This window comes from Ascaphus truei, unplaced genomic scaffold (genome assembly GCF_040206685.1).
Source record: "Ascaphus truei isolate aAscTru1 unplaced genomic scaffold, aAscTru1.hap1 HAP1_SCAFFOLD_719, whole genome shotgun sequence".
Taxonomy (NCBI): Eukaryota; Metazoa; Chordata; class Amphibia; order Anura; family Ascaphidae; genus Ascaphus; species Ascaphus truei.
In genome coordinates, this window is record NW_027457053.1 from 53477 (window position 1) to 125565 (window position 72089).

The 72089-nt window shown below is 52.4% G+C and overlaps 2 protein-coding genes across 2 annotated transcripts in view; both read left to right on the top strand.

The window, feature by feature from the left end:
* Positions 1 to 5289: 5289 nt before the first annotated feature.
* On the top strand, positions 5290 to 28702 carry OSGIN1 (oxidative stress induced growth inhibitor 1). Its single transcript, XM_075584724.1, has 6 exons — positions 5290 to 5433; positions 17656 to 17742; positions 18521 to 18657; positions 22318 to 22509; positions 25294 to 25385; positions 26672 to 28702. The coding sequence occupies exons 2-6, from the start codon at positions 17688 to 17690 to the stop codon at positions 27657 to 27659; spliced, it is 1464 nt and encodes a 487-aa protein (XP_075440839.1). The 5' UTR covers positions 5290 to 5433; positions 17656 to 17687; the 3' UTR covers positions 27660 to 28702.
* A 31456-nt stretch (positions 28703 to 60158) lies between these two features.
* The window catches only part of NECAB2 (N-terminal EF-hand calcium binding protein 2), a 57501-nt gene continuing 45570 nt past the window's right edge, over positions 60159 to 72089 (top strand). Inside the window, 2 exon segments of the mRNA XM_075584726.1 lie at positions 60159 to 60398; positions 64121 to 64145. Of these exon segments, the coding sequence (XP_075440841.1) occupies positions 60159 to 60398; positions 64121 to 64145 (265 nt within the window).

Sequence of the window (72089 nt, forward strand, 5' to 3'; positions counted from 1 at the left end):
CATCCTGGGTATTATTATATCTGGTTGTTATGTAATAAGATCCTGGTTTGTCATTGGAGAGGAATGTGGTGTAACACAATGCGGTGTAACACAATGCGGCGTAACACAATGCGGCGTAACACAATGCGCTGCGACACAATGCGCAGCGACACAATGCGCTGCGACACAATGCGCAGCGACACAATGCGCTGCGAGACAATGCGCTGCGACACAATACGTTGCAACACAATGGGGCCTATTCTAGTAGCTCGATGGTATCACTGCCAAATGGATGGGTGTGGTCTGACCCTTCCTCCAGGTCTGACATTTGTGTTATCTCGGTAATCAGAAAGAATCAGAAAGAGTTATCGCGAGTCACAAACCGTGCGGCAGGAAATGCCAAAACCGCTCGGAACAGCAGGGTCCTTATCTCAGCCGCGTTCTACATTCTGCCCGTGCGATCTTCCCGCAGTCTGTGAGAGCCGCGCCGAGAGAGAGCCGCGCCGAGAGCGCTGCACCGAGAGCGCTGCACCGAGAGAGAGCCGCACACAGAGAGCCGAATTTCAATTTTAATAAGAGTATTGTAGCAGGGGGTCTCCGAAGCAGAACCGCATTAGTTTCAGGTCCGGAGACGAGGGCAGCCATTACCCTGGCAGGGGTAAGAGGGGTAAGTAGAACTTTAATTTACTTTATGCTGGCTGCATAATGTTTTATTTTTAATGGGAAAATGAGCTATTATCCAGATCTATTATCAAGAGTGTGGGGGTATTAGGGGGGGTATTAGGGTGCCCTTTTATTGCCATTGGGGTTATCTTTGCTCTCATTGAGTACATAGGTAACCGCACTGGTAATCAATGGGTGTATTGGCTAGTATTGTGTTTTAATGTTTATTGGGGGTAGAGGGGGTGGGTGACGGTGGTATTTGGCCTGTGGTGGGTGTTTATGCCTACCGGGTGGGTAGCGGGAGGTGTTAACCCATTTATTACCTTAGCGGTAGTACCCGCTAAGGTAATGAAGAGGTTAACTCCTCCCGCAAGGCCTAAACACCCACCACGGGCCAAATACCACCTTCACCCACCCCCTCTACCCCCAATAAACTGGGCACTGTTATTTAACCCCTTCAGTACCTTAGCAGTTAGCCGCTACGGTAATGAAGCTGCCTGTAAATGTATTTTTATTACATAGGAATGAAGCCTGGGGTCTCCGGCGCTGATATTAACGCGGGTGAGCTCCGGAGACCCCCCCCCCCCGGTTTCAATCCGACGCAGTAAAAATACATTTTTTCTTCTAAGTCGCACCGCGGATCCCGCCGCGCCGCCCTTGAGGGCGATTAAGCGTGATAAAGGACCGTAATATACATTAGGAGATTGAGCTTTATTGATATATTTCTATTCACAGTGAGCGCCAGCCTTATCCCGGATCTGGAAATCGGGGTAACCCCTCATGGGGATCTGTATCTTTTCGGGGTTCTCTCTAGGAATAAATCTTTTACCCATCCGTCATACCAGGAAAACCTGAACGGTTCTACAGCACTTTGCGTGTTTGCGTGTTGGCGTGACATGCAACATACTAGGTTTCCAAGCATCCTCCGCTGCAGGGAAGAAGCACGCATCGTGTGACCTGTGACCATGTTTTTACAGGAGGATCCATGCTAAACCCGTGTCAGCTCTAATGGGAAAGGCGTGTGTTCTGCGTGTAGCAGCGCCAGGAAGCACCGCGTGGTTCAGGGTCTGCAGTCCGTATCCGAGGGTCGGACGGCGCGGGAATGATGCCACACCTCGCTGGATGCCAGGCGCCATACCCGAGTAATGATGACTATGCTCTAATTCCTCCCACTCCAGAGACCAGTACTATTGTATGTCTTCATTTATATAGCGCCAACAGTGTACTCAGCCCTTCACAAAGAATACAGCACAGGGAATTATAATAATACAATAAGCCCAGCAAAATCAGACAATAGGAAAGGAAATCCCTGCCCCGAAGAGCTTACAATCTAAGAGGTTTGATGGGGAATTTACAGAGACAGCGGGGGAGGGAGTAAGTGCTGTACCTTCCCTGCCCGGAGCACTGCTCTCCTTACTTATAAGGGGGTGATATGATCCGTTCAGCTGGGCCATTGGATCACCTGTTCCCCATATAACTGCAGTATTCCCGGAGCGCGCCCCCCTCTCTGTATCAGCGCCGCTGCCGGAACGTGGCAGTATTAACACGTAACACATGGGAGTGGGAGAAGGAGAGACGCGCTGGCTAAATTTAGACCTGGAAGCTTCGGAGATTAAGTGACCGTCTTAACATCACACACAGCTCAATCTGCTGAACCCCCCCATCCCCCCACACCCCGGTACAGACACGGGGCACACAGTATGAGACCCGTGAGATGTGTAACTAGGAAACCTACACGCGGAATATAATAATACATGGATGGGGTGTGTGAGACGACCCGCCCGGACCCCTGGGGCAATATGACCCGCTTACCGAGTGGGGGCCTAGTGTTGCGAGTTAGGGGAGAGGGGGGAGTAAGGAGTTGGTCTAGGTTATATCAGTGCGGGGGAGAGAATTTGCATCCAAATCCTGATCTGTAAGAAGGGACCCTGCGAAGGTTCCATCAGTTGCAGGGTACAGCTCGCCCCCCGGCCATCTCGCCGCGAAGGTAAGTGGTTGCAGGGATTAGTGTTAGTATTTGGGGTTATCTTTAGGGTTAAGGTTAGGGGTTGTAGAGTAAGGGGTTAACGGATTAGGGTGTTTAGGGTAAGGAATTGAGGTTAGGGGTTTAGGGTAAGGGATTAAGGATTTCTAGGGCAAGGGGTTAGGGGGTTTTAGGGTAAGAGGTCTGGTTAGCAGTACGGGGTTATGGTTAGGCACTTACCTTCGCGGTGAAAGGGCCAGTAGCAATCTGTTCCCTGCGGCTGATCGGCCGCGGCGAGATGGCCGCGCTGAAACGTCCTAGTTTAAGACCAGTAAAAGGTACCTCCAGTCGCTGTTTGGGGGAGGGCGGGGTCAGACTTGGCGTGGGCGGCCGGTATGGCGGTGACATTTCAGTGGTGGTGTTGGTTTGGACCCAGTAGCTTGGGCGGCTCGTGGCGACTAGAGGTACAAGCCGGAGGGACCCCTCGAGCTTCGGGATTGGTTACAGAGAACCTTAGTGGGTGCCCGTGTCTGGTTATACTTTGTATATATTTAACAAAAGCTGCGACCTGTTTCTTCCAACGACTTGTATGTGCATTATTTAATGGGGGGCTGAGTTACGGGGATCAAGATGCACAATCCTGAGGGACGTGTTTTAACCCTTGTGCTGCCGGGGGGGGGCTCCAAAACGCATTGCCGGGGAGAGAGGCGTTGTGCATTATTTGGGACGTTTTCACTGTGTCCCCACAGGTCATCACCCCGTTACGCCTCTTTCCAGGCAATAAATATGCACACAGGCTGCCCCTCTATCTGCCCCCTTCTCTCCCAACTGCCCCATCTATCAGCCCTCTCCTTCCCAGCTAACCCCTCAATCTGCCCCCAACCACCCATCTGCCCCTCACTATCTGTCCCCTCTCTCCCAACTGCCCCCTCTATCTGCCCCCTCCCTCCCAACTGCCCCATCCCTCCCAACTGCCCCATCCCTCCCAACTGCCCACTCCCTTCCAGCTCCTCCCTCTATCAGCCCTCTCCCTCCCAGCTGCCCCTCTCTATCTGCCCCCTCCCTCCCAGCCACCCCCTCTATCTGCCCCCAACCTCCCAACTGCCCCTCTCTATCTGCCTCCTCCCTCCAGCTGCCCATTTCTATCTACCCCTCTCTGTATTATTAAATGTTACACATTCCATGGAACTATATCACGTAACATAGTTACGTAGTAGATGAGGTTGAAAAAATACATTACTTTTGGGTTGCCGGGTGTCCAGTATTGAACCGGACTGTCCTGTATTTGGAAACGCTGACCAGTAAAACATTTGAGGTAATACTGGACATGTATGTGTCCGGTATTACCTCTTTGGACATAGAGACCTGACCGGCTTGGGGGGCAGCAGGATTTCCCCGAGCAGGTAGAGAGCAGGGCTGTTGCTAGGGGGCTGGGCAGCTTTCTCCATCTTGATTGACTGCATTACCCAGCAGCAGCCAATCAGGAGGAGGTGTCAGGAGCCTGGGGGTGGGGCCAAGGAGAGGAGGAAACAGCATGGAGCAGAGAGGCGTGTGTGTCTCTTTCTCGAGTGTGTCGCACCTGTCACCATTGTGTTCAGTATTTTTGGAGAAGCCACTTGGCAACCCTATACGTCCATCAAGTTCAGCCGATGCTAAATTTAAACGATACTTTATCCTATATCCGTACTTACAGTATATTGATCCAGAGGAAGGCAAACACAACCCCAGTGACACATTATCTAATGATCTCTCATAAGGGGAAAAATACATTCCTTCCTGGCTCCAAATTACTCCCTGGATCAACATCCTTCCCATGTTTACTTATTTGGTATATCCCTGTATACCTCTCCTTTCTAAAAAGGTGTCCAACCTTTTTTTGAACATACCCCCTCCCTCAAAACTGCCCCTCAAGCTTCACCCTGCATCTCGGCTACCAAGTTTTATCTGCCTCTTCCTCCTAACTGCCCCTCTGTAGCTACTCCCTGCCAAATGCCCCTGTCTAGCTACCCCCTCTATCCCAACTTCCCTCTCTATTTCCACCCTCTTTCCTATCTGCCCCTCTTTCCAAACTGCTCCTCCCAGCTGTCCACTTCTCGCTTCTCCCAACTGCCCCACTGTAGCTACCCCCTCCACTCAACCTGCCCCTCTCAAGCTGCCCTTACTATCTGCCCCTTCCTCCTAATTGCCCCTCTCTAGCTACCCCCATGTATCCCAGGTGCAGGCTCCATGCCAGGGCTGGCCGCGGTGTGGCCCTCAGTCTCCCTGCCCCTGCTCATTCCCTCCCCCCCCCCCCCCCCCAGCACTCGTAACTTCAGCTCATGGAAATGTACACGGGGCAGACGTCACAACGACCCGCAATATCATCAGTTGTAACGAGCTCACAATTACCCGCAATATCATCAGTTGTAACGAGCTCACAATTACCCGCAATATAATCAGTTGTAACGAGCGTGTGGCCCTTCTGCGCCTACCTCCCCCTCCCAGGCCCCTCTGGAGTCACAGTGGAAGAATACTGTGCCATGTCATGACGGTTATGTCACCGTGAGCCTCAGCCCATTCATGATCTCAGTAACTCAAGCCTTGCTGCTGCTGCTGCTGACTCATGCTTATCTTAGGAAATTTCCCAGCCAGTCCCCCTCTCCTCCCTCTCCCCCTCTCCTCCCTCTCCCCCCTCCCGTCGCCCGCCCCTCCCCTCTCACTATAACTACCTGTTAACAGCTATATTTGCCAGGGCAGAGCACAGACTATACATGCAGCACGTTTCTTAGCCACCCAGAGAGAACCCGACTACATCGTCCCACGTCCCTCCCGTGCCACGGCCATCGCCGGTAAGAAATCAGCATTCTGCAGACCCCACAAATGTGATAACCCGCTGTGTATAGGGCTGACATAGGGAGGAGCGCAGTACAATTTGGAATTTATAGGAGAGATTGCCATCCAATGTTGGATGCCGGAGGCACAGGGAGAGGTGTTGCCCAAGGGCACAAGGCGTTGGCTGCTTATGTCACTTCAAAGAATAGCATCTACAGAACCATTCAAACACTTGTTCTTGTATTGCTGATGGTGCATATGGCGCTGTGCGCAGAGGGTACGCCGCGGCCACGCAGTTGCCTCAGAGCTGGCAATTTGCGTAGTGTTGTGGCACACTATAATAAGATTATGTATAGGATCACAGGCAGGGCATAGCGCGGGCACAGCGCAGGTACAGGCAAGGCAAAGCGCTGGCACAGGGTGGGCATAGCGCGGGCACAACGCTGGCACATGGTGGGCACAGGCACGGCACAGCGTGGGTACAGGGCAGGCTCAGGCAGGGCACAGCGTGGGTACAGGGCAGGCTCAGGCAGGGCACAGCGTGGGTACAGGGCAGGCTCAGGCAGGGCACAGCGTGGGCAGGTAATTCAATTCCCATGTGTGATCACCAATGTGACAGCAAATGCCAGCACAAATCTGCACACACATATACATATATATAATAAAAACCGCATAGACGATACCGCTCTGTGGCTAACGAAATGCTTTTATTTGTGCGCGCTTTCGAGATAAACTGATCTCTTCCTCCGGCGATGTTAAAATGAATGAAGCCGAAAAAAGGGTTTTTTACTTTAAAACAGCGCATCCTGGAAAGTATCTGTGACTGAAGCCTATCCCTCCCCCCTGTGCAGTATGCGATTTATGACTTCAGTTGTTAAATGGTCCCTGACTTTGTGATGTAAGAGTGTGTGTATGTATGTAAATATACATTTATACAGTGCCCACAGTGTATACAGCACTTTACAAAAGGTGTGTGTGGAGTAGGAGTGTATACCAGTGGTGTGGGTAGGTGTAGAAATGTAAGAGGGTGTTGCATTACTATTGATGTGTGTAGATACTATGTGGTCCCTATTGGTATGTTGGGATAGAATGACAAAGTACATATGTATGTGTAAGAGACAGCTGTGTGTGCATTCATATAGCGCAGTATGTATAGACATGGCCTTTAGCATTCATGGGAAGACTGTTCTCTTGTGTCAGTAGTGACTCATGAAGCTGCGGTCTCGGTTTAGGCCACCGCTAAGTGTCCCGAACAGTAAACTTGTATTCATGCAACCGTCTCTCTTTCGGTGTTCTAAGATTACCTTTGAGTATGGCCACCTTCATATCGTTCATCTTATGGCCAGAGTCAGGGAAATGTTTGCCGACAGGACTGTCTCATGTTCCGCGTGTGATGCTGTGGCAATGCAAATTCATTCTCTTGTTTAGCGCCTGTCCCGTCTCACCTATGTAGTAGAAGCCCCCTGGGCATTTCATGCACATGATGAGGTACACGACATTGCTGGAGGAACAGGTGAACCTTCCTCTGATTTTGTACTCCAGATTCCTGTGTGGTATTTGTATTGTGCTCGCTGTGTTGAGCATTGTGCAGGTTTTGCATCTTGCGCCCTGGCATGGTCTTGTCCCACATTCAGTTGTACTGTTGAATACTTTACTCCTTACCATCATTATCTTGAGATTATGGGGTTGTCTGTATGATAATAAGGGTGTTTCAGGGAAGACCTGTTGCAGTCTTGTATCTTCCTGGAAAATGGGTTGTAGTTCCCTGGCGATCTGCGTAGGGCTTCTAGGTGTGGGCTATATGTGACCACCAAAGGTACCCTGTCGCTTGTCTCTTTCTGTCTGTATTCAATGAGATCACTTCTTGGTATTCTGGTGGCTTTGTGGATTTGCTGGTCTAAAATTCTGTGATTATAGCCACAGTTTATAAAATCTGATTTTAAGGCTGTAATCCGCTGGCCTCTGTCTGTTGGGTTGGAGCATATCCGGTTGTATCGTATTGGCATGACTATAGATGGTTGCATGCTTAGTGTGTCAGGTGGAAGTTGTGGTCCCTCAAATAGCTGGCTCTGTCTGTAGGTTTGCGGTATACAGAAGTGTGTAGTTTGTTGTTCTTTATAGTAATGGTGGTGTCTAGGAAATATACTTCGTCCGGGGAATGGGTGAGTTTTAGGTTGATGGTCAGGTGGAACGTATTGAAGATCTCATGGAACTGTGTGAGGTCCTGTTCACCAGAGGTCCAAATCAGGAGGATGTCATCGATATAGCAAAGGTATGTAGGGGGTTTCAAGTGATAGGTGGAAAGAAAGTCACTTTTCAGTTTTGCGCAGAACAGATTGGCATACTGTGGCGCCATCCGAGTGCCCATAGCAGTCCCGGTTGTCTGGAGGTATGTGTCATTTCCAAATGTGAAGTAGTTATGGGTCAGAATAAATTCGAAGCATTTAGTCACTGCCTCTGTGTTCAGTAAATCCATTAGCGTAATTTGAGTGCGGTAGAATGTGGTATCTTCCATAGTTTAATGTAGAAGTATCTGTACCGTGTTAGCCGAGCTTAATAATCAAAAACGAATAGACAATACCGTTCTGTGGCCAACGAAAGGCTTTTATTTGTGCGAGCTTTCAATATACACTGATCTCACGCAGAAATATAATAAGATGCAGGGATATAATAACATGCAGGGATATAATAACACGCAGGGATATAATAACACGCAGAAATATAATAACACGCAGGGATATAATAACATGCAGGGATATAATAAGACGCTGAGCGATATAATAACATGCAGAGATAATAACATGCAGGGAGATATAATAACACGCAGAGAGATATAATAACATGCAGGGAGATATAATAACACACATGGATATAATAACACGCAGAAATATAATAACACGCAGGGATATAATAACATGCAGGGATATAATAAGACGCAGAGCGATATAATAACATGCAGAGATAATAACATGCAGGGAGATATAATAACACGCAGAGAGATATAATAACATGCAGGGAGATATAATAACACACATGGATATAATAACACGCAGAGAGATATAATAACACGCAAGAATATAATACCACACAGGGATATAATAACACGCAGAGATTTAATAACGCGTAGAGAAATATAATAACAAGCAGAGCGATCTGATAACGTGCAGAGAGATATAATAACGTGCAGGGATATAATAACATGCAGAGATATATAATAACGAACAGAGATATATAATAACAAGCAGAGAGATATAATAACGAGCAAAGATATATAATAATGAGCAAAGATATCTAACATGCAGAGATATATAATAACGTGCAAAGCGATATATAATTACGTGCAGAGAGATATAATAACGCGCAGAGCGATATTATAACGCGCAGAGAGATAGAATAACATGCAGAGATATATAATAACACGCAGAGAGATATAATAACATGCAGAGAGATATAATCACACGCTGAGCGATATAATAACGTGCAGAGATATATAATAACGTTCAGAGATATATAATAACGTGCAGAGATATATAATAATGTGCAGAGATATATAATAACGTGCAGAAAAATATAATAATGTGCAGAGCGATATAACAGCATGAAGAGATATATAATAACATGCAGAGCGATATAATAACGAGCAGAGATATATAATAACATGCAAAGAAATATTATAACGTGCAGAGAGATATAACAGCATGCAGAGAGATATAATAACGTGCAGAGCCATATAATAAGATGCAGAGAGATATATAACACGCAGAGATATAATAACACGCAGAGATATAATAACACACAGAGATATATAATAACACGCAGAGAGATATAATAACACACAGAGATAAATAATAACATGCAGAGATATATAATAACACGCAGAGAGATATAATAACAGGCAGAGAGATATAATAACAGGCAGAGAGATATAATAACGCAGAGAGATATAATAACATGCAGAGATATAATAAGATGCAGGGATATAATAACACGCAGAGAGATATAATAAAATGCAGAGAGATATAATAACACTCAGAGAGATATAATAACATGCAGAGAGATATAATAACATGCAGAGAGATATAATAACAGGCAGAGAGATATAATAACAGGCAGAGAGATATAATAACACGCAGAGAGATATAATAACAGGCAGAGAGATATAATAACAGGCAGAGAGCTATAATAACACGCAGAGAGAAATAATAACAGGCAGAGAGATATAATAACACGCAGCGAGATATAATAACACGCAGAGAGATATAATAACGTGCAGAGAGATATAATAACATGCAGAGAGATATAATAACACGCAGAGAGATATAATAACACGCAGAGAGATATAATAACACGCAGAGAGATATAATAACGTGCAGAGAGATATAATAACACGCAGAGAGATAATAACACGCAGAGATATAATAACGCAGAGAGATATAATAACATGCAGAGCGTTATAATAAGATGCAGAGATATAATAACGTGCAGAGAGATATAATAACGTGCAGAGAGATATAATAACGCGCAGAGATATAATAACACACAGAGCGTTATAATAAGATGCAGAGATATAATAACGTGCAGAGATATAATAACATGCAGAGATATAATAACACGCAGAGCGTTATAATAAGATGCAGAGATATAATAACGTGCAGAGAGATATAATAACGTGCAGAGAGATATAATGACACGCAGAGAGATATAATAACACACAGAGAGATATAATAACAGGCAGAGAGATATAATAACACGCAGAGAGATATAATAACGTGCAGAGAGATATAATAACGTGCAGAGAGATATAATAACATGCAGAGAGATATAATAACAGGCAGAGAGATATAATAACGTGCAGAGAGATATAATAACACGCAGAGAGAAAATAACACGCAGAGAGATAATAACACGCAGAGAGATATAATAACGCAGAGAGATATAATAACACGCAGAGATATAATAACACGCAGAGCGTTATAATAAGATGCAGAGATATAATAACGTGCAGAGAGATATAATAACATGCAGAAATATAATAATAACACGCAGAGATATAATAATAACATGCAGAGAGATATAATAACGTGCAGAGATATATAATAACGTGCAGAGAGATATAATAACATGCAGAAATATAATAATAACACGCAGAGATATATAATAACGTGCAGAGAGATATAATAACGTGCAGAGAGATATAATAACATGCAGAGAGATATAATAACAGGCAGAGAGATATAATAACGTGCAGAGAGATATAATAACACGCAGAGAGAAAATAACACGCAGAGAGATAATAACACGCAGAGAGATATAATAACGCAGAGAGATATAATAACACGCAGAGATATAATAACACACAGAGCGTTATAATAAGATGCAGAGATATAATAACGTGCAGAGAGATATAATAACATGCAGAAATATAATAATAACACGCAGAGATATAATAATAGCACGCAGAGAGATATAATAACGTGCAGAGATATAATAATAACACGCAGAGAGATATAACAGCATGCAGGGCACAGAGTACTATAACCAGATACAATGCTGCACTCTGGAGATGACGTGGGGTTTCATACTTGGAACAATGTCTCTGATCACAGGAATGTAAATCCCCATCTAACCATAACCAGGCGAGCTAGATTCCTCGTTGCACGCTCTCCGCAGGCGTGTGTGATCACGGGGTGACAAGCTGGCATTTCTCATGTCCTCTTATATACTGTATGTACATGTGTACCTGTATGTACATGCATGTAGGTATATCTTTATTTATATAGCACCATCCAGGTACACAGCGCTTCACAGCAGTAATACACATGACATAGTAATATAACACATAGTGGGAATAAGAGCTTCAGACATGAAAGTAATAATAGGAAAGGAAGTGCCTGCCCCGAAGAGCTTACAATCTAAGTGTTAAGTAGGGAGAACGTGCAGAGACAATAGGAGGGCGTTCTGGTAAGTGTGTCTGCAGGGGGCCCCACGTTCGATGTACGAGGTGTATAGTATCAGCCACAGAGCTACTCATAAGCTGTGTTACAGAGGTGGGTTTTAAGAAAGGTCCTAAAGGTGGATAGAGAGGATGCTAGTCGGGTACTGAGAGGAAGGGCATTCCAGAGGTGTGGGGCAGTCAGTGAGAGAGGTTTAAGGCGGGAGAGGGCTTTAGATACTAAAGGGGTGAGCTGAGCAGAAAGCAAGAGTCGGGCAGGTGTATTGCGAGAAATTAGGGCTGAGATGTAAGGAGGGGCAGAGACGTGTGTAGATTTAAAGTGAGGAGAATTGAGTGTGAGATGCGGGATTTAATCGGAAGCCAGGAGAGAGATTTCATGAGGGGAGATGCTGAGACAGATCTAGGAAAGAGTAGAGTGATTCTGGCAGCAGCGTTTAGGATAGATTGTAGGGGAGACAGGTGAGAGGCAGGAAGGCCGGACAGCAGGAGGTTACAGTAATCATGACGGGAGAGAATGAGGGCCTGAGTCAGAGTTTTAGCAGTAGAGGGACAGAGGGAAGGGCGTATCTTTGCAATGTTACAGAGGTAAAAATGACGGTTTAGCTACATTGTAAATGTGAGAGGAGAATGTGAGAGAGGAGTCGAGTGTGACCCTTAGGCAGCGTGCTTGTGCTACTGGGTGAATGATAGTGTTGCCAACAGTAATGTAGAAGGAGGTAGTAGGGCCAGGCTTGGGAGGAAATATAAGGAGCGCTGTTTTTGCCATATTAAGTTTAATTCGGCGGAGGGCCATCCAGGATGATATCATGGAGACACATTCAGAGACTTTGGTCTTTGCAGCAGGTGTAAGGTCAGGGGTAGAAAAGTAAATTTGTGTGTCAGAAAAGGGGAAGGGAAACACAAAATGGATGTGCACCCTAAAAGAATTCACTTATATGCACACCAAACTAATGTAAAAATTAACTTTTAATAAGTACCTTAAAACATATATTACCAAAGTAATGTGCAATGTGGATTAAAAATATATTAAATCAGAAATATCTGGCATCCGTGTCTTTAATTATTGAGTTGTGCTGTCCCAGATGTCCACTTAGTATTAGTGGGATACAAAAGACAGAGGATGCTAGGAGTCAGGGTGTTACCCCCTTTGGAGCAACGATGAGACCCAGTAGTGAGAATATATAGTAGTTCACAGATAGAGCTTCCTTGCTAGATAGACCAGCGCTGCGCACTGCAATAAGGGCTTTGATGTGTTAAAGTACAGGTGCCTGGGTAGTAAAGCTAGCACATACAGTGTAATGATAATACAGACACTGCAACATACATCCACCAGACACAGCAGTGCTGCGGTGAATAACACAGAGATAACTGTGAAAGCACCTCACATAGAGTGCAAGGAAAGCAGGCACTCAAACTGTAGAAATAAATAAATAAACGACTATCTGCTATGGTCTGCAAAGTTAGAACCAGGAGACTACAGACACTACATTAAAACAGCTCCAAGTAGGAGACTGACAACATTGCGCGTCCAGCATAGAGGTGATATTTGAACCCAAGAGATGTGATTAGGTCACCTAGAGAAAGTGTATACAAAGAAAAGAGGAGAGGTCCCAGGACAGAGCCCTGGGGTACCCCCACAGAGAGCTCGATAGAGGAGAAGGAGGTGTTAGCAGAAGAGACACTGAAAGTACGATGGGAGAGGTAAGAGGAGATCCAGGATAGAGCTTTGTTCCGAATACCAAGAATATGGAGAATGTGAAGAAGAGGGTGGTCCACAGTATCAAATGCTGCAGAGAGGTTGTGTAATATGAGCAGAGTGTAATGACCTCTGTCTTTGGCAGCGTGGAGGTCATTAGTTGTTTAGTGAGGGCTGTTTCTGTGGAGTGAGCAGTGCGGAAGCCAGATTGTAGAGGGTCTAGGAGAGAATAGGTGTTGAGAAAATAGAGCAAGCGAGAGAATACAAGACGTTCAAGGAGTTTAGAGGCAAAAGGCAGGAGGGAGACAGGTTGATAGTTAGGCTGCGGTCCCAGTGACTGCCACAGCGCACGCCTCGGCGTGCACTGTGCGCACAAGCACCGGCCCCCCAGTCACTCAGGGCCGAGTACATGCGTCGGCGCACATTCAACAGCCGCGCTGTACTGCAAGATTTCACACACTCAAAAAAATTGTGTGTGGAACTTGCGACGGAGCCGTGGCCACGCCCCCGCCGGCGGTTCAGCCAATGAGGGCGAACCAGCCGCGTGAGGTCATGGCCATGCCCACGCAAAAACCCGACCACGCCCATTCCCATCGCAACCTCTCCCTCTCTCCTGAAGACCGCAGATCGCGGTTAGCGCTGTGCACGCGGTGGATATAGAGAGGGCTTTTGAACAAGCCCTATACACCCCACATGACAATGCGTCATGTAATTTCCCAGAATCTGCAGTGGGAGCACTGTATGTATGCATGTAATTTCCCAGAATCCCTTGCTGCAGTGGGAGCACTGTATGCTAGGGGATAATGGTTGAAAGGCAGGGTTGCAGACGTGTCTAAGACATGTGAATGTGCTCACAAGCGATATTCTTTTTACATATATAATATATATATATACCGGGTATATATAACTTGTGAGCACATTCACATGTCTTAGACACGTCTGCAACCCTGCCTTTCAACCATTATCACCGAGCATACAGTGCTCCCACTGCAGCAAGGGATTCTGGGAAATTACATACATACATACAGTACACGTATACACTGCTCTGCACACACACTGCTCGACAAACATGCATACATTGCTCGGCACACACACACATATCACTGCCCTGCACACGCACGCACTGCTCTGTTTACTGTACACGGAGCACACGTGCCTTCACAAAGCCCGGTGACCGGGTGTGGCGGTATTTTTTTTTGCTGAGTAAATAATGTATTTATCCAAAGCAGAACCTGCATTTATTCAGAGCTTGAGAGGGACAACACTTCACATGCACCGTATAAGGCTGCGGCCCCACTAGCGCTGAGCACGCTGGTGCTCAAAGCATGCGTGGCGGGTGTCCTGCGTCTGCTGCGTGCGGGGGAGCGGCATTGCCGAATATTGAGCGAGCGGGAAAGTATAACATTTTTATTTACCTAAGCGCATCGCGTGTGTGCACGCGCATACCCGCGTGCGCGCACGCACATACTTGCGTGCGCATCGCGTGAGCGGGGACTTTGTGTATATATATATATATATATATATATACACACAAGTCACCTCGCCAAGCACCGCCCGCTGGTGTAGTATAAATCCCGTTGATATAGTGTAAATCCCGCGGATTTGGATCTCAGTCTCACTAGTGGCTGTCTCAGAGGGGCCTCACTGGTAATACTCAGCACTTTTTCATTATAATGCTCGCACTGCCGTCTCTGTTATTACATTCCCATGACGTGGGAGTTCTGTCACCTGCAGTGGTCTGGGCCAATCACAGTGCAGAGTTTAGCACTAGAACCCTGTCATCGATATAAGCGGGTGTCTGGAATGTTCTAGGGAAGGACTAGCACCCTCGTGGATTTCTTCACGTCACACCTGGAAATCCTTATCTGTGCGATTGTGTAATCCTTGTCACATCTTACCTATATTACACATGTAACAGCCTCCCAGAGGACCTGATTCACTAAAGTGATTAGGAGTTAAGTTAGCACCCCTTAGTAAATCTGGGCCTAGGACAGGTGCCTGGCGATTAGCTCAGGACCCCTTGATGGATACGCTGACTCTGGCCACACATCCGCCTGACGAGCCCCCTGTTCTAAAGAGCTGTCTTAACTGCAGTCCTCAAGCCCCTCCAACAGGTCAGGTTTTCAGAATATCCCTGCTTCAGCACAGCTGGCTCAATCAGTCCCTGCTTCAGCAGAGGTAGCTCAATCAGAGGCTCAGCCTTTGACTGAGTCTCTTATTGAACCACCTGTGCTATCCTGAAAACCTGACCTGTTGGGTGGGGGGGAGTGGGAGGGGGCCCTGAAGGACCGGACTTGAGCCCCCGTTGCTTTAGGAAATTCCGCTCCCCACAGACAGCTGATTAATCCCAAAGCAGGTTTATTTTATCCAGGTTTCGTTTGGTGGCGGAAGCCTCTTGCGTGGTAAGAAGGGTTTGGGGGCAGAATCCTCCTGCATGGTAAGAGGGTTTGGTGGTGGCATCTTCTTGCGTGGTAAGAGGGTTTAGTGGCTGAGGCCTCCTGCGTGGTAAGAGGGTTTGGTGGTGGCAGTTTCTTGCGTGATAAGAGGGTTTAGTGGCTGAAGCCTCCTGCATGGTAAGAGGGTTTAGTGGCTGAAGCCGCCTGCGTGGTAAGAGGGTTTGGTGGTGGCAGCTTCTTGCGTGGTAAGAGGGTTTAGTGGCTGAGGCCTCCTGCATGGTAAGAGGGTTTAGTGGCTGAAGCCTCCAGCGTGGTAAGAGGGTTTGGTGGCAGAAGCCTCCTGCGTGGTAAGAGGGTTTAGTGGCTGAAGCCTCCTGCGTGGTAAGAGGGTTTGGTGGCTGAAGCCTCCTGCGTGGTAAGAGGGTTTGGTGGTGGCAGCTTCTTGCGTGGTAAGAGGGTTTAGTGGCGGAAGCCTCCTGCATGGTAAGAGGGTTTAGTGGCTGAAGCCTCCTGCGTGGTAAGAGGGTTTGGTGGTGGCATCTTCTTGCGTGGTAAGAGGGTTTAGTGGCGGAAGCTTCTTGCGTGGTAAGAGGGTTTGGTGGCAGAAGCCTCCTGCATGGTAAGAGGGTTTGGTGGTGGCAGCTTCTTGCGTGGTAACAGGGTTTAGTGGCGGAAGCCTCCTGCATGGTAAGAGGGTTTGTTGGCAGAAGCCTCCTGCGTGGTAAGAGGGTTTGGTGGCTGAAGCCTCCTGCATGGTAAGAGGGTTTGGTGGTGGCAGCTTCTTGTGTGGTAAGAGGGTTTAGTGGCGGAAGCTTCTTGCGTGGTAAGAGGGTTTAGTGGCGGAAGCCTCCTGCATGGTAAGAGGGTTTGGTGGCAGAAGCCTCCTGCGTGGTAAGAGGGTTTGGTGGCTGAAGCCTCCTGCGTGGTAAGAGGGTTTAGTGGCTGAAGCCTGCTGCGTGGTAAGAGGGTTTGGTGGCTGAAGCCTGCTGCGTGGTAAGAGGGTTTGGTGGGTGACTCTCGCTGGGTTCTTGGAAGTCAGAAAGCCACGGCTTGTCATTTCTGGGAACCCCATGTGTGAGATGCTCTCTTATCACTTCTAAGGCACCTGGCATGAACACCCTGTAATGCACAACACACACGCCCCATCAGCACCGAAAGTGTTAAATACTACAGTACTGAATTTAGTAACTCCTCTGCCATATCGTTCTGGATCTCCTCGGAAGGTGGCACGGGGTTGAGATGGGTCAGACCAGGTAGCCTTGAGGTTCTCTATGATGTACAGTACGTGGCATGATGGACTTGGTTGCGATGGCAGCAGGGATTACACGCAGAGGGTATTATTATGTGGTCATGGATGGCATTAATGTAATAGTAACACGCCCGCACCCGTGGGCGCAGAATTCTTTCACACGCTGCCAAACAGTCTTTTCAGGGGCTGCCAGGTGCATGTCTCAAGCACAGCCAGAACCAGGAAATACTTCAATTAATTAATTACATGGGCAGGTCAGGGCAGATCGCTCGTTATCTCCCACTGCTCATTAACCCCAGCAGGCCCGCTGCCGGAATTCTGTTCGGAGATGGAACCCAAGTGGCGATACGTAGATGATATACATTTGTGCATTGTAGTGTGTCCAGTAACACAAGTACCTTACCCCAGGGGTCCTCAACTCCAGTCTTCAAGACCCCTCAACAGGTCAGGTTCTAAGGATATCCCAGCTTCAGCACAGGTGGCTCAATCAGTGGCTCACCTGTGCTGAAGCAGGGAGCCACTGACTAAGCCACCTGTGCTGAAGCAGGGATATCCTGAAAACCTGACCTGTCAGGGGACTTGAGCCCCCCTGACATACCCCAAATAGTGCACAGTAAACCGGAGCCTGCCGGGTACATACATACATACGTATCTCCAAGACTCGTATAGGTGCAGAAGTCTTAGTGCTGAGAGGTTCCCTCTGAGATGAAGTATTTCTGACAGCTGCTCTCATTTGTTCACGTTATGTGACCGCATATCCCTCATTTCTAGACATGATCCATGGCCCGCCGGACAGTACTGCTCACGGTGCACTAAACGTAATGAGGCTGATTGCGGCACAATGGGAGATGTATGCAGAGCCTTTAATAGGAAGATGAAATCAATAAGGAGAAGAGGTTATTAGAAGCCGGTGTAATTAATGCTCCTTCCAACGTCTCGTTACAGAACCTCGATCCGGGCCCCGTCCAGAGACCAAGATGTCTGTGGGGTTCCAAGAATATCCTACAAGTGCTCTCCCCGTGGTTATAATCGGTAAGCGCTTGGCGTCCTGTTCTACACAATTTCTGGCAGCAAAGGCGTTCATCGGGTCCCTCCCCGCTCCTGTAACCCTTTCCGTGCCAGAGACGTGTGTTTGGGTGGGGTTATGGGCTCCTGCTTTGCCCCATGAAGCAGACACACACGCAGCGGGCGGCACTCTGCTGGCGGGGTCACCTCCATGGGTCACTGGGAGAGTGGTCAGGGCGAGGGAAGCAGGCTCTTGTTGTATTCTGTCACGTGGCCGCTCATTGATCGGTACTATCAGAGAGTAACATTGATCTTTACAGTATTCAAATGATGCACCAGGTTACGTCGTGGGCACTGTCTGTTTTTAGGAGGGGGGGAGTGAGTGAAACCCCCCCAGTGAGTGAGACCCCCTCCCAAGTGAGTGAGACTCCCCTCTCCCCCCAGTGAGTGAGACTCCCCTCTCCCCATTGAGTGAGACTCCCCTCTCCCCCCAGTGAGTGAGACTCCCCTCTCCCCCCAGTGAGTGAGACTCCCCTCTCCCCCAGTGAGTGAGACTCCCCTCTCCCCCAGTGAGTGAGACTCCCCTCTCACCCCAGTGAGTGAGACTCCCCTCTCCCCCCAGTGAGTGAGACTCACCTCTCCCCCCAGTGAGTGAGACTGCCCTCTCCCCCAGTGAGTGAGACTCCCCTCTCCCCCAGTGAGTGAGACTCCTCTCCCCCCCAGTGAGTGAGACTCCTCTCCCCCCCAGTGAGTGAGACTCCTCTCCCCCCCAGTGACTCACTCAGACTGCCCTCTTCTCTCTCAGGTAACGGTCCGTCAGGAATCTGCCTGTCCTACTTGCTGTCCGGTTATACTCCCTATGTGAGGGACGGAGCTGTCCACCCGAACCCCATGTTACAGAGGAAGCTGGAGGAGTCCCCAGAGGTCCCCATTACACAACAGGTTCGTGTCACACTCAGAAGCCTTCCTCTGTGTCACACACACACACACACTCAGAATCCTTCCTCTGTGTCACACACACACTCAGAACCCTTCCGCTGTGTCACACACACACTCAGAACCCTTCCTCTGTGTCACACACACAGTCAGAACCCTTCCTCTGTGTCACACACACACTCAGAACCCTTCCTCTGTGTCACACACACACACACACACACACACTCGGAAACCTTCCTCTGTGTCACACACACACACACTCGGAACCCTTCCTCTGTGTCACACACACACACACGCACTCAGAACCCTCCCTCTGTCACACACACACTCAGAACCCTTCCTCTGTGTCACACACACAAACACACACTCAGAACCTTTCCTCTGTGTCACACACACACACAGACACTCAGAACCCTTCCTCTGTCACACACACACTCAGAACCCTTCCTCTGTGTCACACACACACACACACACTCAGAACCCTTCCTCTGTGTCACACACACACACACACACAGAATCTTTCCTCTGTGTCACACACACACACTCAGAACCCTTCCTGTCACACACACACACACACACACACACACACACACACACACACACACACACACACACTCAGAACCCTTCCTCTGTGACACACACACACTCAGAAACCTTCCCGTGTCACACACACACACTCAGAACCCTTACTCTGTGTCACACACACACTCAGAACCTTTCGTCTGTGTCACACACACACACACACACACTCAGAACCCTTCCTCTGTGTCACCGTGTGTAAGAGATGTGTGCAGAGGTATGCAAATGGAGCCTGTTTAGGGTGAAATTTAAATATGGCTTTATTGAGCCTGTCCCTTTAAACAGCCCAGCAAACCAATATATACAAAAACAACAACCCCCTGTCCCTGTGTAAAGGCTAACTTACTCCCCAGCCCCTCTCTTACAAGACTGGGAGGATAAACCCCTTACCAGTATACCACCCCCAAAGTCTCAGCGGTACCTTACAGCAGGTGGCCCTTCGGGTCAGTGGTGTCCGGGTGTCTTGGTGTGTTGGAGGGTCCAGCCTCTGGTAGGTTCCTGGGTCCTGTGTCCAGGAAAAGAGGCCTGGTCCCTTTCTGTCTTGCTGTCAACACACAGTCCTCCTGTGCGTTCAAGACCCTCTCCTCATGTCAGCACCATAGTGTGCGGATGAACATCTCTCCTCTGTTTCTCACATGAGTTTTTTTTTAGAGTCCTAATTAGCCAGCTGGAGTCTGGTTAATTGACTGAATGCAATTAACCATCTCCCTGCTGGATTTAGAGGCAGTTTTTCTTAAACAGGGATAAGCCCTGTTACACAACGTCACACACAGAACCCTTCCCCTATGTCACCGTGTCACACCCACAGAACCCTTCCCCTATGTCACCGTGTCACACACACAGAACCCTTCCTCTGTGTCACTGTGTCACACACACACAGAACCCTTCCTCTGTGTCACCGTGTCACACACACAGAACCCTTCCCCTATGTCACCGTGTCACACACACAGAACCCTTCCTCTGAGTCACAGTGTCACACACACAGAACCCTTCCTCTGTGTCAACTTGTCACACACACACAGAACCCTTCCTCTGAGTCACCGTGTCACACACACACACACAGAACCCTTCCTCTGTGTCACTGTGTCACACACTCAAAAACATTCCTCTGTGTCACACACACAGAACCCTTCCCGTGTCACTGTGTCACACACAGAACCCTTCATCTTTGTCACCGTGTCACACACACAGAGCCCTTTCTCTGTGTCACCTTGTCACACACAGAAACCTTCCTCTGTGTCACCGTGTCACACACACAGAGCCCTTCCTCTGTCACTGTGTCACACACAGAAACCTTCCTCTGTGTCACCGTGTCACACACACAGAACCCATTCTCTGTGTCACCGTGTCACACACACAGAACCCTTCCTCTGTGTCACCGTGTCACACACACACACAGAACCCTTCCTCTGTGTCACCGTGTCCTCCTCTCGCTGCCTCTCTCACCCTCGGACATTAAGCCAGATTCTGAATCCAGTCCGTGTAGCCAGTGAAACCGCAAGGTCAGTCTGACCGCAGGGATATTTATACTGCGACTGGAGTGGGGTTACATTATTCCCGAGCCAATCAGTTATCAGCATTCCTGGCGAGGAGCCTGGCAGCGGATAACACCAGGAACGTATACAGTGCAGAGCGCACACACGGCTTTCGTCATTAACCCCGTCCTGGTGACGCTCTCCCTCTAACATGTGAAGCGAAGCATGCCAGTGACCATGCAGCAGCCCAGGGGTTAATCGCAATACTCAGCGGCCAGACGAGGGGACACTCAGAATGAACATGTGTTATTCTGAAATAGTGACGCCCAGATTGAGCGGAGCAATGATTCCCAAACCCAACAGGTAGTGAGAGACTTATACCGAGGGGGTCTCGGCAAATCCCATCATCAGGATTACATTTACTCTATCTATGGCCCCCACTAGGCCAAAGCCGGTCCTCAAGGGCCACCAACAGGCCAGGTACTACGGATATCCCTGCTTCAGCACAGGTGGCTCTTCGACTGAGCCACTGATTGAGCCACCTGTGCTGAAGCAGGGATATCCCTTGTACCTGGCCTGTTGGTGGCCCTTGAGGACCGGCGTTGGCCGCCCCTGCGCTAAACCTTCGCCACGGGCTCATCTTGACAAATGTCCCTTAAAGCGCCGAAATGTTGGCATGCGAGAAATATAGCTTTTGTATTCTGCGTTACCAGATCTCGCTGTCACCAAGGCACGTGTCGTAACTCTCCTCGGAGCGCCCTGCTTCTGAGATATATACACTATATATATATATATATATATATATATATATATATATATATATATGTACGTATGCTTGTGGGATCCTGTGTATGAGATCCTGTGTGTTCCGGGTCTCTGCATGTGCGTGTGGGATCCTGTGTGTGGAATCTTGTGTGTGGGATCCTGTGTGTTGCGGGTCTCTGCATGTGCATGTGGGATCCTGTGTGTGGGATCCTGTGTGCTGCGGGTCTCTGCGTGTGCTTGTAGGATCCTGTGTGCTGCGGGTCTCTGCGTGTGCTTGTGGGATCCTGCTTGTGGGATCCGGTGTGTGGAATCCTGTGTGTGGGATCCTGTGTGTTGTGGGTCTCTGTGTGTGCTTGTGGAATCCTGTGTGTGGGATCCTTTGTGTTGCGGGTTTCTGCGTGTGCTTGTGAGATCCTGTGTGTGGGATCCTGTGTGCTGCGGGTCTCTGCGTGTGCTTGTAGGATCCTGTGTGCTGCGGGTCTCTGCGTGTGCTTGTAGGATCCTGTGTGCTTGTAGGATCCTGTGTGCTTGCGGTTCTCTGCGTGTGCTTATGGGATCCTGTGTGTAGGATCATGTGCGCTTGTGGGATCCTGTGTGCGGGATCCTGTGTGTTGCGGGTCACTGCGTGTGCTCATGGGATCCTGTGTGTGGGATCCTGTGTGTTGTGGGTCTCTGTGTGTGCTTGTGGGATCCTGTGTGTGGGATCCTGTGTGTTGTGGGTCTCTGCGTGTGCTTGTAGGATCCTGTGTGCTGCGGATCTCTGCGTGTGCTCGTGGGATCCTGTGTGTAGGATCCTGTGTGAGTTCATGGGACGGCGTGTCACAGTGCTGTCCCCTTCTCCCCCCAGGACCTGGAGTACCTGTCAGAAGGGTTAGAGGGGCGGTCCCACAGCCCAGCCGCGCTGCTCTTTGATTCGCTCCTGAGACCAGACGCAGACTTTGTGGGGGACGCGGATTCCGTCCTGACCTGGAAGCACGAGCCCCAGAGCGCGATCCCACACGTGGTGCTGGGGAGAGACCCCCCGGGGGGCGCCTGGAACGTGAGTTTGTACTTATTGCTTTCTGACCGATTTAACCCCTTCGTGCCACAAAGGCTGCCGACACATTGCGAGCAATATAATGACATGTGGAGCGATCCACGGGAGGAAAGTCTGGCACTGACGGAGTTAAAGAAAAGAGGCAAACAGCTGTTGGAGTCCTCACCCTACAAGTTACGGACTCTTAAAGTCCGATAACTGCTTTTAAACACAAATCTGTTGGTTATCACTGTGTACCGCAGTCAGCCGGCAGAGCTGCTCCGTGTCCCTCAATAACAGAGGTACTCAGCAGAACTGTATAGTGCAGCATGTTTATAGAATATGATATACTGCTTTTCCCATATTATCATGGTATAGCAGCCAGTAATGGGATAATGACACGAAGTTGCCAGGACTCAGGATTACATGTTCTGTTTACACGTTATTGGGTCGGATCAGGTGACAGGAACCTTATCAGGAGATAGAACCACTCGGAATGTGGGAAGTAATTATTATAACCAGGATTCAAAGCAATGATTCGTTGCTGCGGATTGTACCAGAAGGATCCAGCGTCTTTCCACCTGTGCCCATCATACCCTGACCCTTACACAGTAACACCTGTGCCCATCGTACCCTGACCCTTACACAGTAACACCTGTGCCCATCATACCCTGACCCTTACACAGTAACACCTGTGCCCATCATACCCTGACCCTTACACAGTAACACCTGTGCCCATCATACCCCGACTCTTACACAGTAACACCTGTGACCATCATACCCTGACCCTTACACAGTAACACCTGTGCCCATCGTACCCTGACCCTTACACAGTAACACCTGTGCCCATCATACCCTGACCCTTACACAGTAACACCTGTGCCCATCATACCCTGACCCTTACACAGTAACACCTGTGCCCATCGTACCCTGACCCTTACACAGTAACACCTGTGCCCATCATACCCTGACCCTTACACAGTAACACCTGTGCCCATCATACCCTGACCCTTACACAGTAACACCTGTGCCCATCATACCCCGACTCTTACACAGTAACACCTGTGACCATCATACCCTGACCATTACACAGTAACACCTGTGCCCATCGTACCCTGACTCTTACACAGTAACACCTGTGCCCATCGTACCCTGACCCTTACACAGTAACACCTGTGCCCATCGTACCCTGACCCTTACACAGTAACACCTGTGCCCATCGTACCCTGACCCTTACACAGTAACACCTGTGCCCATCGTACCCTGACCCTTACACAGTAACACCTGTGCCCATCGTACCTTGACCCTTACACAGTAACACCTGTGCCCATCGTACCCTGACCCTTACACAGTAACACCTGTGCCCATCGTACCCTGACTCTTACACAGTAACACCTGTGCCCATCGTACCCTGACCCTTACACAGTAACACCTGTGCCCATCATACCCTGACCCTTACACAGTAACACCTGTACCCATCGTACCCTGACCCTTACACAGTAACACCTATGCCCATCATACCCTGACCCTTACACAGTAACACCTGTGCCCATCGTACCCTGACCCTTACACAGTAACACCTGTGCCCATCATACCCTGACCCTTACACAGTAACACCTGTACCCATCGTACCCTGACCCTTACACAGTAACATCTGTGCCCATCATACCCTGACCCTTACACAGTAACACCTGTGCCCATCGTACCCTGACCCTTACACAGTAACACCTGTGCCCATCATACCCTGACCCTTACACAGTAACACCTGTGCCCATCATACCCTGACCCTTACACAGTAACACCTGTGCCCATCATACCCTGACCCTTACACAGTAACACCTGTGCCCATCATACCCTGACCCTTACACAGTAACACCTGTGCCCATCATACCCTGACCCTTACACAGTAACACCTGTGCCCATCATACCCTGACCCTTACACAGTAACACCTGTGCCCATCATACCCCGACTCTTACACAGTAACACCTGTGACCATCATACCCTGACCCTTACACAGTAACACCTGTGCCCATCGTACCCTGACCCTTACACAGTAACACCTGTGCCCATCGTACCCTGACCCTTACACAGTAACACCTGTGCCCATCGTACCCTGACCCTTACACAGTAACACCTGTGCCCATCGTACCCTGACCCTTACACAGTAACACCTGTGCCCATCATACCCTGACCCTTACACAGTAACACCTGTGCCCATCGTACCCTGACCCTTACACAGTAACACCTGTGCCCATCGTACCCTGACCCTTACACAGTAACACCTGTGCCCATCGTACCCTGACCCTTACACAGTAACACCTGTGCCCATCATACCCTGACCCTTACACAGTAACACCTGTACCCATCGTACCCTGACCCTTACACAGTAACATCTGTGCCCATCATACCCTGACCCTTACACAGTAACACCTGTGCCCATCGTACCCTGACCCTTACACAGTAACATCTGTGCCCATCATACCCTGACCCTTACACAGTAACACCTGTGCCCATCGTACCCTGACCCTTACACAGTAACACCTGTGCCCATCATACCCTGACCCTTACACAGTAACACCTGTGCCCATCATACCCTGACCCTTACACAGTAACACCTGTGCCCATCATACCCTGACCCTTACACAGTAACACCTGTGCCCATCATACCCTGACCCTTACACATTAACACCTGTGCCCATCATACCCTGACCCTTACACATTAACACCTGTGCCCATCATACCCTGTAACATAACACCTAGTAACACAGTAACACAGAGGTGACCGTTAATCTGTGTTTGTATCTCAGGCCATCGAGGGTCCCATGGTCACGCTGAGCCGGGGGAACTGGATGGGTCTCCCAGACTTTCCCTTCAAGGACTGGATGAGAATGAAGAGGAGGTGAGAACCCCATAAACAAGGGTCCCGTAACTAGGGTGCCAAACTAACCTGAAAGGTGCTTCACGGGAGAACGCCTTATACTGGACGTCCGTCAGCGAAGAGCGCTGCCGGACATCTGGGGTGGCGACCATGTGAACGCCCGACGGGCGATGTGACCGGTAGTGGACAGCACATCACTCCTGTTTCATTGGGACGTCCCAATCTGATGAAGAGGTGAACTTGATTAAGCCCTAGAATACAAGCATGAATGATGACGTACCTTACCGAGTGCCTGTAGCGTGCCGTACCAGTTACATCATTAGGGCACTGTAAATGTTAATAGATGATTGCTAATATTAATAATAATAGTTTATATAAAGTTGGCCGTGTACGCAGCGCGGTACATAGAATTATGGGGGCACCGCGACTCCCTGCCCCGAAGAGCTTACAATCTCATTTTGGGGACTGCGGCACGGGAAGATAAAATGACCTCCCCAGGGTCACAAGCAGCGGACACCGAGATTCAAATTCAGTCCTCAAGACCCCCCAACAGTTCCGGCTTTGTGGATATCCCAGCTTCAGCACAGGTGGCCCACTCGAAGAGCCACTGATTGAGCCACCTGTGCTGAAGTAGGGACTGATTGAGCCACCTGTGCTGAAGCAGGGATATCCCGAAAACCTGACTTGTTGGTGGCCCTTGAGGCCTAGAGTGGGCTGCCCAGCGTGTTCCAGGCCTGCCGTGGCAGTGAAAGGGTGGAAGAGGTTGAGATTTGTCAAAACGGCGTGTTCGGGCAGAGGGATCGCCGATTCAGAGAGGAAGTCTGTGATGAAATAGGGCAGAAGCCTGCAGACGAGTGTCTCCGCGGAGAAACCACAATCCTGCCAAGTTTGCGGGCCGCCCACACGTTTAGCCGTGAGCTGTGTGCCCACGTTTTCTGGCCAATTGATTGATTGCCCCTGAAATCCGGTGAGGGCGGGTTCCTGAGATACCGATCTGTATAGTAGGGATTCTGCACTAAGTATTTACTACATTTTTGTAGCAGGAAAAACCTCTCTGGAATTCGTATCTGGAGTTGAGGCCACGTTCCTGGGACACGGAGCCGAGGATGCATGGAGGCAAAGTAAAAAGACAGTCCTGAGAGAGTGGCCTTCTCTTTACTGTGCCTCGAAGATTTTGTGTCACTTCGGCCAAGCACCTTTTTCAATAAACGTGTTATTCTTTCTGCTCACGCAGATGGTTACAGGAAGTAAACAGCTGATACCGTGTCCAGCGCCACGGACTCACATTTCCGCTCTCTGTTTTGCAGGAACCTGAGAGACGACAGGGCCACGGCGGGTGACATCCTGAATTATTACCGGCACTACGTGAAGAAGAAGAGACTCCGGGAAAACTTCGTCTCGGGAAGTGTCGTCACCTCCGTGGTGAGAGTTGGCAAAGGTGCTCAGAGTCCACACGCAAGCGAGATATTCCGCCGCGATTCCGGGTGGAAAGGGGAGGACGCCCAACGGAAGAGACTCTTCCAGGTGACTGGATTTGTAAAACGTGGCTGTGGGTCTCAGAAACCCTTCTCTATCTACGCAGAGAACGTGGTTCTTGCCACGGGGACCTACGACAGCCCCTCTTGGTTGGGCGTCAGAGGAGAAGACCTCCCCTTCGTCCGACACCAGATCTCCGCTCTGGAAGAGGCGGTAAAGACAAAGCAGGTTCACCAGCACACAGACCCGGTGCTGATCATTGGGGCTGGGCTGACAGCCGCCGACGCCGTCTTGCTAGCGCACCACTACAACATCCCTGTGATCCACGCCTTCCGCAGGAGCGTCAGCGACCCGGCGCTCATCTTCAACCAGCTGCCGCAGGTCATGTACCCAGAGTACCACAAGGTGCACCAGATGATGAGGGAGCAGTCAGCCTTTGGCCACGGCCCCTATGAAGGTTACGTCAGCCTCCCCGAGCATCAGGTGGTCGGCTTCCAAGATGACAACAAGTGCGTCTTCAGGGACAAGCAAGGACAGCCCAAAGTGTTCAGCATCTCCATGGCCCTCATTCTCATCGGCTCCAACCCCAGCCTCTCCTTCCTCGCCAAAAACGGGACCTTCCTGGCCACGGACAGCGAGCAGCCGGTCAGCGCCAAGAGGAACCCACTGGACATTGACCCATTCACCTACGAATGTGTCCAAGAGAAAGGACTCTACGCCGTGGGGCCGCTGGCTGGTGATTATTTTGTGCGGTTTGTCCAAGGAGGAGCGTTGGCCGTGGCCAGCTCTCTGCTAAAGACTCAGAAGATTCCTCCCTAACAATCTGACCGGGCAAGTCCTTGTTACACCCGAGAGCTGCTGTGCGGGACAGCAACTGCCCCATCACCCTCCGGCACGGTGCGTTCTCCGGAGACTCCTCGCCCGTAACCGCGTCGGAGGCAAGATACACGTGTAATGGCGTGACCGAAAAGGTCCGTGAGCGCCGCAAAACGTGCAGCCACCATTCCACCCCAGAGGTGGCTGCACCCACACGTCTAAAATGTCAATTCAGAAGGTGCTACAGTATAGAAGAGTAACGGGTTCCAGAAACATTTATATACAAATAATCCACGTACGGAACGTGGACTCCACCGTTCCCTCCATTCTTCCACCGTTAAAATGATCTTTCCAGCTTTTTATGGCTAGATTTGTTGTAACATATGAAAAATATTCTATTCATTTTGCCGATGACGACGACGTTGCCGTTTTCTCGGGAGACGGAGGGGACGTTATTTGGGGTTTGGTCTCATTTTTGGGTTAAGCCGAATAAAGAATCTTATGTTCACACTGTTTACTGAACAAGCGCAGAACACACAATAGAAGTATAAGCCTTTTATTAAACTAGCACAGGGGCGGGAACTCAGGTCCTCAAGGGCCACCAACAGGCCGGGTATTAGCGATATCCCTGCGTCAGCACAGGTGGCTCCCTCTTGTGCTGAAGCAGGGACTGATTGAGCCACTTGTGCTGAAGCTGGGATATCTTGAAAACCTGTCCTGTTGGTGGCCCTAGAGGACTGGAGTTGGCCCGCCCCTGAACTAGAATCTGCTTTTTCCCCCCACATGTTTTACCACCAGTACTACTATTTCTAACCACTGCAGAGCACTTATATATTAAATTAATACTAGATATTTTTGTACATCCATTTGACCTGCTCTTATTAAAGTTTGTATTTTTCTATTTTTGTTAAAAGCCCCAGCGTTTTGTATGCAAACAGTATGTGTATATATATATATACATACACACACACACACACACACACACACACACACACACACACACACACACACATACATACAAATAAACATTCGAAAAATGATATGTGTGTCAACGGTGTCTGGTTTGATTTTTTTTAATATATAAGATTGAAGCGGGGTCTCCTGCGCTGAGCCGCGGTCATTTCAGCTCCGGGGAGACCCTGCTTCCTGAGATACAGGAGGGTGCTGGGCTAGTTGGGGCTATCATAATGGCAGCTTAAATGTCCCGCGCCACACAGGCCAATAGGAAGCCGTGGCGCCATCCCTTGCGGCTTCCTATTGGTTCGCGTGACCGGGACATTTGAACCCGCGGCGCCCCCTAGGGCAGGTATTTTGGAGGGCAGGGGGTCCCCGGAGCTGAGATGAATGGGGTTTAGCGCCAGAGACCCCGGCTTCCCACATTGGGGGGGAAACAGGTTTGTGGAGAACATCTGCTCCTTTAATACACACGTTGTATATAACTTTTATATAGAAGGTGTAATAGTGAGGATGTGTCGCCCAAAACAGGTATACAGCACATGTCACCTATTACCCACAATGCACTGCAGATTACCCGTTATACCCGCACTCAGGGGCCGCGGTTCTGTTCTTCAGGAACTCGTATCGGCACAATTCTCTGTGCACAGCACAGCGCACACAGCACACAGCACTGCACGCACAGCACTGCACACATAGCACAGCACAGCTCTGCACACATAGCACAGCACAGCGCACACAGCACACAGCACTGCACGCACAGCACACATAGCACAGCACAGCTCTGCACACATAGCACAGCACAGCGCACACAGCACACAGCACTGCACGCACAGCACTGCACACATAGCACAGCACAGCTCTGCACACATAGCACAGCACTGCACAGCACAGCTCTGCACACAACGCACAGCGTACACAGCACTGCACAGCACAGCTCTGCACACATAGCACAGCACTGCACACAACGCACAGCACTGCACACACAGCACTGCACACATAGCACAGCACGCAGCACTGCACGCACAGCACAGCACTGCACACATAGCACAGCACAGCTCTGCACACATAGCACAGCTCTGCACACAACGCACAGCGTACACAGCACTGCACAGCACAGCTCTGCACACATAGCACAGCACTGCACACAACGCACAGCACTGCACGCACAGCACTGCACACATAGCACAGCACTGCACACCCTGCACACACAGTACTGCACACATAGCACTGCACGCGCAGCACACACAGCACAGCACTGCACGCACAGCACACACAGCACTGCACACATAGCACAGCACTGCACACACAGCACAGCACTGCACACACAGCACAGCACACACAGCACACACAGCACTGCACACACAGCACACACAGCACAGCACACACAGCACAGCACTGCACACACAGCACATACAGCACAGCACACACAGCACTGCACACATAGTACACACAGCACACACAGCACTGCACACACAGCACTGCACACATAGCACGCACAGCACTGCACGCACAGCACGCACAGCACACACAGCACTGCACACAGCACACACAGCACTGCACACATAGCACACACAGCACAGCACTGCACACACAGCACTGCACACACAGCACACACAGCACTGCACACACAGCACTGCACACAGCACAGCACTGCAATCACATTCCTAACATGATTTCCCCAATACAAAGGGCAGAATGTCACAAGTTAAACACAGTGAAGGTAATTTACACAAGTATAAGATTTCCAAAGGGAAATGGAGGTTAAATGCAACACACTCCCCCTCTCTCACTCCCCACCCTTCCCCCCCTCTCTCACTCCCCACCCTTCCCCCTCTCTCCCCCCCCCCCCCCCCTCTCCCCACCCTTCCTCTCTCTCACTCCCCCCCTCTCTCCCCCCCACCCTTCCCCTCTCTCCCCCCCCACCCTTCCCCCTCTCTCCCCCCCCACCCTTCCCCCTCTCTCCCCCCCACCCTTCCCCCTCTCTCCCCCCCACCCTTCCCCCTCTCTCCCCCCCCTCCCTCCCCCCTTTCCCCCCCTCTCTCCCCCCTTCCCCCCCTCTCTCCCCCCTTCCCCCCCTCTCTCCCCAACTCCCTCTCCACCTCCCTCTCTCCCCAACTCCCTCTCCACCTCCCTCTCTCCCCAACTCCCTCTCCACCTCCCTCCCTCTCCACCTCTCGATCCCTACATCTCTCTTCACTTCTCCCTCTGTCTCTCTCTCCCTCACCTATCCCTCCCTCTCTTTCCCTCTCTCTCCTTCCACCTCTACATCTTCCCTCCATCTCTCCCACTTTCTCCAACGCCTTCCCCATCCCTCTCTCGCTCTTTCCCACACTCTTGCTCCGCCCCCGTCACTCTCTCCCCATCGCTCTCTCCTCTCCCCGTCACTCTCTCCCCTTCGCTCTCTCTCCCTGTTGCTCTCTCGCTCTCTCCCCGTCGCTCTCTCCCTCTCTTCCTGTTTCTCTCTCCCCGTCACTCTCTCCCCTTCACTCTCTCTCCCTGTTGCTCTCTCGCTCTCTCCCCGTCGCTCTCTCGCTCTCTCCCCGTCGCTCTCTCCCTCTCTTCCTGTTTCTCTCTCCCCGTCGCTCTCTCCATATTGCTCTCTCTCGCTCTCTCCCCATCGCTCTCTCCTTTTTGTTCTCTCGCTCTCTCCCAATCGCTCTCTCCCTGTCACTCTCGCCCTCTCCCCGTCGTTCTCTCCCCATCGCTCTCTCACCGTCGCTCTCCATATTGCTCTCTCTCGCACTCTCCCCATCGCTCTCGCTCTCCCAATCGCTCTCTCCCTGTCACTCTCTCCCCGTTGCTCTCGCTCTCGCCCTCTCCCCGTCGCTCTCTCCCCGTTGCTCTCTCTGTCACTCTCTCCCTTTGCTCACCTCCCATCGCTCGTCGCTCTCTCGCTTTCTCCATGTCGCTCTCTCGCTCTCCCCCCGTCGCTCTCTCGCTCTCCCACCGTCGCTCTCTCGCTCTTCCCCGTCGCTCTCTCCTCGTTGCTCTCTCGCTCTCTCCTAATTGCTCTCTCTCTGTTGCACTCTCGCTCTCCCCGTCGCTCTCTCCCCATTGCTCGTTGCTCTCTCACTCTCCCCCCATCGCTCTCTCACCCCTCCTCGCAGCGCTCTTGCTCTTCCCCCCCTTTGTTCTCTCGCCCCTCCTCGCCGCTCTCCCCGCCTGTCGCTTTCTCACCCCTCCTCCCCGCGCTCTCCCCCCATTGCTCTCACCCCCTCCTCACCGCTCTCTCGCTCTCCCCCCATTGCTCTCTCACCCCTCCTCCCCGCTCTCTCCCCCCATTGCTCTCTCACCCCCTCCTCACCGCTCTCTCACTCTCCCCCCATTGCTCTCACCCCTCCTCGCTGCTCTCTCTCCCCCCCCCCCGTCGCTCTCTCTCCCCCCCCGTCGCTCTCTCACCCCCCCCCCCCCGTCGCTCTCTCACCCCCTCCCCCCCGTCACTCTCTCACCCCCCCCCGTCGCTCTCTCACCCCCCCCCGTCGCTCTCTCACCCCCCCCCGTCGCTCTCTCACCCCCCCCCCGTCGCTCTCTCACCCCCCCCCGTCACTCTCTCCCCTTCGCTCTCACCCCCCCCCCGTCGCTCTCTCACCCCCCCCCCCGTCGCTCTCTCACCCCCCCCCGTCGCTCTCTCACCCCCCCCCCGTCGCTCTCTCACCCACCCCCGTCGCTCTCTCACCCCCCCGTCGCTCTCTCACCCCCCCCCCCGCCGCTCTCTCACCCCCCCCCCCCCCGTCGCTCTCTCACCCCCCCCCGTCGCTCTCTCACCCCCCCCCCCCGTCGCTCTCTCACCCCCCCCCCCGTCGCTCTCTCACCCCCCCGCGTCGCTCTCTCACCCCCCCCCCCGTCGCTCTCTCACCCCCCCCCCCCGTCGCTCTCTCACCCCCCCCCCCGTCGCTCTCTCACCCCCCCCCCGTCGCTCTCTCACCCCCCCCCCCCGTCGCTCTCTCACCCCCCCCCGTCGCTCTCTCACCCCCCCCCCGTCGCTCTCTCACCCCCCCCCCGTCGCTCTCTCACCCCCCCCCCCGTCGCTCTCTCACCCCCCCCCCCGTCGCTCTCTCACCCCCCCCCCCCGTCGCTCTCTCACCCCTCCTCGTCGCTCTCTCACCCCTCCTCATCGCTCTCCCCCCCCTGTTGTTCTCTCTCACCCCTCCTCGCTGCTCTCTCTCTCTGCCCCCCCGTCGCTCTCTCACCCCTCCTCATCTCTCTCTCCCCCGTTGCTCTCTCTTACCCCTCCTCACCGCTCTCCCCCACCCCACATCGCTCTCCCCCACCCCACATCGCTCTCCCCGCCCTGTTATCTCCCTCCTTATCTCTGTTACATACCTCGCAGTATTTCATTGTCTTGTCTTCTGACACAAAGTTAAAGTTATGCAATATTTACCTGGCAGAGTGTCACATGGGAGCGGGATCATAAAGATATTGCATAACCCGTGCACACCCCCCGCCGGGCACAAGGTAAGGATTGTGTATGTAAGGAGAAAGTTACTGCAGGGGGGTTCAACGCCAGTCCTCAAGCCCCACCCAACAGGTCAGGTTTGCAGGATATCTCTGCTTCAGCACAGGTGGCTCAATCAGTCCCTGCTTCAGCACAGGTGGCTCAATCAATCCCTGCTTCAGCACAGATGGCTCAATCAAGCCCTGCTTCAGCCCAGGTGGCTCAATCAATCCCTGCTTCAGCACAGGTGGCTCAGTCTTTGACCGAGCCTCTGATTGAGCCACCTGCGCTGAAGCAGGGATATCCTGAAAACCTGACCTGTTGAGGGGAGTGGGGGGGGGGGGGGGCTTGAGGACTGGAATTGAGCCCCCCTGTGCCACTATATTTGACACCATGGAAAATCCCGGATATTTCTGGATAACAGCTCCTGCTCTCTGCTCGCACAGTTCACAAAACATAACTAGCTGTCTGACAGATTCATTTTAATTGGGGGTGAATCATTCATTCTCCTGCAGTTCCATCTTCTTAATTAGTATAACGGGTTGGGAAAGAGGAAGGGAAAAAAAAAAACCAGTAAAAAAGATAAATAAATGAGATGTCAGCTGAGAAACATTAACCCCCGAAGGGTCCTTCCACTCCCACAAATTGATCCTATGTTAATAAAATGGCCCATTTGCCGTTGATTGAAATGCGCAGAATATTCTACTTAAACTGGAGGAATTGATCTCGGGGAAAGCACTTTGTCTGCGGCGGGAAGGAGAACGTTACACTCCGGGGGGAGCGTGGGGTGATAAATCTTACCCCATTGTATGATAATAATAAAACCTTGCACATTTCTTAGAATTGGGCATCAATAAAGCAGAAAATGCCTTCAGAAGCGCCACTGCAGGTAACGCCTGCCAAATATCCGTGTTATTTTAAATGAAGTACAGTACATCTATTCTGCTCAAAGACCCTGTCACTGATAGAGTCACATGAAGCTTTCAGTACAGTCCGATGATGTCACTTGGCAGGGAGAAGCCAAGGGAAGCAGAGGGTTCTGGGAGAGGAGTCAACCCATGAACAATAAAATCCTTTAGCAATCAGTAGGTTTGGGGGGTTTTCAGGTAGATTTGCGGGTCGCAGAAAGGGAGATGAGTTGTGATTCTTGGGTCGGGCTTAGAACATCCGTAACTGATGGGAAGACTTTAAAGCAGATGACTATTGAGAGGAACCTCGCTCTAACCCCTTGGTGGTAGAGGCGTGCTGCCTAGGGAGTAGGTCAATGAATATATAGCGAAGTGTATCTAGAGAGGTACACTGAAGAGTCCCTTTGTAGGCGCACCACCGACCTTTATAGAATAAAGTGGTCAGGGGTGGAAATTGGTGTAAAGTAAATCTTTTTATTTTAATTATCATTTAGTGAGGGTGTAGTAAAAACAGCACATTATTTCTCTACTAAATATACTGTGTTAAAAGATAGACACTAATGGGTCTATATATTCTACTATCGGCCCCCTGTAGGTGTAGGTAGCAGGTGGTTCTGTTTATTTACAGAACTGTGGTCACGTAGGCATATTTCTGCATCTCTAAATGTTGTTGGTTGGCATGAATAAGATGGTTGTTAGACACAGGTATAAAGGTCTGCGGTGCGCCCACAAAGGCACTCTTCAGTGTACCTCTCTAGATACACTTCGCTAAGACTGTAAACCAGAAATAAATGTGATCCTCCTCTCACGCCCCACGTGTAATCAGCTGGTGCCTGGGACACGTGACTGGTGGGGCAAAGGTTGGGTTGACATTTATCAGGTGCAGCATCAAAGCCCGCCGCCTGCGGGGCAGAGAGTGTGGAGTAACAGAGTAACAGAGCCAACAGGCGGCAGGGTTCAGCGGGCACCTGGAAAATTCCGTCCACTCCGTCCAATCGCTGAACCCGGCTGGGATTTATATGATGCTGCTATAACAATCAGTAACGAGTAGACGCAGAGAGTACCGCCTGTTAGTGACAGAGTTACGAGGCCGGGAAACAGCTGCCCAAGTAAATGCGGTGCTACCTAATGAGAAGCTGGCGACTGTCCTATACAGGGGCATATAGGTGTATATCACATATAAATATGTTATTTTACGGAGACACAGCAGTCTGTGATCTCCCCCAATCTGCCCAACCTCAGGGTAACACCGAGATTCCCAACAGTGGGGAACGTGGGGCGTCTCCAAGGGATTCATCCCCAAAAACAATGTAATTGCGGTTCCCAGGCAGGATAGTGGGGTCCTGAGCCCGTGTGGGGACTGCGCACTGCGTAATCCCCCAAACTGCCCCTCAGTGTGTGCAGGCAGCGTGGGGGGTATCGCTGTCACCTACAGCAGGAGCTTCCAAAGTCGCTCCCCACAGTGCTTTGCACCCACAGCAGCAAGGCATTGTGGGGCTTGACTTTGGAAGCTCCCGCAGTGAGTGACAGCTTTACCCCCCATGCTGCCTGCCCACACCGAGGGGCAGTTTGGGAGATAATTAAGTGTGTGTGTGTCCCCCGCGCGCTCAGGACACTATACTTCCTGGGATCGGTCACACAGTATCAGCGAGGTCTCCCGGCGTAGCGACACTTAGCGAGGTCTCCCGGCGCAGCGACACAGCGAGGTCTCCCGGCGTAGCGACACTTAGCGAGGTCTCCCGGCGTAGCGGCACATAGCGAGGTCTCCCGGCGTACCGACACCTAGCGAGGTCTCCCGGCGCAGCGACACTTAGCGAGGTCTCCCGACGTAGCGACACTTAGCGAGGTCTCCCGGCGTAGCGGCACTTAGCGAGGTCTCCCGGCGTAGCGACACTTAGCGAGGTCTCCCGGCGTAGCGACACTTAGCGAGGTCTCCCGGCGTAGCGACACTTAGAGAGGTCTCCCGGCGCAGCGACACTTAGCGAGGTCTCCCGGCGTAGCAACACTTAGCGAGGTCTCCCGGCGTAGTGACACTTACCTAGGTCTCCCGGCGTAGTGACACAGTGAGGTCTCCCGGCGCAGTGACACTTAGCGAGGTCTCCTGGCGTAGTGACACAGCGAGGTCTCCCGGTGTAGCGACACAGTGAGGTCTCCCGGCGCAGTGACATTTAGCGAGGTCTCCTGGCGCAGCGACATAGCGAGATCTCCCGGCGTAGCGACACAGCGAGGTCTCCCGGCGCAGCGACACTTAGCGAGGTCTCCCTGCGTAGTGACACAGCGAGGTCTCCCTGCGTAGTGACACAGCGAGGTCTCCCTGCGTAGTGACACAGCGAGGTCTCCCGGCGCAGTGACACTTAGCGAGGTCTCCCGGCGTAGCGACACTTAGCGAGGTCTCCCGGCGTAGCGACACCTAGCGAGGTCTCCCTGCGTAGTGACACAGTGAGGTCTCCCGGCGTAGTGACACAGCGAGGTCTCCCGGCGTAGCGACACTTAGCGAGGTCTCCCGGCATAGCGACACTGTAGGCGGACGCTCACAGAGGTATGCAGGGGAGACTGATTATAGTGAAATTAAATAAGCCTTTTATTGCGCCTGTTTCCTTAACATCAGGAAACCATCCAAACAAAGGGTAAACAAAGCTTCTATTCACTTGGGAGTATTTCTAGTGAAATACTATGCAGTTCACAACTCCCTTAGATAAGCATGTCTCCCAGCCCCAAACATATAGCATGAAATGAACAGATATAAAAAAGTCTTATAAATAAAAGTCTTATCTATTCCTTGTGGTTTGGAGGGAAAATCTTCTCTGTCCCTGGTTCAGCTCCCTTTTCCTCAGGGTGTGTCAGCGTTCAGGTTTAGAAGTTTCCCCTGTGTCTTGAAAGCAGCTCTGCTGTTTCTTCTGGCAGGGCTCAAGACTGTTTGTCTCCAAGTTCAGCTCAGGTGTGAGCTAAGGAGTCTCTCTTCCTGTCTCAAAAGACAAGCTTTTCTAAGCAATCTAATCAGGCAGGTGGTGTTTGTTAATTGACTACCAGCAGTTAACCACCACACTGCTGGATTAGAGGCACATTACCTGAACAGGGATAACTCCCCTGTTACACACACTTAGCGAGGTCTCCCGGCGCAGCGACACTTAGCGAGGTCTCTCGGCACAGCGACACTTAGCGAGGTCTCCCGGCGTAGTAACACAGCGAGGTCTCCTGGCGTAGCAACACAGCGAGGTCTCCCGGCGCAGCGACACTTAGCGAGGTCTCCCGGCGCAGCGACACTTAGTGAGGTCTCCCGGCGCAGTGACACTTACCGAGGTCTCCCGGCGTAGTGACACAGCGAGGTCTCCCGGTGTAGCGACAGTGAGGTCTCCCGGCGCAGTGAAACTTAGCGAGGTCTCCTGGCGTAGCGACACTTACCGAGGTCTCCCGGCGTAGTGACACTTACCGAGGTCTCCCGGCGTAGCGACACAGCGAGGTCTCCTGGCGTAGCGACACTTAGCGAGGTCTCCCGGCGTAGCGACACAGCGAGGTCTCCCGGCGTAGCGACACTTAGCGAGGTCTCCCGGCGTAGTGACACTTAGCGAGGTCTCCCGGCGTAGCGACACTTAGCGAGGTCTCCCGGCGTAGTGACACTTACCGAGGTCTCCCAGCGTAACGACACTTAGCGAGGTCTCCCGGCGTAGCGACACTTAGCGAGGTCTCCCGGCGTAGCGACACTTAGCGAGGTCTCCCGGCATAGTGACACTTACCGAGGTCTCCCAGCGTAACGACACTTAGCGAGGTCTCCCAGCGTAACGACACTTAGCGAGGTCTCCCGGCGCAGCGACACTTAGCGAGGTCTTTCGGCGCAGCGACACAGCGAAGTCTCCCGGCGCAGTGACACAGCGAGGTCTCCCGGTGTAGCGACACTTACCGAGGTCTCCCGGCGCAGCGACACTTAGCGAGGTCTTTCGGCGCAGCGACACAGCAAAGTCTCCCGGCGCAGTGACACAGCGAGGTCTCCCGGTGTAGCGACACTTAGCGAGGTCTCCCGGCGTAGTGACACAGCGAGGTCTCCCGGCGTGGCTTCACTTAGCGAGGTCTCCCGGCGTAGTGACACAGCGAGGTCTCCCGGCGTAGCGACACAGCGAGGTCTCCCGGCGTGGCTTCACTTAGCGAGGTCTCCCGGCGTAGTGACACAGCGAGGTCTCCCGGCGCAGCGACACTTAGCAAGGTCTCCCGGCGCAGCGACACAGCGAGGTCTCCCGGCGTAGTGACACAGCGAGGTCTCCCGGCGTAGTGACACAGCGAGGTCTCCCGGCGCAGCGACACTTAGCGAGGTCTCCCGGCGTAGCGACACTTAGCAAGGTCTCCCGGCGCAGCAACACTTAGCGAGGTCTCCCGGCGTAGCGACACTTAGCAAGGTCTCCCGGCGCAGCGACACAGCGAGGTCTCCCGGCGTAGTGACACAGCGAGGTCTCCCGGCGTAGTGACACAGCGAGGTCTCCCGGCGCAGCGACACTTAGCGAGGTCTCCCGGCGTAGCGACACTTAGCAAGGTCTCCCGGCGCAGCAACACTTAGCGAGGTCTCCCGGCGTAGCGACACTTAGCGAGGTCTCCCGGCGTAGCGACACTTAGCGAGGTCTCCCGGCGTAGCGACACTTAGCGAGGTCTCCTGGCGTAGCGACACAGCGAGGTCTCCCGGCGTAGCGACACTTAGCGAGGTCTCCTGGCGTAGCGACACTTAGCGAGGTCTCCCGGTGTAGTGACACAGCGAGGTCTCCCGGCGTAGTGACACAGCGAGGTCTCCCGGTGTAGTGACACAGCGAGGTCTCCCGGCGCAGCGACACTTAGCGAGGTCTCCCGGCGTAGCGACACTTAGCGAGGTCTCCCGGCGTGGCTTCACTTAGCGAGGTCTCCTGGCGTAGCGACACAGCGAGGTCTCCCGGCGTAGCGACACTTAGCGAGGTCTCCCGGCATAGCGACACTTAGCGAGGTCATGAGCCATCATTCACAGTAGTTTAACCAATACACCGCTATAAGTTCCCGGAGACCGCGGTATATAGGATGTACATGCCTGACCGGGAGATATCCACAGATTCTCTTTCACACCCGCGTGGCACTGACCCCGTGGCACTGACCCCGTGGCACTGACCCCAAGCCACCGTTTTGCAGCCGATGGTTCAGACTTGGTTGTGTTTTCAGCTCATTTAGAAATCTGTCTGACAGCCGCTCCTGAAACCTCATCAAACAGCATTTCCTGATCACAGGAGGAGGCGCAGCGGCTGGACGCAGCTGGACGCAGCTGGCGTGGTGACCTTTACGTGGCTGACAGTGTCTGCTTGAATTTCATTAGCGAGGGTGACCAGTGACATTCCCCGTAACCCCTCCCGTGCCAGAGGCGACTGCCACTCGTATCACTTTGCAATGAGCGGCAGGGATCCTGGTACTGACGGGGTTAAAGGGGTTCACGTCTCACGTGGCGTACACCCCCCCGTGGGTCTTGAAGAAGCCGCTCATTGAACCCGTATTAAATTATACATGGAAGTTAGCGCACACAGACCCCAGTAATGACTTCTCCAGCGCCATGATACACACGGAGACCTTCCCCTGTATACGGCCTTCTCCCTGTATACGGCCTTCTCCCTGTATACGGCCTTCTCCCTGTATACGGCCTTCTCCCTGATGGCTGTCACGGGAGACCAGGTTATTTACACCTTTTTACCAGGATCATACATTGAGCAAAACAAGGTAATTAAATAAATTGTCATTTATTCGCATAAATTCGCTTACACACACTGATACACAAAATACAGACGAAAAGACACACTTATTTTGGGACTGGGGTTGAAAACTAGACTTTCCTAGGTGCAGGGAACCCTATGGGGAGAGTTTTACCCTGACCGGGACTTAGCCCGGAATCTCCTGGAACCCAAATCGGCTTAAAGTTCCATACGTCACCGCTACGGTCTCTTCTGAGAACCGGGTCCCTCCTGACCGCGAGTTACTCCAAATCTCCTGGAACTCGAGATCGGCATAAGATCCCAGCCGCGTCCGCTGCGTTAGTTTCTGAGAATTTGGGCGCAAAAGTCGGGACTTAGACTCTGCCGGGCAGGCTTTTCTGGCTTGAAATCGAAGCCGGTTGCTCAGCTATTTGCGCAGAAGCAACTTTGAAAAGCCGCCCGCGCTCTTACTACCGGAGACTACGCATCTGATTGGCTCATCGATTCTTATAGTATTCTGAGTTTCATTCACAAAACTCGGCAGCCAATCAACGCGTGGGAAAATTCCCCAGGAGCCAATCAGAGCGAAGCCGGCTAGAAAAGCCGGGTCAGCTGGAAATCTGAAATAGCCAAGGGACATGCCAAGCCTGCCACCTTTCTCCCTGGCTACCTCAATGCCACCCGCTGGGGCAGGCTCCATCAGATCCGGCAGAACAAGTGGCATCCCGGAGAACTGCCATAGATCTCTGGACCTGGTACTCCGCCTTTCCCCGCAGATCAAATGCTATTCACACCTCTGGGCATCTTCTGGCTGCTTTGAACTCCGAAGTCCAGCAGACTTACCGGCGCCTGTGGGTTAGCTCGGGCAGCCTGTTTGGACATGGGTTCCGAATGTAAAAAGCACATTACCTTATTAAAGTATATTTTCATACACTTCCGAGTCTTGGGGGACAGAATGGGAAATATGTTGTAGTTTTATTTCTATCTGCCTAATTCCCCACACACTATCTCTTGGACTCAGTCTGGACTCTCAAGGTCCCTCCTCAACCTTATATGCGGTTGGGGCACCCACAAACCCTATACTGTTTGTGGGTCACCTTGGCACTAGCTGGGGTACCCCCTTTGACCTACGGATTCCCTCAGCTTCAGGAATAGATGTTTTTATCCCTGTGCCCCGTTCTCCTTTCTGGGCTGTGCTGAAGCAGGGAACCCTAGTGGTGAGTCGCGCTTGCGTTTTCAAGGGGAGAGGTTGCCGGGACAATGTGCCTACATGTATCCGAGAATCAGGCATGATTCCCAGGTACATTTATAGGGGAACTGACAACTCCGGACCCCAACCTCCTAGGCACATTCTGTCAACGGTTCCTACGCAACCTCCCTCCCCCCCCCTTGAAACTCATACCCCAGCAATCCCTGCTCGCTGACACGTCCGGAAAGGGGAAAACACCAAAAATATTTTTATTACATGCAGTATAACAGAATAGTACATTGTTACCGGGCCCAAGAGCTAACTCTCTTGGAACCTTATACACGGATCAGGGGTAACCAAAACGGGGTTAACCTTTATTTGAGAGCCTGGTTACCCCCTACCGTCACAACGGCCCTCTGCCTGTATACGGCCTTCTCCCTGTATATGGCCTGATCCCTGTATACGACCTTCTCCCTGTATATACAGCCTTCTCCCTGTATATACAGCCTTCTCCCTGTATATACAGCCTTCTCCCTGTATATAGGGCCTGTTCCCTTTATACGGCTTTCTCCCTGTATATACAGCCTTCTCCCTGTATTTAGGGCCTTCTCCCTGTATATACAGCCTTCTCCCTGTATATACAGCCTTCTCCCTGCATACAGCCTTCTCCCTGCATACGGCCTGTTCCCTGTATATGGCCTTCTCCCTGCAGACGGCCTTCTCCCTGCATACGGCCTTCTCCCTGTATATAGGGCCTCCTCCCTGTATACAGCCTTTGCCCGTGCCCGTAGACTTTCCTTCTCAGGATTCAGAGCGCAGATCCTTTGGCCGCAGTAAGCCGGGCGCAGCCCGCTCCCCGACCTGTCGCTGGACGGCTTTGCCGGTCAGCATCACTCTGCCTAATTGCTGAGCCTTAACGAGATGAGTTTGGACGGGATCCAAGCTCTCAATTTACTAACACGCAAGTTTGATTATTTTGTTGGCGCATCTCAAGGTTTCCGGGCTGAAGCGCCCCCCCCCGCCACCCCCCTTCTTACGCCGATTCACCAGAACGCGCCGATCGCAGGTATCGCCCCATTCATTCCCTCTCTACATTTATCATCCGATGCTCGACTCCGCTCCTCAAGACCCCCCAACAAGCACCGAGTCTATAGCTTTAGACTCTGATTTCCTAGGGAAAGATTCATTATCACCTAGCAGCAGTATATACTTATACAGGGGTACAGAGCAGTCTAAACTCATACTATGGACTGCTATCCTTGGGTTCAGTGACCCCCTCTAAGGGTTACCAGGGGTTACACTGCTATCTACATTTGGGTGTTCTCTTTTGGGGAGTTTTTACACAACTTACAACCCCCTGGGTGCTTTGACAGTACCTTGGTATGATGCCGATATGTTACTTAGTGGAGGGTTATCATAGGTGGTAACACTTGCATTACTCTCTAATAAGTGTATCGGCATGTTGCAGTTCTTAGTGCCACATTGGCAGTATTTTTACTAGCAGTCTTATGGGTCATTAGTGCTAGCTCTCAGCGTTCATACGTGTCCTGAGCTAGCACATTGAATGAGGTACCACAGGTTATTACTAGTATAACAGATGTAGTTTAGTTACCTTCATATAGGTACAGCCATTTAGTGATTCGCTAACATTATTACAGTTTGGCTTATCTTAGTGTTCACAGTCCCAGGATTGGGTGGCTATATGTTACCTACCCATCTTTAGGGACAAGGGGTTACTTATCAGATAGCCCAGTATACCCGGACTAGCATTTGGCAATTTACCCTTGGTAACAATTCAAACCCTTTTGTATCTTATGTTCCCCTTCTAGGTAAGTGGTTAATATTCATACACTGTAACAGGGATTATTCTCCCTAACCGGAGCCAACCCCCCTCCTATTGGTTCCACACAGGTGCCATTGTTATATGTTTATTATAAAGTCCTTTTTAAATCAGTTGTTCCTAATAAAGTATACTTTTAATTGATTCATACATCATCCAAGTTCAGCGTGTGTGTGCTAACATAGTGGGGTTCTTTTTCTTCTCTAGTTTGTTACATGTGAAGAAGAGACTTGTGAGGTTTGGGAAGCTCTGTACATGTGAAGAAGAGACCTGTGAGGTTGACCTCTTTGATAAAGCGCTACTAAAGCGCGAAACGCGTTAGAGGACCCTTTTAATGTAGCTGTTGCTACCATGCATTTGGATTAAAGCATTTTTATTTCTCACGGATCTGCCTCCAGCCCTATTTTTTTGCAGTGCTCCACCATCTCTCCACGCATACTGTACATGTGAAGGAGAGATCTGTGAGGTTTGGGAAAGCTCTGTACATGTGAAGAAGAGACCTGTGAGGTTGGGAAGCTCTGTACACGCGAAGAAGAGACCTGTGAGATTTGGGAAAGCTCTGTACATGTGACGAAGAGGCCGGTGAGGTTGGGAAGCTCTGTACATGTGAAGAAGAGACCTGTGAGGTTTGGGAAAGCTCTGTACATGTGAAGAAGAGACTTGTGAGGTTGGGAAGCTCTGTACATTTGAAGAAGAGACCTTTGAGGCTGGGAAGCTCTGTACATGTGAAGAAGAGACATGTGAGGTTTGGGAAAGCTCTGAACATGTGAAGAAGAGACCTGTGAGGTTGGGAAGCTCTGTACATGTGAAGAAGAGACCTGTGAGGTTGGGAAGCTCTATACATTTGAAGAAGAGACCTGTGAGGCTGGGAAGCTCTGTACATGTGAAGAAGAGACCTGTGAGGTTGGGAAGCTCTGTACATGTGAAGAAGAGACCTGTGATGTTTGGGAAAGCTCTGTACATGTGAAGAAGAGACCTGTGAGGTTGGGAAGCTCTGTACATGTGAAGAAGGGACCTGTGAGGTTTGGGAAAGCGGTGTACACGTGAAGAAGGGAGTGAATCAATTCGTGTGAAAGCACTCACCTGCACAACTCCCCCTCTGTGGTGATGCACGTGATGCTTCTCACATGTTTAATTACTGTATGATGGTAGCATGAGCAGAACATACAAAGAGAACGAGAAATATTGCTGGCAATTGCTACATTGAGCTAATTCTTTAAGAATCCTGTAAAGATACTCGTCTCCGTTATACCGAGTGGAATGTATATTGTTATGCCGTACACTACGCGGCCTGTTCCCATACACATTCCCTTACACATTCTATAGGATCCCCTGCATATTATTTATTACAGATAGGAGAGTGCGTGCTCCGCCTGCCATTCCCCAAGCGACCGCCAGAGGGCAGTGCTGCATCGTCGCACAGAGGTCTGCAATGCACAAGTTGCACTCAGAGACAATGCAAGTGGCTCCAATGCAGTGTGTGTGTGTGTATGTGTATGTGTGTGTGTATATGGGGGTGTGTGGGATGTGTGTGTATATGAGGGGTGTGTGTGTGTGTGTATGAGGGGTGTGGGTGTATATGAGGGGTGTGTGGGATGTGTGTGTGTGTGTATGTGTATGTGTGTGTGTGTATATGGGGGTGTGTGTGTGTATGAGGGGTGTGTGTGTGTGTATGAGGGGTGTGGGTGTATATGAGGGGTGTGTGGGATGTGTGTGTGTGTGTGTGTATATATATATATCTATATCTATCTCAAACCGTTGCATGCCTGTCTGTCTGTCTGTCCTGTGTCTCCCTGTCCCTAGGGGCAATCACATTGGACCTTTGGCCCGTCACTCCGCCTCAGGCCAATGAGATGGCTCCCTTGGCCTGCCCCCACACACCTCTCATTGGCCTGAGGCGGAGTGACGGGCCAAAGGGGACACACACACTCACTCTCACTCTCTCTCTCTCTCTCCCTCTCTCTCTCTCCCCCCATCTGTCCCCCCCCCCATCACGTGCGCCACCCTGCACCGGCTCCCGGACGGAGGGAAAGCGCGGCGCGGCCCTCCTGCCACAGCCGCCAACTTCAGGCTCCTCCCCCCTCGCTCTCAACCGGCTCCCGGACGGAGGGGAAGCGCGGCACGACTCTCCTAACCCAGCCGCCAACGCTCACTTACCTCCCCGGCGCTCCCTTACCTCCCCGGCGCTACCTCCCCGGCCGCTGGGGGGCCAAGCAGCCTCCTCGGATCTGCGCCAGTCCCACTCTCCACCACCTCTCACTCCCGTCGTGTGCCTTGTGCCTCATTTTCACCCCTACCCCTGCCCTTCACCCCCCCTACCCCTGCCCTTCACCCCCCCCTACCCCTGCCCTTCACCCCCCCTACCTCTGCCCTTCACCCCCCCTACCCCTGCCCTTCACCCCCCCTACCCCTGCCCTTCACCCCCTCCCTACCCCTGCCCTTCACCCCCCTCCCTATCCCTGCCCCTCACCCCCCCCACCCCTGCCCTTCACCCCCCCACCCCTGCCCTTCACCCCCCACCCCTGCCCTTCACCCCCCTACCCCTGCCCCTCACCCCCCTACCCCTGCCCTTCACCCCTCCCTACCCCTGCCCTTCAGCCCCCCTACCCCTGCCCTTCACCCCCTACCCCTGCCCTTCACCCCTCCTACCCCGGCCCTTCACCCCCCCCTACCCCTGCCCTTCAGCCCCCCTACCCCACACCCTTCACTCCCACCCCTGCCCTTCACCCCCCCCCACACCCTTCACCCCCACCCCTGCCCTTCACCCCCCCACACCCTTCACCCCCATCCCTGCCCTTCACCCCACACCCCTGCCCTTCACCCCCCCTACCCCTGACCTTCACCCCCCTACCCCTGACCTTCACCCCCCCTACCCCTGCCCTTTACCCCCTACCACTACCCTTTACCCCCAACCCTGCCCTTCACCCCCGCTACCCCTGCCCTTCACCCCCCCTAACCCTGCCCTTCACCCCCCCTACCCTTCACCCCCCCTACCCCTGCCCTTCACCCCCCCTACCCCTGAACTTCACCCCCCCTACCCCTGCCCTTTACCCCCCTACCCCTGCCCTTTACCCCCCTACCCCTGCCCTTCACCCCCCCTACCCCTGCCCTTCACCCCCCCTACCCCTGCCCTTCACCCCCCCTACCCCTGCCCTTCACCCCACCCTACCCTTCACCCCCCACCCCTGCCCTCCACCCCCCCACGCCGTTCACCCCCCCACCCCTGCCCTTCACCCCCCCACACCCATCACCCCCACCCCTGCCCTTCACCCCCCACCCCTGCCCTTCACCCCCCCCCACACCCTTCACCCCCACCCCTGCCCTTCACCCCCCCACACCCTTCACCCCCACCCCTGCCCTTCACCTCCCACCCTGCCATTCACCCCCCGTACCCCTGTCCTTTACCCCCCCTACCCCTGCCCTTTACCCCCCTACCCCTGCCCTTTACCCCCCTACCCCTGCCCTTCACCCCCCTACCCCTGCCCTTCAACCCCCCTACCCCTGCCCTTCACCCCCCCTACCCCTGCCCTTCACCCCCCCTACCCCTGCCCTTCACCCCACCCTACCCTTCACCCCCAACCCCTGCCCTTCACCCCCCCACACCCTTCAACCCCACCCCTGCCCTTCACCCCCCCCTGCCCTTCACCCCCCACCCCTGCCCTTCACCCCCACCCCTGACCTTCACCCCCCCACACCCTTCACCCCCACCCCTGCCCTTCAGCCCCCCCTGCCCTTCACCCCCTGCCCTTCACCCCCCCACACCCTTCACCCCCACCCCTGCCCTTCAGCCCCCCCTGCCCTTCACCCCCCCACACCCTTCACCCCCACCCCTGCCCTTCACCCCCCCCTGCCCTTCACCCCCTGCCCTTCACCCCCCCATCCCCTGCCCTTCACCCCTGCCCTTCACCCCCCACCCCCTGCCCTTCACCCCCCACCCACCCCCTGCCCTTCACCCCCCCACCCCCTGCCCTTCACCCCCCCTACCCCTGCCCTTCACCCCCCTACCCTTGCCCTTCACCCCCCCCTAACCCTGCCCTTCACCCCCCCTACCCCTGCCCTTCACCCCCGCCCCCTGCCCCTTCACCCCCCCTACCCCTGCCCTTCACCCCCCCACCCCTGCCCTTCACCCCCCCTACCCCTGCTCTTCAACCCCCCTACCCCTGTCCTTCACCACCCCCTAACCCTGCCCTTCACCCCCCCTACCCCTGCCCTTCACCCCCGCCCCCTGCCCCTTCACCCCCCCTACCCCTGCCCTTCACCCCCCCACCCCTGCCCTTCACCCCCCCTACCCCTGCTCTTCAACCCCCCTACCCCTGTCCTTCACCACCCCCTACCCCTGCCCTTCACCCCCCCTACCCCTGCCCTTCACCCCCGCCCCCTGCCCCTTCACCCCCCCTACCCCTGCCCTTCACCCCCCCACCCCTGCCCTTCACCCCCCCTACCCCTGCTCTTCAACCCCCCTACCCCTGTCCTTCACCACCCCCTACCCCTGCCCTTCACCCCCCTACCCCTGCCATTCACACCCCCACACCCCTGCCCTTCACCCCCCTCCACACCCTTCACCCCACCACTGCCCATCACCCCCCCCACACCCTTCACCCCCACCCCTGCCCTTCACCCCACACCCCTGCCCTTCACCCCCCCTACCCCTGCCCTTTACCCCCCACCCTTCACCACCCCCCCCACCCCTGCCCTTCACCCCCCCCCCCACCCTTCACCCCCACCCCTGCCCTTCACCCCTCCACCCCTGCCCTTCACCTCCCCACACCCTTTACCCCCCCCCCACAACCTTCACCCCTGTCCATCACCCCCCACCCCTGCCCTTCACCTCCCACCCCTGCCCTTCACCCCCTACCCCTGCCCTTCACCCCCCTACCCCTGCCCTTTACCCCCTTACCCCTGCCCTTCACCCCCCCTACCCCTGCCTTTCACCCCCACTACCCCTGCCCTTCACCCCCCCTACCCCTGCCCTTCACCCCCCCTACCCCTGCCTTTCACCCCGCCCTACCCTTCACCCCCCACCCCTGCCCTTCACCCCCCCCACCCCTGCCCTTCACCCCCCCACACCCTTCACCCCCACCCATGCCCTTCACCCCCCCCACCCCTGCCCTTCACCACCCCTACACCCTTCACCCCCACCCCTGCCCTTCACCCCCCCCACACCCTTCACCCCCACCCCTGCCCTTCACCCCCACCCCTGCACTTCACCCCCCTACCCCTGCCCTTCACCCCACCTACCTCTGCCCCTCACCCCCCCTACCCCTGCCCTTCACCCCCCCCCCACCCTTCACCACCCCCCACCCCTGCCCTTCACCGCCCCTACCCCTGCCCTTCACCACCCCCCCACCCCTGCCCTTCACCCCCCCACCCCTGCCCTTCACCCCCACCCCTGCCCTTCACCCCACCCTTCACCCCCCCCACACCCTTCACCCCCACCCCTGCCCTTCACCCCCCCCACCCCTGCCCTTCACCCCCCCTACCCCTGCCCTTCACCCCCCCTACCCCGGCCCTTCACCCCCCCTACCCTTCACCCCCTCCCCGCCCTTCGCCCCCCACCCCCTCCCCGCCCTTCACCCCCCGCCCTTCACGCACCCCCCTTCCCACCCCGCCCTTCACGCAATCCCGGGCAACGCCGGGTATATCAGCTAGTACTGTATATTATATACTACTCTCTGCCCCTAACAGCCGCTCACTGTTCCTCTCTGTCCCACGCTGCTCCTCTCTGCCTCTGCTCCTCGCTATTCCTTTCTGCCTGTAACTGCCCCTGGGTGCTCCTCACTGCTCCTTTCTGTCCCTTGCTGCCCATGTGCATTCCCTCCCTGCTCCCCTCAGCCCCTCCCTGCCCCACACTGCTCTTCTCTGCCCTTCACCCCCCCTACCCCTGCCCTTCACCCCCCCTACCCCTGCCCTTCAACCCCCCTACCCCTGCCCTTCACCCCCCCTACCCCTGCCCTTCACCCCCCCTACCCCTGCCCTTCACCCCCCCTACCCCTGCCCCCCACCCCTGCCCATCACCCCCCCCTACCCCTGCCCCCCACCCCTGCCCTTCACCCCCCATTCCCACCCTTCACCCCTCCTACCCCTGCCCTTCACCCCCCCTACCCCTGCCCTTCACCCCCCCTACCCCTGCCCTTCACCCCCCCTACCCCTGCCCTTCACCCCTCCTACCCCTGCCCTTCACCCCCCCTACCCCTGCCCTTCACCCCCCTACCCTTCACCCCCTCCTACTCTTCACCCCCCCTACCCTTCACCCCCCCTACCCTTCACCCCCCCTACCCCTGCCCTTCGCCCCCTCCCTTCGCCCCCCGCCCCCTCCCCGCCCTTCGCCCCCCACCCCCTCCCCGCCCTTCGCCCCCTCCCCGCCCTTCGCCCCCCGCACCCACCCCACCCTTCACGCACCCCCCTTCCCACCCGCCCTTCACGCACTCCCCCTTCCCCCCCCACCCTTCACGCACCCCCCCTTCCCACCCCGCCCTTCATGCACCCCGCCCCTGCAATCCCAGGCAACGCCGGGTATATCAGCTAGTATATTATATACTACTCTCTGCCCCTAACATCCGCTCACGGTTCCTCTCTGTCCCACGCTGCTCCTCTCTGCCTCTGCTCCTCGCTATTCCTTTCTGCCTGTAACTGCCCCTGGGTGCTCCTCACTGCTCCTCTCTGCCCCTTGCTGCCCATGTGCATTCCCTCCCTGCTCCCCTCAGCCCCTGCCTGCCCCACGCTGCTCCTCTCTGCCCGTAACTGCTCCTCACTGTCCCTCTCTGCCCCTGTGCTGCCCCTCCCTGCCCCATGTGCTGCCCCTCCCTGCCCCATGTGCTGCCCCTCCCTGCCCCTGTGCTGTTCCTTTGCTGCCCCTTCCTGCCTCTGTGCTTAACCCTCCCTGTCCCTGTGCTGCCCCTCCCTGTCCCTGTGCTGCCCCTCCCTGCCCCTGTGCTGCCCCTGTGCTGCCCCTCCCTGTCCCTGTGCTGCCCCCCCTCATTGCCCCTGTGCTGCCCCTGTGCTGCCCCTCCCTGACCCGTGCTGCCCCTCCCTGTTCCTGTGCTGCCCCTCGCTGCCCCTCCCTGTCCCTGTGCTGCCCCTCCCTGTCCCTGTGCTGCCCCTCGCTGCCCCTCCCTGTCCCTTTGCTGCCCCTCCCTGTCCCTGTGCTGCCACTCCCTGCCCCTGTGCTGCCCCTCCCTACCCCTGTGCTGCCCCTCGCTGCCCCTGTGCTGCCCCTGTGCTGCCCCTCCCTGCCCCTGTGCTGCCCCTCCCTGCCCCTGTGCTGCCCCTCGCTGCCCCTGTGCTGCCCCTCCCTGTCCCTGTGCTACCCCTCCCTGTCCCTGTGCTGCCCCTCCCTGTCCCTGTGCTGCCCCTCCCTGTCCCTGTGCTGCCCCTCCCTGTCCCTGTGCTGCCCCTCCCTGTCCCTGTGCTGCCCCTCCCTGCCCCAGTGCTGCCCCTCCCTGCCCCTGTGCTGCCCCTCCCTGCCCCAGTGCTGCCCCTCCCTGCCCCTGTGCTGCCCCTCCCTGCCCCTATGCTGCCCCTCCCTGCCCATGTGCTGCCCCTCCCTGTCCCTGTGCTGCCTCTCCCTGCCCCTGTGCTGCCACTCCCTGCCCCTGTGCTGCCCCTCCCTGCCCCTGTGCTGCCCCTCCCTGTCCCTGTGCTGCACCTCCCTGTCCCTGTGCTGCCCCTCCCTGTCCCTGTGCTGCCCCTCCCTGCCCCTCCCTGCCCCTGTGCTGCCCCTCCCTGTCCCTGTGCTGCCCTCCCCTGCCCCTGTGCTGCCCCTCCCTGTCCCTGTGCTGCCCCTCCCTGTCCCTGTGCTGCCCCTCCCTGTCCCTGTGCTGCCCTCCCCTGCCCCTGTGCTGCCCCTCCCTGCCCCTGTGCTGCCCCTCCCTGTCCCTGTGCTGCCCTCCCCTGCCCCTGTGCTGCCCCTTCCTGCCCCTGTGCTGCCCCTCCCTGTCCCTGTGCTGCCCCTCTGCTGCTTTACAACATATACATGCACATAATGCATGAAACACGTATGCATTACAAATACACACACCAGCACATACACACTTACCAAAGACGCACACACTTACCAGCACAGATACACACACACACTTGCCAGCACAGATAAAAACACACACACACACACACACACTCACACAGGTACACACATACATACACACACACACACCCGGGAGATGTAGTGAGGAGCAGGAATGCTCTGCAGCGCCACCTGTTGCCCAGAAGCCAGACAGCCTGCTCTCCTCCTCCATCCTGCCGACTACAGCTGTTCCAATGTGACCGGCTCCTCAGCGGCATCCGCTCTCCTTCCACCCGCCCAAACCCGGGAGGACACCGGCTGATTAATAACCGGGACTGCCCAGAAAAAACGGGACATTTTCACCGTTTTTGGGGCACCGGGACAGCTCATTAAAAAACGGGAAATCTGGTCACCATACATATTCTGGAAGCCAGAGGGTCACGTGGTGATGACTTCGCTCAGATAGTGTCAACTCGCCCTCTTTTCCAAGCATGACAAGGTCTGTTACTTTTCTTACTTATTTTGGGGAAAGCAGGTAAAAACAGTTTCTTGTGTAGAGGTGTAGGTCTAAATCTCTGTGTGTGCTTAGTAGTAAAGGGAGGTGAAAACATAATCCTGCAGCACCATTACAGGGGTTACAGTGAGGTACTCACGAATCCAGGGAAAATGGTGGAAAGGAAATGGCAATGAATGCTGGGTGGTAAGATAGTCTGGGGACCGACCATCTGTGGGCAGAGCAGAGGGGGAGAAGGCAGACTAGCCCATTTGAGAGAAAGGCTGGGGCTGCCATGGCAACTCACAGGAGTGTCTGGGGAAGCTACAACATGTAGCAATAATGTTGCATCTTTAACACAGCAAGCTGCTGGGAGAGGGGAAATGGCACTGTGTTTTGTGTGCAGAACCAAACACATACAGCTGGCACTAATAAGCTGACAAGCAGGGCTGCGAGGAAAAAGGGGGGGTGAAACAGAAATGTAGACAGGGGTATACCAGTTCCATGACAATACATATAACCGCTCCCTATAACTCCTATTACCCCATACAACCGCTCCCTTTAACTCCTCCTATTACCCCATACAACCGATCCCTATAACTCCTCCCATTACCCATATAACCGATCCCTATAACTCCTCCCATTACCCATATAACCGATCCCTATAACTCTTCCTATTACCCCATATAACCTCTCCCTATAACTCCTCCCATTACCCCATATAACCGATCCCTATAACTCCTCCCATTACCCATATAACCGATCCCTATAACTCCTCCCATTACCCCATATAACCTCTCCCTATAACTCCTCCCATTACCCCATATAACCGATCCCTATAACTCCTCCCATTACCCATATAACCGATCCCTATAACTCTTCCTATTATCCCATATAACCGATCCCTATAACTCCTCCCATTACCATTAATAACCGGGACTGCCCAGAAAAAACGGGACATTTTCACAGTTTTTGGGGCACCGGGACAGCTCATTAAAAACCGGGAAATCTGGTCACCATACATATAACCTCTCCCTTTAACTCCTCCTATTACCCCATACAACCGCTCCCTTTAACTCCTCCCATAACACCATATAACCGCTCCCTATAACTCCTATTACCCCATATAACCGCTCCCTATAACTCCTATTACCCCATATAACCGCTCCCTATAACTACTCCTATTGCCCCATATAACCACTCCCTATAACTCCTCCAAGATGGGCTGCAGGTGAGTTCCTGCAGGGGAGCCAGGATGGCCTTAGACCCAGGCCAGACCTAGCCTCGCGGTGGGTCTTGGATTGTCCCCATCACCCCTGGCAGGGGGGGGTGAGGGCATTGTTCCACCATGTCTATAACTCTATCAGCTCTACTAAAGGACGCTGATTCTTTCCGCTCTGCTTTCTCCGGCACTCTGCGCAGGGGAACTTGTAGGCCCCTCCAAATCCTCGGACCGATCCGCTGGATTTCTTGACTCATGGCCTGTTAGCGGCACTGCATACTCCCGGCATAACTAACCGGCAACTCCAGACTCTGACTACTCTCGAACGAAGAGAACTACTCTCGCACGAAAAGAGAAGCTATTCTCGCACGAAGACCCACTACTCACCGGAGTTGGCTACTAAATATAGAACTAGCCCGGCCCCTCGTGATGTCAGCAGAACCTCCCCTCGTGCTCACGCCTGCAGCAGAGTCCAGGCCTGCGTCTCTCATTCAGGATAGGGCTATAAGGGGGGAAAACCCAGGATGATTACTGGTGCCTGATCTTAACAGGACTTACCACAGCAGAAGGAAGATAGGTATAGCCTGTGCTGTTTACAGGGGGCTACAGTTGGAAGAAGAAAATATTAAATGAAAGATATGTCGAAGTTCTGAGAGAGCCATGTACAGGAAGCAAATACATTGTATGTGTGATAATTTAACCTGATTGGATGGTGAGATTGCTAAAATAGCAGTGGATCCAGTCAAAAAGAAACGTTCCCTTTTGAAAACAATTGAAATGCTAACACACAGTGCAGAGCGGGGTGCAGAGCGGGGCGCAGAGCAAAGTGCTGAGCAGGGTGCAGAGCAAGATGCTGATTCATGTTGTGGAACTATGTATGTATTTTATGTCTTTATTTGTATAGCGCCATTTATGTACATAGCGCTTCACAGCAGTAATAGTTACAATCATATAAATAATAAGATATAAATAACACAAAGGGAAGAAGTGCTTCAGACTTAAAAGTAACATTTAGGAAAAGAAGTCCCTGCTCCGAAGAGCTTACAATCTAATTGGTAGGTAGGAAGAACCGTACAGAGACAGTAGGAGGGCATTCTGGTAAGTGGATCTGCAAGGGGCCAAGCTTTATGTATGAGGTGTAAAGTATCGGCCACGGAGCTACTCATATGCTGCCTTAAGCAAGTGTGTTTTGAGTTGGGTCTTAAATGTGGATAGAGAGGGTATTAGGTGGATATTGAGGGGAAGGGCATTCCAGAAGCGGGCAGTCACTGAGAAAGGTTTAAGATGGGAGAGGGCTTTAGATACAAAAGGGGTAGAGAGAAGACTTCCTTGAGAAGAACGCAAGAGTCGGGATGGTGCATAGCGAGAAATTAGGGCTGAGATGTAAGGAGGGGTAGAGGAGTGTAAAGCTTTAAAAGTGAGGAGGAGAAATGAGTGCGAGATGCGGGATTTGATAGGAATCCAGGAGAGGGATTTCATGAGGGGAGATGCTGAGACAGATTTAGGAAATAGTAGAGTGATTCTAGCAGCAGCGTTTAGGATAGATTGTAGGGGAGACAGGTGAGAGGCAGGAAGGCCGGACAGCAGGAGGTTACAGTAATCAAGACGGGAGAGAATGAGGGCCTGAGTCAGAGTTTTAGCAGTCGAGCAGCAGAGGAAAGGGCGTATCTTTGTAATATTGCGGAGGAAAAAGCGACAGGTTTTAGAAATGTTTTGAATGTGAGAAAAGAATGTGAGAGAGGAGTCGAGTGTGACCACTAGGCAGCGTGCTTGGGCTACTGGGTGAATGATCGTATTTCCAACAGTAATGTAGAAGGAGGGAATAGGGCCAGGTTTGGGAGGAAGTATGAGGAGCTCTGTTTTTGCCATGTTTAGTTTAAGCTGGCAGAGGGCCATCCAGGATGATATCGCCGACAGACATTCAGAAACTTTAGTCTGTGCAGCAGGTGTAAGGTCAGGGGTAGAAAAGTAAATTTGTGTGTCATCAGAATAGAGGTGATATTTGAACCCAAATGATGTGATTAGGTCACCTAGAGAGAGTGTGTACAGAGAAAAAAGAAGAGGTCCCAGGACAGAGCCCTGGGGTACCCCCACAGAGAGATCGATAGAGGAGGAGGAGGTGTTAGCAGAACAGACACTGAAAGTACGATGGGAGAGGTAAGAGGAGATCCAGGATAGAGCTTTGTTATGAATGCCAAGAGGAGAAGGTAACAGCCCTTTAAGTAGCGGCAGTTGCTATCCAACCTTGCTCGTGCAAAGTACTTGTTACCTTGTCCTGTCTGAGCTCTGCCTTGCTTTTGTTTTGCCTGCTGCCTATCTCAACCTCGGAACCGGACCTGACTACTCTTTGCCTGCCGCTGGCCTCAACCTCAGAACCTAACCTGACCACCCTTTGCCTGCCTCCACCTTGGAACCGGACCTGACTACCCTTTGCCTACCTCAACCCCGGAACCGTACCTGACTACCCCTGCATCTCAGGCCTCTGATACCAGGCCAGGGTCCGTATCCTGTTCTGCAGTCAGCAACATTACAGCCTATGAGTGAAATGAAGGCTGTAGAGACTGAAATTGCTGCTCCTATGCAGATAGTTCCTAATAATTGAGTGGCCCAATCTGAAGATGGGGTAAAGCAAAGTAATGGTATTAAAGGAACCCTAGTTCATACAGCACCTCATTCAGCAAGGTGTGGGTGATCCTGTGTGAGTGCTGTGGCCAGATATGCTCAACCTTTGAAAAGGAGAAATGTGGTAAGGTTGAGGTATAAAGACGGAGAGGAGATGAACCCTGACAGGATTTTTATTGGAAGACATCTATTAAAAGAATCCTTGGGCTTCAGAGCAGATTGAATATATGCACTTATCCATGTTCCAGGTTCTTGTGAATATGATGTCAGCTTTAAAACACCTCAAGCTTTGGACTATTTCTGGACAAGATATGAGAGTATTAAACACACTGAATTATGGAAGTCCTTTGTAGCTATTCCTGTCTCTAAACCGGAAATAAAGTCTGTAACAATTCTCTTCAGACACGAATCAGTCCCAATATCAGATATTCTGGTATGGCTTGGCAGACAATGTGAATTACTGGCTCCACCTACAAGAATCATGGATGAAGAGGACATCTGGATAGGAGGCTGGAAAGTGCAAGTCAGACTTTGGCGACATGGCAATGATACGAAACACCTGCCCAACTCTTTCTTCATTGGAAGAGAAAAAAGAAACTGTTTTTACTATGGTCAGCCAACCTTGCGCCATAGATATGGTTCAGCCACACACATAACCAATTCTTGTGTTGTTCTAAAATGCAACTTGTGCCAGTCCTTGAGCCACGAGAGGGCAAGTTGTACAAAGAGTTAAATGTAATTTATGCGATAAATTTGGACATTCCTATATGAATTGTGCAGAAGCATGGCATAATATTTCAAGAGTATGGGAGCAGGAAGTGGACTTTGAAGACAATGAAGAACTTTATGACCTAGCCCTGAAAGTTGCAGACAGAATATGGCTGGATCCGCCTGCAGACAGAGTTTGTCCAGTTCCGCCTAGGGGTGGCGTTTGTCCTTATCCTCCTGAGGACGGAGCTTGTCTTGATCCGCCTGTGGATGGAGTTTGCCCGGATCCACTTACAGAAGAGACAATTATAGATAGTGTAAATGTGGCCCAGGGAATGTCAGAAGACCCCTTAGAGGGAACCTCCTCAAATTTACTTTCAGCAGCGGACCGATCTGGGGAAATAGATGATCCTACTATGATGGTAATCCAAGTGGGGAAAAAATAAAGAAAAATACAGAGTGCAGGATTGGCAAAAAAAAGGAAGAAGGGCACTGTAAAAAGACTTGGAGGGACTCTTCGACATCCTACAGGTCATGCTGATAACGTTCCTCAGGTGCCTGTAAAGAATTGTTTTTCTGTTCTTAAGAGGGATTGGGGTTCAGGAGCTGAAGACCCTGATGAGGTAGAGGAACTTTCCTTATCCGAAGAGGAGCATAATATAGACGTTTCCATAGTGACAGAATCGGACATGATCCCACCTTCAGTGGCCATTAAGGGTTTTGGCTCATTGGGGGATAATGTGGCGAAAAAGAAAAAGAAGTAATATTGCTTTTTTGTGTAGCAAAAAAATACAAAGTAGCAAGGAATGGCAGTTAAGGCTATTATTTGGTTTCAATTAAAAATGTGTATAAGGGAAATGTGAAGTTATTTTGGGGTTGGAACAAATGCTGGGCTAATATTTGTATAATGTAAGTTTGTACATAATGTGCAGTTTTTTTTGTTGTAAATTGTTCTATGAAATGTAATGCTGGGGGGAAAAAAAGAGTACCTCCTATTACCTAAATGTGCCCCTTCTCATTGCTATGTGGCACAATTAGATTGTAAGCTCTTTGGGGCAGGGACTCCTTTTCCTAAATGTTACTTTTATGTCTGAAGCACTTCTCCCCATTATGTGTTATTTATATTATTTGTTATTTATATGATTGTTGTGTGAATAGCTGCTGTGACGCGCTATGTACATTAATGGTGCTATATAAATAAAGATATACTGTACATGCATGCATGCTGCTGCTTTAAGTTAAGGCAATTTAAATGATAAACGTTCATGAGAATAACCTCTGTCCCTCTGAATATGAAAAGGATTTGGAGATTCCGAGCGGCTTTAAGTGCAATGCATTAGGTATTAGGATAATATCCACTCCGATTTAATGCAACTTCTTGGATCAAAGGGGAGGACTGCCAGTAATGTATCGATTCATTAGCAAGAGCCCAGGAATACGTCTGTCACCATGCTGTATACCTGTACTGTATACCTGTACTGTATACCTTTACTGTATACCTTTACTGTATACCTGTACTATATAGACAGGTCACATGCACACGCATAGACAGGTTACACACCCCACACAGATATATAGACAGGTCACACACACACCCACCCACACAGATACAGTATATAGACAGGTCACACACACACATATAGACGGGTCACACACATAGATAAATAGACAGGTCACACACGCACACACACACACACACAGATATATAGACAGGTCACACACACACACACACATATAGACGGGTCACACATAGATATATAGATGGTTCACACACGCCACACACATATATAGACAGGTCACACACACACAGATATATGGACAGTCACACACACACACAGATATATAGACAGGTCACACACATATATAGCGAGGGAGAAGTGAGGGGGGAGAGCGAGGGAGAAGTGAGGGAGAAGCTAGGGGGGAGCGAGGGTGAAGTGTGGGGGAGAGCGAGGGAGAAGTGAGGGTGGGAGCGAGGGAGAAGTGAGGGGGAGAGCAAGGGAGAAGTGAGCAAGGGAGAAGTGAGGGGGTGAGCAAGGGAGAAGCGTGAGGAAGAAGCTAGGGGGGAGCGATGGAGAAGTGTGGGGGAAGCGAGGGAGAAGTCAGTGGTGAGAGCGCGGGAGAAGTGAGGGGGAGCGAGGTAGAAGTGAGGGGGGAGAGCGAGGGAGAAGTGAGAGGGAGAGCGAGGGAGAATCAAGGGGGAGAGCGAGGGAGGAGGAGCGTGGGAGAAGTGAGGGGGTAGTGAGGGAGAAGTTAGGAGGGAGAACGGGGGAGAAGTGAGGGGGAGAGCGAGGTAGAAGTGAGGGGAGGAGCGAGGGAGAAGTGAGGGAGAAGCAAGTGAGGGGGGAGCGAGGGAAAAGTAAGAGGGGAGAGCAAGGGAGATGTGAGGGGGAGTGAGGGAGGGAGAGCGAGGGGGGAGCAAGGGAGAAGTGAGGGGGGAGCGAGAAGTGATGAGGGAGAAGTGAGGGAGAAGTGAGGGGGAAGAGGGAGAAGTGAGTGGTGAGAGCACGTGAGCAAGGGAGATGTGAGGGAGAAGTGAGGGAGAAGTGAGGTGGAGTGAGGGAGGAGCGTGAGGGAGAAGTGAGGGGGGAAAGCGAGGGGGTGAACAAAGGAGAAGTGAGGGGGGGGGAGTGAGGGAGAAGGGAGGGGGATAGAGCGAAGGAGTGAGGGGGGAGCAAGGGAGATGCGAGGGGTGAACGAAGGAGAAGTGAGGGAGAGAGCGAGGGAGAAGTGAGGGGGGAGTGCGAGGGGGGAGAGCGAGGGAGAAGGGAGGGGGAAGAGCGAGGAACAAGTGAGGGGAAGAGCGAGGGAGAAGTGAGGGAGAAGTGAGGGGGAGAGCGAGGGACAAGTGAGGGGAAGAGCGAGGGAGAAGTGAGGGGGAGAGTGAGGGACAATTGAGGGGGCAGAGAGGGAGAATTGAGGGGGGAGAGAGGGGGGAGAGAGGGAGAAGCGAGGGGGTGAACAAAGGAGAAGTGAGGGGGAGAGCGAGGGAGAAGTGAGGGGGGAAAGTGATGGAGAAGTGAGGGGGAAAGAGCGAGGGGAAGCGAGAGAGAAGTGAGGGAGGCAGAACGAGGGAGAAGTGAGGGAGAGAGCGCGAGTGAGAAGTGAGGGGGGGAGAGTGAGGGAGAAGTGAGGGGGGGAGAGCGAGGGAGAATTGAGGGGGGAGAGGGAGAAGCGAGGGGATGAACAAAGGAGAAGTGAGGGGAGAGCGAGGGAGAAGTGAGGGGGGAATGCGAGGGGGGAGAGCGAGGGAGAAGGGAGGGGGAGAGCGAGGGACAAGTGAGGGGAAGAGCGAGGGACAAGTGAGGGGAAGAGCGAGGGAGAAGTGAGGTAAAGAGCGAGGGACAAGTGAGGGGAAGAGCGAGGGAGAAGTGAGGGGGAAGAGCGAGGAACAAGTGAGGGGAAGAGCGAGGGACAAGTGAGGGGAAGAGCGAGGGAGAAGTGAGCGGGGTGCAGTGAGGGAGAAGCAAGGGGGGAGAGCGAGGGAGGAGCAAGGGGGGAGAGCGAGGGAGGAGGAGCGAGGGAGAAGCGAGGGGGAGGGAGCGAGGGAGAAGAGAGGGGGGAGAGACCAATTATACTAGAGTTGCAAGTGCTGTACAGCAGGGCCCCGCTTCTCGGCGTTTCGCTTCTCGGCGATCCGCCAATACGACGGTACCGAGAAGGGGGCTACCATGTTTGCGCATGCGCAGAAGGGGGCTACCAAGTTCACGCATGCGCAGAAGGGGGAGCGTCAGAGTTCGCGCTTGCACAGAAGGGGGACTGCATGTCTGCGCATGTGGAGAAGGGGGAGCGTCCGAGTTTGCGCATGCGCAGAAGGGGGACTGCACGAAGGGGGATGGCCGAGTTCGCGCATGCGCATAATGGGGGACTGCATGTCTGTGCATGCCAGAAGGGGGATGGCCGAGTTCGCGCATGCACTTAAGGGGGACTGCCGAGTTCGCGCATGCGCAGAATGGGGGACAGCATGTCTCCGCATGCGCACAAGAGGGAGGCCGAGTTCACACATGCGCAGAAGGGGGACAGCCGAGTTCGCACATGCGCAGAAGGGTAGGAGATGCTGTGAATCGCCGGTTTCGCTTTTTCGACACTTTTCTGCTTTGCGGCGGCACCATGAAACGGAACCCGCCGTATGAGCGGGGCCCTACTGTATAAACAACATGCAGAGAGAGACCTGTGCACAACAAGGAGCACCCCTGGGAGATATGCTAATGAGCATCATTACAATATACTTTGCATATCCTATGTGGGAAGGGCCTGGTCTCAGTGGGCGGGGTCTCTGTGTGGTAGGGGCGGGGTTATATAGGAGTTGGACGGGCTTATACGAGTGATGGGCGGGGTTGTGTTGGAGGAGGGCGTGGTTATGCGGTGGATGGGCGGTGTTGTATTGGGGGTGGGCGGGGTTATGCGATGGGTGGGCGGGGTTTGAGGGGTAGTTCTCAGACATGTGTGAGCAGGCAGCCCGGTACTGTAGGCGCCGTGTGCACACGTTCCTGCAGCAGCAGCGGCAGCAGCATCCTGAGACCCGGGGAGGAGGAGGAGGTGTGCACGGGCTGCTCCGCTGGATTGTCACCAAGATGAGCGAGAATATCGAGCGGGAGCTGCGGGGAGAGGATGGGGGGGACACCGGGGAACTGCTTACCCCCAACTCAGGGACCCGGAGGGGGATCTCTGTCATACTGGATGTGAGTACCCGGGGTGGGACAGGACTCTGACATACCGGTGTATATATATATATAATCATGCATATATAGCGATGGATGTATAAGTGTAAGCGTATCCATCGGGAGAATGAATATATACACATATTGTTGTATATAGAGATGTGTAAGAGTAATGGTATTCATAGAGAATAAATGTATACTACTATTATTATTATTATTATTAATAATAATAATAATGGTATATATTAATTCTCTCTGAATATATATATATATGTGTGTGTATGTATGTGTAAGAGTATTCATAGACAGAATGAAAATGTGTACAGTATGTAATATATAGACGTGTAAGAGTCTCTAGAGAGAATATATATAATCTCATATTTTTATTCTCACTATAGATCTGTAAGAGTATAGAGAATGAATGTATATGTGTGTACTATATATAATGTGTAAGAGTAATATAGAGACAGAATGAATATATATATATCTGTGACTTGGGTTCAGTTTTATCTTGTAGGACCAGGTGTCCTATGTACAGTATGTATGTATGTCTTTACTTATATATAGCGCCATCCATGTATATAGCGTGTCACAGCAGTAATACACGGGACATAATAATATAACCCATAATGGGAATAAGCGTTTCAGACATCAATGTAACAATAGGATTGGGGAGTCCCTGAAACGAAGAGCTTACCATCTAAGGGGTCCTGTGTCTGATGTTGGGGATATTAGATGTTTAGCTTGTCAGTAAAGACAGTCATTTACCGATCCCATACACAGGCTCCCGCTGACGTTACATGAAATTAGTAGGATTTAGCACTCATTTATTGAATGTATGTTCCCAGGCAGTGGGTTCTGCTACGATGTATAGGATAGTGAGACCCCAACACTGCATTATACATTGGACAGCAAGACATATTTATTGGGGTCTCTGGGTCCTTTAAACATTAATTCTCCCCCCCCCCCCCCCCCCGCGCGGAGATCAAATCCCAAGAAATGGTACAGAGTGCATATTACCAGCCGAGCATTACTGTGATTTAGAGTCTGATGCTGCTTGGTAATAATAAGAATTTAAACATTGCACCTGCATGGACCCTGTAGGTAGGGGATTACTTCTGCTTAATGCAGCGTCCTCAGATATGTATGTATGTCTTAATTTATATAGCATCATTAATGTACATAGCGCTTCACAGCAATATCTCATAATATAAATAACACAAAGGGCAGAAGTGCTTTAAGACATAAATGTAACATTTAGGAAAAGTAGTCCCTGCTCCGAAGAGCTTACAATCTAAGTGGTAAGTAGGAGGAACGTACAGAGACAGTAGGAGGGTGTTCTGGTAAGTGCGTCTGCAGGGGTCCAAGGTTAATGTGCCAGGTGTTAATTATCAGCCACGGAGCTGCTCGTATGCTTCCTTAAGCATATGATATAGGGGAGCAGTGTCTCCAGATCCGCTAAGTGTGATCCCTGGGGGTCTGAGAACATTGTGTGTGTCTGTACCGTGTTAGCCGAGCTTAATAATCAGGGGTACGCTTCACCCACAGATAACATTCCAAGATGCTTTGTTTTAAGTAAGTTTTTTTTGGCTTAATCCATTGTAACATCGCCCGAAGAAGAGATCAGTGTATCTCGAAAGCGCGCACAAATAAAAGCATTTCGTTAGCTACAGAACGGTATCGACTATTTGTTTTTGTGTGTGTATATATATATATATATATATATAATTATTATTATTATTATTTATATATTTTTTTTTCTTATTATTATTTTTCTCTCTACTGGGGCTGCTTGTGGGATGTGAAAAATAACTCTTGTTACAGGAATAATGTGAATTCTTGTGCATTATGACACATCCCATATTTCATAATCTAAACACTGCTGCCCTGAGTAGTGCCGGATTCTTAGGATATCCTCGTTGACGCTTCTGATATAATGACCATACATACACGCTCGTTAGAATAGGTTTCCAAGCTCTGAACAATAGTAAAAGACGGTGCTGTGCACATTGCACAGCCAGCAGAGAGAAATGTTCCCAAATTCAGCAACAAACTTAGATCATGCCCTAGGAACATTAACACATCTGTTTCTGATTTGTCCTGCGGGTTGCTCGGATTAAAGCCAGTGCGCTCTGCTACACATGCATTATGTATGTACGTATGCATGTATGTATGCATGACACACGGTATAGCCTTGTGTTGGTGAAGACGCAGACAGGACTAGGATTGATTTTGGTTTCTGTTCAGCATATACTGTACATAGATTAAACATTTGGATCTAGACCTCTTGAACTTCTCTCCAGCACTTAAGGGGTTACATGTACGGGGGTCCCCCCCCCCCCCCATGGGTTTTGGGGTGCCGGCTGCTTATCACGTGAGAAGGTCAGAGTCAGTGGGGGCGAGGTTAGGAAAGGTTACGACGTCCCGCTTCCTGCGGGGACGCGTTGAGCTGTTACACGTATGTGCGACCAACAACTGACTGGGACACGTGTATTGGGTCAGAACCAGGGACACCCCCCTATTCCTCGCAGGATACTTCTCTCCGGGTTATTAAACGTTAAGCGCTCGGATTTAACCTATTAAACACATCCCTGTGTTGAGCTGGAAGGTTAACCCCTTCAGTGCTGCAGGGAGGCGAGCTGACGCCCCCGGTCAGAATGACGTTGCGTGTGGGGGTTGGGACACGTGTCTTTGAATCGCTGTGTGCAGGGGATCGGGGGGGGGGGGGACCCCAGCGATCTGAAGGAGAGGCAGAGTTAATGAGCTGCTTAACTGGCACATGGTGCACGAAACTGGTCTGAAAGCAGCGGCAGTGAAACGAGACCGGCACTTCATTGGTTACGAGGCGGTTAACCCCTTCATTGCCAGTGGGGTCGGCACCGCCTTGCATTGCAGGTTACAAGCAGAGGCAGAAATCTCATGCCTGAGTGCGGTGACCGGACCTTACACAGCACGTCTCTCTGCAAACTGACAGCAGATCAGAACTATTCTGCTCTACCTCCCCCACTCTTCCCCTCCCCGGCACACGCGTTTGTGTGTTTATGTATGTGTGTGCCGGATCTGTCACTGTGTGTGTGTGCCGGAGCGGTCACTGTGTGTGTGTGTGCGTGCGCGCGCACGCGTGCCAGAGTGATCACTGTGTGTGTGTGTGTGCCGGAACGGTCACTGTGTGTGTGTGTGTGCGCCAGAGTGGTCACACTGTGTGTGTGTGTGTGTGTGCCGGAGCAGTCACTATATGTGCGCCAGAGCGGTCAGTGTGTGTGTCACTATTTATCACTGTGTGTGTGTGTCAGTGTGTGTGTCATTGTGTATCACTGTATGTGTGTGTGTGTCAGAGCTGCTGCACTGTCAGTGTATGTGTGCGCGTGCGCCAGAGCGGTCAGTGTGTGTATCACTGTGTGTGTGTGTCAGAGCTGCTGCACTGTCAGTGTATGTGTGCGCGTGCGCCAGAGCGGTCAGTGTGTGTGTCACTGTGTATCACTGTATGTGTGTGTGTCAGAGCTGCTGCACTGTCAGTGTATGTGTGCGCGTGCGCCAGAGCGGTCAGTGTGTGTGTCACTGTGTATCACTGTGTGTGTGTGTCAGAGCTGCTGCACTGTCAGTGTATGTGTGCGCGTGCGCCAGAGCGGTCAGTGTGTGTGTGTCACTGTGTATCACTGTGTGTGTGTGTGTGTCAGAGCTGCTGCACTGCTACTAAAAGGTTGCTGTCCAGCACTGAACTTGTCTTTCTTTCCTTGTTGCAGATCTTCCGCAGAGCGGATAAGAACGGTGAGTCATTTCTGTACTTTCTGTGACCGGCTTAGAAGCACATTGTGAGGGTTTCCATTGTATTCCAAATAAAACACCAAGAGCGGCCTCATGATGATGGGGGATCCGTACCAAGAACCCAAACCCGACTACACGGAACACGCAGAGTACAGGCATACCCCGCATTAACGTACGCAATGGGACCGGAGCATGTATGTAAAGCGAAAATGTACTTAAAGTGAAGCACTCCCTTTTCCCCACTTCTCGATGCATGTACTGTACTGCAATCGTCATATACGTGCATAACTGATGTAAATAGCGCATGTGTAACAGGCTCTATAGTCTCCCCGCTTGCGCACAGCTTCGGTACAGGTAGGGAGCCGGTATTGCTGTTCAGGGCGTGCTGACAGGCGCATGCGCGAGCTGCCGTTTGCCTATTGAGCGAGATGTACTTACTCGCGAGTGTACTTAAAGTGAGTGTCCTTAAACCGGGGTATGCCTGTATACCGGGGCGGAGAATACGGGGGCGTGCGGTCAGGGTCATATATCCAGCCCTGCAGGGGGCGCACTTGCATGCTTCTGGTTTTCTCGCCACTAGAAGGCGCCTGAGAGGTGATTATTCTCCCTGCGGTGACTGGGTGAGTTATAGGGGCAAGTAGAGGAGGAACTATGTATTTTGGGGCCTGGGGCAAGTTCCACCAACTGCCCGGTCTCCCTCACCCCTCCATCCCTACCTCCTCCGGCCCTCACGCTCCCTCCCCCCTGCCCGAGCTGTGCCCCCTACCCTGCTACACCCGGGGGGCATCCTGTCGCTGGACACACGGTGATACTCAGAGCTTCTGTTGGCTGATGAAGGCGCGTGCTTGCATCGAAGCGTTGGATGCCGCGATCCTGCGATCAGCTCATTACATGGACACTGACCTGACCTATTGTTGGTTCTTGGCGTGCTTGGCTATAGGTGCATTATTTCCCATATTGATGTGGTCACATGGTCTTGGGCTCCCCGCCTGTGTGCACAGGGCGGGATCAGCCACAACATACTGTCCCCGTGTGAGGGTCACACTTTGCATATTGTGCTCTTGCATCATCTGTGATTTTTGGTTGAAGTGCAATGAAAGGCATCACTCTGAGCAACACGGTGCAGACTGCTTCTGTGGGATTACAGGGGTGACACGTTCACGTCCCAATGTCTGGGAGAATATCTGGGGGGTCCAGAATTCGGCCAACACTGGCGTTTCTCCTTAGCTTGGGGACCACGATCGCCCTACCTCACCTCCTTACCGGTCAGCGGGTGAAGGTTCCCTGTGCATCATTTATCATCACGCCTGTTCAGTCCAGACACCTAATTCCACGTTAATAACCATTCTGGTCTCCGCTAACACACGAAGAACAGCAGCGTTTTAGGGCGACTTGGTTAACGGGGAGCAGGGTAATGCAGACGGGGGGCGTCCTCTCTTCTCCTCCTTCCCGGGGAGACCTGCTTTTGGACTTTAATAGCAGCCGTTCCTAGGTATGGATTTGCCGGTTGGCTGCAGATTAAACATAATTGTATTTCCCTAAAAAGGTATTGATTGCAAAGCTCTCTGCGGTGGCGGAGGAGAAGGCACCGTGGGAAGAAGTGTTCTGTGGGGCGATCCTGTGTGAGATTCCTTCGCTCCTGCCTTTCTCAGTATAGATCCGTTTCTGCGAGGAACTCTTAGCAGAATAGGAAATTGTTTGCTGGACTCGGACACGTTTTCTCCATAACAATGGAGATTTTTGTGGCTTGTCATTTTGGAGATAACAAGCTGATAACGAGCTTGCTGGCGTCTGAGTGACAGACATTACTGGGGTGTGAAAGTGACACACGCCAGTGATTTGTTATCCGTGTTCGGGGGGACTTGGACACGGCAAAATCTTAACCCTGAAAAATGTCATGGCGCCTGTTATAGCTGCTCACTAATGGTAACACTCTGATTTATCCGTGGCACAAACTCACTGCCACTTGTACAGACATACAAAGGTGTGTGTGTGTGTGTGTGTGTGTGTGTGTGTGTGTACGCACGTATAGATATAACAAGATATGCTGATGGAATTCTAAGGCCTCGGCCAAGCTTCCCGCTGGCGTGCTGAGGCTCAGGGAAAGCGGGTGCTTTACCTGGCCTTGCGGGTGCTTTCCCTGCGCGCCGTCAGGGGGCGGGCCAGTGACGTCACTGAGCTGGTTCGCCCTCATTGGGCGAACCGCTCATGTGACCGGCCCTGCACTCCGGCAAGCGCGTGATTTTAAAAATTACATAAGACCTATGCTTTCGCGCGCTTGCGGAAGCGTAGGCGAGCCCCTACTAAAGCCGCTCTCATTGCGGCTGTAGGGGATCACAGGTAAGTGCAAGCGCGCTTCAGCACGGCTCACCGCGTAAGCGCTGACCATGGCCGAGGCCTAAGCCTGGTGGTTGGGCGTGATGCTGCTTTCCTTGTATGTAACGTACGTGTTTTGCGACGCACTGATCGGGTTAATACATGGAGCGGAATGGGTCAATGTTAGCAGAGACATTTCTGCCTGTCAGCAGATCACCAGAAAGACTAATTGCATGAAGAATGATCAGCGTATGAATTGCCCAGATGGGAACATCTGGGGCGGGCTTTATTTTTAGGATCGGACGAGCAGAATTCACAATTCCGCTCCAGATCTCCGTCAGATCGGATAAGAAATATTCCTGGCGCACTCTTCTCGCCTCTTTAATTGTCGAACATCTGGAGCCTTGAAAAACAAAACGCTGAAGCGTCTCCAGCGAGGGAGGTGTTTCTGTGCTGCTGAGACATGGGCCAAGTTCTGCTCGCCCAGTATCCCTGCCACAGACATTATGCACAAGCTTCTGAGATGAGTCTGGGAGGGGGGAGAGGGCGCAACGTGTGTCGGGTTACCGGGGGGAGCGTGTGTGTGGTGCGATGGGTCTGCCAGCCCACGGCGTCCTGTCTGGTCTCCAACAAGATAAGTAGATATAACTGTGAGCGGGGCTTCCCAAACCTCACAGGTCTCCTCTTCACGTGTATAGAGCTTTCCCAACCTCACAGGTCTCTTCTTCACATGTACAGAGCTTTCCCAAACCTCACAGGTCTCTTCTTCACATGTACAGAGCTTTCCCAAACCTCACAGGTCTCTTCTTCACATGTACAGAGCTTTCCCAAACCTCACAGGTCTCTTCTTCACATGTACAGAACTTTCCCAAACCTCACAGGTCTCTTCTTCACATGTACAGAACTTTCTTAACTCCTCACGTTTGCAAACGTTCTCCTTTTCCTGTCCCCAGCGCTGGACTGTCCGTCACGCCCTGTCTCCGCTGAATAAATGGTAATATCACCGGACCGTAAACCGATATGTAACCGCGTCTAATCTGTTCCACGCGCACCCCAGGGAATTTACCGACGACCCGCAAAGCAAAAAGAAAATACTCAGGACAATTACGTGCAGATTACATCTAATTTAATCTAGTTCAATGCAATGGAAGCGCGCCGGTGATAGCGCACAGCTCTGACACGGCAGCAATGCCGGATTTTAGGGCGAACCGCTCACGTGACGCGCTTGCGAGCAGCAAAAATCAATTTTGCTTGCTCGGCGAGCGCCGAGCAGACGCGCCCGCCCACTCACGCAGGCCACGCGCATCGTCGCAACGGGTCCAGCGTGAGCGCGCGCGCCCGCTCAGCACCACCCTGGACGAGGCCTAAATAGCCGAATGGCGTACAGATCTAGCGAGGGTTACTGCTCTCGCCGGCGCTGTGCTGAGAGTCTGTGATATTAGCCGTAGGTAAGATAAAGCTGGTTACCTCTGTGTGTTCTATACGCCCACGCGCTATCGCTGGAAATATACCGTATCTGTCTCTGCTTTCATTGCAGTAAGGCTGCGTCTCTCCGGCTCGCCTCCCTATGGAAATGTTTAGGTGGAGGGAGACGTGGTCACGGAGTACCACGTGTGTACGTGGCAGGGCTATATACAGAGGCAGTCCCACCTAGCCGGTCAAAAAGAAACCGCTTTTAACATGGAATTACTCAATAAATACAATATATCTTCTTTATTTTTCTTTTCGGTTATTAGAAATATTAAATCACTGATGGTGTCCAGTTTCCTTCAACGGGGAAACGGCAGCCATCTTAATTCCAGTCAAAGGCTGCTCTCTGCGAATTGCGACATAATAAATATCACATTAAAAAAAGCACGTGGGTCTCTATTAAATTGCTAACTAGCACAAAAAAAGAGAAGCAGCCAAGGGATATATAGTTATTTCCAGCTCCTCCCACTGCGCTGTGCAACCGCGCCCGAATCAACTCGCTGGCGCCGGGCCTAGTCGGACTCCGGCTGCACGCAGGAGTTTTCGGCGGCTTTGTTGCTGGGTTTCCGTGGCATTTCCGGACGGGGGAAAGCGAAGCCTTCATTAAATCTTCGCCTTGATCTTCATCACAGAGGAGCCAGAGAGCACGGGGTTGTCACCCTCCGTTCCCAGTCTTTCAAACGCGCGGGGCGCGCCAATTAAAAGCCTCGTACTTTCTGCCGCGGAAAGTAAAAGCGTTTGAGGCTTCGCTCCGACCTCGGTTTTGATGTCTCTCGCTCGGGAAGAAGCCCTAATGAGGGGGAGCCTGGCAGACGGGAGTTTTAATGGCCTTGTTACAGGCAGAGATGTGTGCGAGGTTTGAAGCTGCACCGGTGTTGGCTCTTGGCTGAGAGAGAGAGAGCTGGCACTGTGTCCGACTCCTCTTTGTGTAAATGCCACGGTTTGATTTGCAGCTGGGACTGCGCTCACGGATATTCCCCTCGCTTGTGCATTGAAAGAGAAGCTTGCCACCTGCCGCATCCTCCCACGCTCCTATTCCTGGGGTGGGCAGCTCCGGCCCTCAAGGGCCAGCTGCAGGTTTTCAGGATATCCCTGCTTCAGCACAGGTGGCTGAATCTGAGCCATCTGTGCTGAAGCAGGGATATCCCTAATACCTGGCCCTTGAGGGCTGGAGTTGGCCGCCCCTGCTCTATTCCAACATCAAAGGGAATTCGCCGTCACTAGCAACAGCACACGCGCGCGCAAAGGAAAATGTTGCAGTGTGCAGTGATAATGAGTATACACATTCCTAATAATCCTCCCCTCTGCCATTTCCTGTTATCTGATGGAAAATGAAAAGCACGGCTTGTGAATTACAGCGGGCCACGCTAAAGATGTCACCGGTACATGGGGATGCCTCTTAGACGGGAGCTGGACATGGACGGATTTTGCTTTATATTGCTTTTATTGCCTACTCGCAGAGCCCATGTTGTTCAAGTTGACACATCCTGCCTAGCAACTCCCCGCCCCCCTGCATTCCATCTAGCTTCCTCTGTATCTGCCCCAGTGTGATCGGATGGTACAGTGGGAGATCTTTATGTAGAATTCGGGATCCTTTCCACTGACAGCAAAACTCGGAGTACAGGATTAATGAGCTCGTTACAGCTGCAGTTCAGTCTTTTTTTTTTATTTATTTCTTTTTTTACTTCAATAGTTTCATGTGGGCAATCTCTAATTACCTAAAGAACTGCACAGCTGCCGGTCAATTCGTTCTCCGTCTATTGATCGGCAAAGTTTGGCGACATCTTTAAATATGGGGAATGTAAATCGTTGCTATAGGAACAAGCATGCTTGTTAAAATAGAATACAAGAAAATTGGTCTTTCAAAGTTGTTTTTTTTTTTTAAAACAGAAAATGCTAAAAGTATTTTTTCTTACTACAGAACTGATTTATTAAAAAAACCCACACATGCAGGATATTGCCTGAACTGCAGCTTTAAGGTGTGTGTGTGTGTGTGTGTGTGTGTGTGTGTGTGTGTGTGTGTGTGTGTTACCATCGGAAAGAAGCAGGCTGCTCCGTTCTCTGCCTTCCCATCGCCAAGGAACTGCTAAACCTACATGTACAGCGAGTGATAATGAATTAAACCCAGATGTGTATCTCCGGCGAGAACGAGGACCAGCTCGGAATATTCTGTGCGAGACAGCGGACATTGGGACATTCTGCCTCTCTGTAACATCATAAAACGCCGGCGACTGTTTTACGGCTCGTTAAAGTTCCTGAAAACCGCACTCCGTTAAAATGATTTGTGACACGCCGGCTCTCAGCGGCTCATTCAGTTCCTAATTACCCGGTGATAGTTTATTCACTCTGCCACGGAAAGTGGTGCGTTCTCGGAGCCGACGGCTTCGCACTGCGGTTATTGGCGCGTGTGACATGAGAAATATCGCGGCTAACCATGAATATATATACAGTGCGACGTGGGGTCACCGCGGCTTCTAGTATTTCTACTAAGTGATACTCGTGTCACGTCTCCCGCTAACATCCCTAATGACGGCGGGGGGCACAGGACACGTCTGACTTTCTGCGATCCGTGAGGTCGGCAGCAGCTTCTCCCGGATATCTCCGGGGGAAATGTGTGGAACGCGGTGGGAAGGTTTTCACGGCAAACAAACAGCCGGGAAGAGCTGTTCCGTGGGCAGGGGTCCGTATACGTGGCAGAAAATATTTTCGGTTCATCTGCAACAAATATGAAGAAAGCGACGCACCGGATCCCAGAAACCTCCTACAGCCCGGGCGCACTGCGCAAAAGGTGGACAGAAATCTAGGCCACGTCCCAGCAACAAAAAAACCACGTGAATGTAAGAAAAGGAAAAATATTTGTTATTCGGCTCCTTAAACATCCTGCAAACTTCCCGTCGCCTCACGCAGCCCCCAGGGCGTCTTTACACAGCCACGAGATACTTGCGGCCCTCTGTGGCTTCTCAGCCCAAGGCCATCTCTACACGGCCACGAGATACCCATGGCCCCCCCAGCCCCCCGTGTTTTGTCAGCCCTCAGGCTGTCTCTACACGGCATGGTCACACGAGAACCATGCCCCCCCCGTGGCTTGTCTCAGCACGCAGGCTCGCACTGCATGGACACGAGATAGCCAAGCCGTGGGGCCTTGGGTAACCTCCTCACACTTCTGTGTCACCATGGCAACCCCACACGACCTCCCCAAATCTGTGGTCCTCGCTGTATTATCCGCGCGGCCTCCGCTGCTGCGTTTTAATTGATGCGCTGTTTGAATGAAGGCGCAGACGGGAATTAGCAGGGGGCAGAGCACTGATTATATTATTAAACATGGCACAAGATAAAAGGATTTCCAGCCACATCCCCTACAGTGGCCTGCTGCGCACACGCTGCTCTGCGCTGCACACACTGCCCTGCGCTACACACACTGCTCTGCGCTACACACTCTGCGCACACGCCCTGCTCTGCTGCACACAAACACTATGCACACATGCACTGCTCTGCTGCACACACACTACTCTGCACACATGCACGGATCTGCGCACATGCTGTGCTACACACATACACACAGCTCTGCATACGCTGCGCTACACGCACGACACATGGCTCTGTGCTGCACACACTGCTCTGCACACATGCTGCGCTACACACACTGCTCTGCATACGCTGCACTGCACGCGCGCACGCACGCTGCACTGCGCATGACCTCGCGTGGCACCGGCGCTGAACTCTTCAGAACATGCCTGACCCAGTAAAACCGGTCCTCCACCTGTTCGGTGACATAATCTGCTTCCTTGTTATTTCTCCCAAAGCGGCAGTGTGAATTTGGCAATATGGATAGAATTCTAAGAATAACTCGTTCTGCGTCTCGGCTGCCAGGTTTCTAAGGAGGTAAGAGCCGGAGCGGCAGCTGGCATGGAAGCAGATTGAGAAGCCTTGTACAGAGTGGGGGCACTGCTGGGAACCCCCCCAAAATCCGGGGATATCCCTTCCACAACGGATAACCCCGTAACTGCAGCTGAATTATAATCTAAGCATATTTCTCATATTGCCTCAAATCCTTTAATAACGGAGTCATGGGGTGGGTAGTGGGGATTATTGTCGGGGAGTCCTGCAGGGAGGCGCTCTGGAACGGCACAATCCCTATTCATTCAAAGTCTCCTAACATAT

Coding starts and splice junctions, on each gene's coding strand:
- OSGIN1 (XM_075584724.1), top strand. CDS start 17,688: ATGTCTGTGGGGTTCCAAGAATATCCTACAAGTGCTCTCCCCGTGGTT. Junction 18,658..22,317: donor AGGTCCCCATTACACAACAG/GTTCGTGTCACA, acceptor TTCTCCCCCCAG/GACCTGGAGTACCTGTCAGA. Junction 22,510..25,293: donor CCCCGGGGGGCGCCTGGAAC/GTGAGTTTGTAC, acceptor TTTGTATCTCAG/GCCATCGAGGGTCCCATGGT.